The sequence below is a fragment of the Echinops telfairi genome, unplaced genomic scaffold (genome assembly GCF_000313985.2).
Source record: "Echinops telfairi isolate 266 unplaced genomic scaffold, ASM31398v2 ScPeMD7_9;HRSCAF=40, whole genome shotgun sequence".
NCBI lineage: Eukaryota > Metazoa > Chordata > Mammalia > Afrosoricida > Tenrecidae > Echinops > Echinops telfairi.
In genome coordinates, this window is record NW_022103906.1 from 52,212,561 (window position 1) to 52,284,649 (window position 72,089).

The following is a 72,089-nucleotide window of genomic DNA, read 5'->3' on the forward strand; positions in this document are numbered from 1 at the left end:
CCTCCCTCTCTGCCTTCACCTTCCTGTTGACACTACGTGGAGAGCTGCGTGAGCCCTGGAGGGAGATGCGTCCAACTCCATAGACTCTGCCGTTGAGATTCCTGGATTCTGCGTGTGGCTTCGTGAGTCTGAAGAGGGACTTATGGACCAGTATCAGACTTATGGACTCCAGTTGGACTGGGCTGAGATGTTTTCTGGATATATAATGACTTCTTGATATAAAGTTCTTTCTTATACATATATGAGTATCCCTGAATTTGTTTCTCTAGTCAACTCGGCCTAACACACAAATGACTGTTGATTTTATTTTGCCAGTGACCTACTTGCTTCAAGTTTAACGTTCTCAAGACTAGGGAAACATGAGCTGCATTCAGTCCTATTTTTTTAAAAGTCATTGAAAAGCTGGCATTATCACATACAGAGAAACATTTTTGATGAGTTCCAGGGTTGAGGAAGGGAGAGAGGGCAAACTACAGAGTAGATACAGCTGAGTGTGGGTGAGGGAAAGACAATAGGAGACCACGTCAGCGGAAATTACTGGAAGGTGCACAAGAGCAAAGGTAAATAATGTGGCGTCCACAATCCTCCAGTAAGAGTAGTACAGTACCTTTGAGTGGTCCCTTTGGCAGCCACGCAAGCTGAACAGAAGCGGGAAGGCAAACGGAAATGCTTGTGTAGGCATGCACAGGTTTGGCAGAGACTGTGTCTACATATGTATTTGTATGTGCTGCACGGAGACCCAAGGAAATAGCAGAGTGTACCAGGGGCGGTGCTTTGAAACTTCTATATATAACCAAACGCCTTTCGGGAATGTATCACTACACTTGAAGTTTTAGGACCACTAGCAAAACAAAGTCTGAGAAGACAGCATCCTACATCCTACTTTGGTCGGTCGTGATTATTGGTCTCCCCCATCCAGTGCAAAGAAGAGTGAAGAAAATCAAAAGTCAAGGAAGAATCGTTCTGAGGATTAACGGAGCGCGTGAATTGTAATGGCACCTGGCTACCATTACCAACCAGTCTGCTCAGGATCACAAGAGAAGATCCTAGGGAGTGTGAGAGAGGAGGTGGGTGGGGAAGGAGAACAAAATTCAAAGTGGTAGAAATAGACCAGACTCACAAGTGGAACCTTTGAGACAGTGGCCCTCAGACATCCTTCAAGCCTGGAGCTGAAAGCACTTCCGGTGGAAGAAGAGACAGGCCAATTAAGTGAGTCATAACGCCAAGGAGGAATGTACTCCTCAGGGAGGTCAGTCGCCCGGGACCCAGAGGGCAGCACTTGCCCCGAAACAAAACCCAGAAGGCTTGAAGGGGCAGGACCCCCGAGAACGTGGGGAGCCCGGAAGAAGTGGGAAGGGTACCCTAACACAAAGGGCATTGCCATTAATGTCACAAAACAGAACAGATAGAAAGCGAAGAATGGAAAACTAATTTGCCCCGTCAACTTTTACCCAAACCACAAGGAAAATTCCCAAAACCCAGACCAAAGGCTGGGGTTAGCGCTGAAGGACCTGCTCCGGGGAGGCTGCGGTTCCGGACACTCTCCATTCGGTGGTTACCACGAACGACAGGGAGGCCTTCGCAGCTAGGAGACTTGAACGAAGTTTCCTTTTACCTTTCAAGAGCTCTGTATGCAGCTATCACTCACCTGAAAAGAGATACTGGAGATGTAATAAAAGAGGAGAGGAAAAGAGATGAAACAGCTGGCACGTGCTAGCCCCCTTTAAGAGGTGCTAAACTCCTTGGTAGTCAGCAGAATTATGACGTGGGCCATAATCCCTGCGGGCGTAATCGTTCCCCCTGAGAAAGAAGCCACTGCAGAAACCAGCCAGTGAGCTGGTCTCAACAAAGGGTGTCTGTTTAGCACCGTGAAGAGACAAAACCAAACCAAATTACCCCTAACTTTACAACGTTTGTGTGAAGCTGACATAACAAACTCAAAATTCTGGTGTTTCTAAAAGATACTCCGGGTCTCGTTTCAATGGCTACCTGACCTTGCAGAAGCCTCTTTTGCGGTCTTCTGTGTCTCTGCAACCTTGATGGATAACCCTTTCTGCCCCAGGTGACTGCACTGTTGTGAATTAATCAGTGCAGGCTTTGATAATGCGAACTGCTGAATATTGCTATTGTTACAGGTGCAGGTGGAGGCCGTGTTGCACAGCGCGGCTATAATTAGAAAGGCCTAGAAACTGCAAAGGGTGCCAACGCCCCCGGGAGTTAAATGAAGGAGACAATGCCCCGTGTCATTTTCTTCCTGAGACTAAGTGGGCTTGTTATGACAGAATATTTAATTCCCTTTTAACTTCTTTGAAGGGTTGCAGCTTGTCTTGGACTTGCCCACCACAGACAGGGTTTTTACTGGCTGTGTGTGCTTTATAAGGCAGTATTCTGACTGAAGTGCTGACATTCATTAGAACACCACGTACAGCCTGGAGCTTACAATGCTTGTTAATTCAGCTCAGACAAGATAGCGAGGAAGCCCTTCCCCAGAAATACCTGCCATTTGGGAAAATGCGGAACATTTCTCTGTCTACAAAATAAAGGAGAGATTCAGACCTTCCTTTACAAATGAAAAGGAACTTTAAAATTGTTTATTTACCAAATGAAAAAAATGATAAAATAGTGTTATGTGGACCCATTTTTACCAAAAACAACTCCTCAAAACCCCAAAAAGCAGATAAAAACAGAGCTGTGCTCATTGGAGGCAAAAGGGCCAAGACCTTCCTGTTCCCTGAAATGATCTTGAAACACCTTGTCTTCAGCCTGATCTGAAAACCAAGAGACCCGATAACCTCTAAATCAGATGTAGTTTTTTATTATCGCAAGTCCTCAAAACCAAATTCACTGGCACTGAGTTGAATCAGACTCATGGGAATCCGATAGAACAGAGCAGAACCGCCCCTATGGGCGTCCAAGACTGTAAATCTCTATGATAGTAGAAAGCCTCATCTTCTCCTGAGGAGCAGCTAGTGGTTTCGAACTGCCAACCTTGCAGTCAGCAGCCCAACACATAGAATTGTTAGAAACCTGTACTACTCATAACACGAACAGATATGTGCACGCCTATGTTCATTGCATGGAGCCCTGTGGTGTAGTGCTTACAAGTTGGACTTTGATCTGCATGATAAGTTCCAAACCACCAGCAGCTCTTCAAGAAAAAGGCTGGGCTTCCTACGCCTGTCAATAGTTCGCGTCCAGGAAACGCACAGGGTGTCACCAAGAGTCAGCATTGACACCATGGCCGTGAGTTTGGTTTTGGGTGTTCACTGCAGTATTGTTCACAATAGCAAGAAGGCAGAAACAACCTAAAAGCCCATCAGTAGAAGAATGGATAAGAAACTCTGGTACACACACAATGGAATGCTTCGCATCACTGGAAACCAACAATGAAACCAAGAACCTCATGACATGGATGGGACTGGAGAGGATGCTGCGGAGTGAAATTCAGACTCACTCACTGTCATCGAGTCAATTCTGAGGAGCCCCGGGGGTGGGGGGTTGCTAACCACAAGGTGACCAGCTCCACTGAACGAGAACAATGAGGCTTTCTATTCCCAGCTCCTCATGAAGAGTCAGTCTCCAAAAGCCATAGGGGCAGCGCCCTGTTCCACCCTACTGTGCTACAAGGTCACCGAATGAAATTGGACAGTCACAAAAAGACAAATATTATATGAGAGTATGTTATAAAGGGGAGAACAAGCAAAATAAAGACTCTCATACCAAAGACTTCAGAGCTTGGAGAGTGTTGGAGGGGGTGGAGGCTGCAAGAGGTGAGACTGTTCATGGGTGTTGGTTTGGGTGAAATGGAGGATGGTGGTTCACAGTGGGAGGGGGCTTGATGATAGTTTGGGCTGTTGAATGCTAAATTGATCATCTGAAATGTAAACCTCCACCTAATTTATGCTTAATTTTTTTTTTGGTAAAAAACAAAAACCCAGCTGAGTTTTTATAGGTGATATTGTTGACCCAGACTCATAGTTCATTTTATAGGCTTCCTTGCCTGGTAAACTTTCTCTGACCCAATCCTCCTTCCTATAACCGCGCGTCATGTGAAAGTGACACATTTGTCTCATGGTGTCTCCTCTTCTCAGGACAATTAGCAGCATCATAGCAGACACTCCTCTTGATGGAGCACTGGGTGTGTGCCACGCAGGGCGTTATCTCATTTAACTGCAACACTGAATAGCCCTGGTGGTGTAGCAGTGACTTGTTGGGCTGCTAATCCCAAGGTCAACAGTTTGAAACCACCAGCCACTCCTTTACAGGGAGAAAGCCTGCCAAGAGTTACTACAGTCTTGGAAACTCACCGAGCACTTTTACCTGCCCTATACGATGAGTTGGCATCAACTCATTTTCCTTTGTAAATGCAACACAGGGAATCCAGGACAGATAAACCCCTCAAGACCAATCATGAGTCCAATGATGAGATTTTCGATACTAGGACGGTAAGGGAAGGTGGGGGGTGTAAGGGGGAACTGATCACAATGATCAACATATAACCTCCCCTTCCAGGGGGACAGACAACAGGAAAGTGGGTGAAGGGAGACAGAAGTCGGTGTAAGACATGAAAAAAATAATAATGTATAAATTATCAAGGGTTCATGAGGAAGGGAGGAAAAAAAGGAGGAGTTAATACCAAGGACTCAAGTAGAAAGAAAGTGTTTTGAAAATGAGAATAGCAACATATGTACAAATGTGCTTGACACGATGGATATATGTATGGATTGTGATAAGAGCTGTAACAGCCCCCAATAAAATGATTAAAAATAAAAAGAGCAGAAACAACAGAGAAAAATTTAAATAATATGATGTATATTTTAGAGATGGGAACACAGCATGTAATTTGCCACTTTAAAATGACAAAGATAAAATTTTAATTTAAAATAATTTCATTTAAAGCCTTTTAGGGCAGCGACTCCTTTGGGTCGCGACCCCTATGGGGGTCGAACGACCCTTTCATAGGGATCCCCTAAGATCATCAGAAAACACATTTCTGATGGTCAGGAACCGAGACACCGCTCCTCTATCCGTCTCCAGGCGGGTCTGCCCACATGCAGATGCACCCACAGACAAGTACCCAGTGTGAAGACTGTTACCCAGGCTACACCATGCTTCAAGACAAAATTTCATTTATTTGGCATTAGAATATATAATTACATTATATATATATTAATTATATATAATTACATACTGTTTTTGTGATTACTCACTATGCTTCAATGATGTTCAATTTGTAACAATGAAAATACATCCTGCATATCAGATATTTACATGACGATTCATAACAGTAGCAAAATTACAGTGATGAAGTAGCAATGAAATAATTTTATGGTTGGGGGTCACCACAACATGAGGAACTGTATTAAAGGGTCTCAGCATTAGGAAGGTTGAGAACCACTGTTCAAGGGCAAAAACTGAAACTCGCCCACTTGGACTCAATTCCAACTCATGGCGACCCTAAAAAACAGGGTAGAACTGCCCCCATGGGCTTCTAGAAGAGATTGTAACGCTTCACTGGAGCAGAAGCCCCGTTTTCTCTCACAAACCAAGGCATAATGACCACAACGCAACCAGGCTTCCTGTCTTAGAGCCGCAAACGCCACATCATCTTGTCTCCAGGGAGTGTGGAGTGTCTGTCTTTATCTTGTCTTTCTCCCCAACTACACTTGTCAGGTTTTGAGGGCAGGAGTGTTGTTCCGTGGTTTGCCCTCTAGCCATGGTTTTTGCACTGTCCGGCCACAAGAATTACTGAGTGTGCTCACTAATTATTTTCTAAATGATTAAACCAGCTGCATGTGTTTCCAAAAGGATAAAACCATTTGGCTGTGGTCATTCAAAAGAGTAAGATAGGAGGTACGTTGGAGTTACGGGTTTTTAAATATAAAATAATAGAAGTGTTTAAAAATCTTTTCTAATGGAAAACATTAACCTTTGAACATTTGTGATGAAGTTTAACTTACATTCTTATGGGAGAAAGCCAAATAATACAACCTTTGGAAAGAAATTCAATAACTATCCTATTTCTGGAAGCTAGTCTTAAGACTAATTTAATGAATCAATGACACATTTATATAGAAATACATTTATTATAGTATTATTGTGACATAGTAAGAATTAGATTAAATTTTTAAATAGAGGAATGATAAAAAGCAAAATAAAACAAAAATGCTGCAAATAACTATATATGATAGCATTTTTGTGTCAGTCTGGGTACTTTAGAGAAACAAATCCACAGAAATTCATGTATAAGAGAGAGTTTTATAGAAAGGTTAAGTGCACATCAAGAAAACATCCCAACCCAGTGCTGCCCAAGCCCACAAATCCAACATTAATCCATTAACCCATATGTCAAACACCAATCCACAAAGTCCTCCTCAATCTCATAAAACACACACTATGATGCTGACTGCAGGAGGAAAGCTGAATCACTGAACGTGTAAGCATCTCAGCGCTGGCAGGGGTCTCCACACAGCTGCTCCAGCACCCAGGGCTACATCGGGGTAGGTCCATGAGGCTTCTCCTCGGGGATGTCCTGCAGAGAGTGAGCCTTGGCAACCGAAGCAGGGAACTGGCTAAGGCAGCTGCACCCTGGTCCGACCATCACAAAGCAAGAGACCTGAGAACTCGAAAGGCAAGGCTCACCAAGCCATTTATCTCTCCACCCTTCAATTAAGCCCACAAGTGTTTATCGGCCAGGTTTGCACAATAAACTACCTACCTCAGTTTTATAAAAAAAAAATTCAAATTAAGCCTACAGCTCTCAAGTCCATTCTGACTAATAGCAACCGCTAGAGGACACAGTGAATTTGGTTACTGTGGTTTCCAAGGCTGTCCATCTATCAGGAAGCCAGCTGCCACATCTGTCATCCAATGGCTGGTGGATTTGAGCCCCAAGCTTTTTGGTGAGCACCTGAGCTCTTTAACCCCTGAACCACCAGGGCTCCTTACGGTGTTTTACAGACCCTTTAAAATTATGTATGAAAAGATATTTCAGTAATTTTAGAATGTGGCTAAATTATTATAGTAAAAAAAAGCAACCTATGACTTTCTATGTTGTGATTTTAATGATTATGAACAAAATCTGAAATAAGACAAAGATATATCACAAAAGGTTAATAGCTTTTGGCTCCATTTGATGAATAGTGTTCTTTGGGTTTTTTTCTTACTCATCTCTGCATTTTGAAGCTTTGTATGAGATCAGTTTATAATCAACTGAAAAAGAAACTATGCAATCATGTGTCTTGCTTTTATACCAGGGAAGAGCAACCATCTGATATCATAAGGGCATTCTGGTTAGATTAAAATAAAAATTTTAATTTTTAAAATAAGATTTCCAAAAGTTACCATTGCCTTTGAGTCATTCTGGTCCATCGTAACCAGTGGTAAATCTCACAGAGGTTCTATCGCGTTTCCAGTGCTCAGCGCTTCGCACAGCTTCGTCTTTCAGCTCGCCTCCCAGCAGTTAGAACGCAGCAAAAGTCAGAAAACAAACTATTTAATTCCTAGAGTCAAACTGCATGTCTCTGGGTGTTTCAGTTTATATTACAGAGACACAATCTGTTCTCCAAGAAAAGACATTCGTTGAAATAAGAATTCAAATTATGTCCACATTTCTCCTGCTGTGTTGATTAACTCAGAAAAAAATTTAACCCCAAAGAAAAGCGGTGAAAGGATATCTGGCCTTTAAAAAAAATCCGGGTAAACCTATTTTTGCATGATTTTATATTAAGAGTCTTTGTTTAGAGTGACATTTTGATCACAGCTTCCATATTGTCCATAAATTAATTGTGAGTGTGTGTGCCTGTTTTATAGGAGTCAACTCCCCAGCCAAGTTCACAAACAAAGAAAGGAAAGTCAGAGAAAGGGTTGCACACAAAGAACCATTCTTGGATGACTATGACTGGGAATGGGAAGGTCGAGTAGAGTAAATCACTAGAGAGAAGACAAGTGTTGAGCCAAGCAACCTGAGTGAAGGGAAAGGAAATATTCAATCAATGGGGCACAGCTCAACACGACCAATGACAAAAGCAGTCATTGGAAGGTCCATAAAAGATGATGCGGGTGAATACTGTTACATACACAGTCCTATAATCGTAGTGCTTGTTAGGTGCCATCATGTCGGTTCTGACTCAGTGGCCCTATGTACAACAGAAACACCTCACAGTTCTGGACCATCCTCACAATTATTCTTATGGTTGAGCCCAATTTTGCAGCCACTCTGTCAACTGATCTTGTCCAAAGTGAAGAAGACCAAAATCCTTACAACTGGACTGATTGGTAACATCATGGTAAGTGGACAAATGATTGAAGCTGCCAAGGATTCTGTCTTGCTTGCAGCGGTCAAGAGATCCAAAGACATATTGCATTAGGTCAATCTACTGCACAAGATCTCTTTAGAGTATTGAAAAGCAAGGATGTTACTTTAAAGACTAAGGTGTGCCTGAACCAAGCCACAGTATTTTCAATTGCCTCATATGCATGTGAAAGTTGGACATTGAATAAGGAAGACCAAAGAAGAATTGAGGTTCTGGGGATGAATATTGAAAGTATCATGGACTGTCAAAAGGAAAACCAAATTGGTCTTGGACAAAGTATGGCCAGAGTGCTCCTAAGAGGCAGGGATGGCAAGACTTCATGTTACATACTTTGGACATGATATAAGGAGAGATCAGTCCCTGCGCAAATGTTCAGTCACCACATGTGGCTGGGTGGCACCATATTAGACAGCTTATGGCCCCATAGTGATTTCATTTCAATTTTTTGTGATGAACTAAAATTTCAAACCTATATATATTGTGCTTCATGATATAGTATCTTTAAAGTCACTTGTTTTGTTTACTTACTACTAGAGGGTATTTTTTATTTCATCTAGCTCATCAGAGGGATATTGTTATTCAATAGGCACAATATATACCTGAGAAAATTTTTCATAAAGTTTTAAACATAAAACATAAAAGGAAATAATTTCTTTTGCCCCATCTCCAATCCCAGTTCCTAAAGATAACCTCTGTTATACAGTACAGTTTTCCACATAAATACAAAATATACCATTGTTGTTTTAGAACATAAAGCGGGGAGTATAATCTGCCTTTCATCGTCCTGAAAAAGCACTCACAAAATCTTCACACTATACACAGACAACATCATCTAATATTGCTGGAAGATTCCTTACCAGCGATGAGGAAATAAGAGATAAAGAATAAATGACAGCCTAAATATGGCATTATTTGAAGGACCTTATTTTACAAGGTTCAGTGTTTTGATTCTTGTCAAAGTAACCAGTGGCTATGAATTCTGCAATACCAAATGGAGTGGACTGTTCCCATAGGGCAATTACAGCCATTACATTCTTCCTTCCTCCATTTACTTCTTCAGTCCGTCAAAAAGATTTGACATCCTGCCTTGTGCCAGGCCCTGTCCTGGGAGCTGGTGATACACTGTGAGTAATCCAGTGGAGACTAAAAATAATAAAGAGACCTTTGTCATAGGTACATAAGGTGCAGTATGAGGAGTAAGTCCAGGGTGCTTGCTAAACACATAGGAAGACCCCTAGCCAGGCTCTTTGGAGCAAGTGGTCACTGACTTTAAACCTAAAGAATGAGCACAAGTGTGAGGAGGCAAAGCAGTCCATCCTCCTGAGAGCATGTGTAGAAGCATGAAAGAACGTATCGGCTCAGGAGCTGTATTTTCAATGTGGTTGGAGAATAGGGAGAGTGTGCTGGAGCAGTAGAATGGGAAAAAGGAAATACTATAAGGGAGAACGTTTTGAGGCTGGAAAGGTAGGCAGGAGCAAAATCATGCTAAGGAATTTTGTCCTGAGAGGAATGGGTTGTCGTTGAGGAGGTTTAAACCCAGCGCGTGATGGAATCACTATGAATTACATATTCCAGAATGAGTGCTCAGGCTGCAGCGCGGGGCTTGGTTGAGGACAAAAGGGCGACTGGGGGCAAGACTGGAGGCAGGGGATGGGGGGGGGGCTTATAGGGAACTGTAGGGAAGTCGGTGAGGAGACGGCGGTGGCGATGAGAGGAGCAGCTAGACATAAGACTAGGCAAGACTCGGTGGAGGATCACCTTGGGAGGCGTTTTAATAAACAGAACGTTATCATATAGGCTCCCTAGAAGCAAAGATGATGAGCACTAATCACACCTACTTTGGACATGTTATCAGGAGGCACCAGTCCCTGGAGAAGAGCATCATGCCTCAGCAAAGAAGAGGCAGACTCTTGACAAGATGGGTTGATACAGTGACTTCAACAAGGGGCTCAGGTATAATGATGTGTGTGAGGATGGCCCAGGATGAGGTTGGTACTGTTAGGAGCTGTCAAGTAGGTTCGGACTCAGAAGGACACACGGCCCAGTCCTGCGTCAACCTCACAATTGAAATTTGACTGCGTTAGGGCCCCAGGATTATCTTCTCATTTAATTTTTGAAAATTAAATGTCCCTCTTAGAACTTGATGGGAGATATAGAGGTCATACGGCAAGAAGTAGGACTCTTGATCAAATACATTTTCCTATTCCACTGCCGTTGAGTGGATTCCAACTCATGAAGACCCTATCGAATAAAGTCCAGCTGTTCCATAGGGTTTCTTTCGCAAAGAAGCTGGTGGTTTGAACTACCAGACCTTTGGGTAGCAGCCCAATGCTTAATGCATTATGCCCTCGGGGTGCCTTAGGATAAGTTTGGGAGGTGTTATATTAAACAAAATCCAACAGATCTCTTCCTTTGCACAGTTCTCACTTACTTCATATGCCAATGTGCATGCTGAAGTCCGAGGAGGGACTTTTATGGAGTGTGATGGAATCGCTAAGAATTACTTATTTCAGAATGTGTACTCTGGCTGCAGCACGGGGTTTGGATGAGGACAAAGGGGACCCTGGGGGCAAAACTGGAGGAAAAAGCCAATCTGAGGAACTGTAAATTCAATAGGATTGGAGAATAAGAAAAGAGTGTGCTGATGGAGTAGACTGGGGAAAAGAAAATGTTATAAAGGAGAAACCCCAGTGACAACTCATTGCTCTCAGGACAAAACTCCTCCTTAGCATGATTTTGCTTCTGCATAAATTTCCAGCGGCATAACTTTCACATTCCCTCCCCCCAAACGAAATCAGATCATCCTGCTATATATTTCTCGAGCACACGCATATGGCTTGCTTTCCTTTACATCAGCATTCTAAATTACATATATTTTTGTGGTTATATGGTTAGTACTTGTCTTTAAACTGCACTGTCCCTGCACGTGACCTGAAGATGACTCTTGAATGGATCGTATTTGGACTATCTTGCCTTTACTTGAGTTTTCTCTCTCACCTGGAAAGTTCTCCCTCAACCCTCTCCCTGTCTCAGTCCAGTCCAGGAGAAGCTGTAGGACATGTAGGAGAGTGCCCAAACAGCAAGTGTTTTGAGAATGATGAGGGCAATGAATGTACAAATGTGCTTTGCACAATTGATGTATGTATGGATTGTGATAAGAGCTGTATGAGCCCCTAATAAAATTATTTTTAAAAACCTTGGATTTAAATCCTTGTCCCACTATTTCCTAGATTTTTAACTTTGAACAAGTTCCGACATCCCAGATTCACAATTTGGAGAAGTAGGGATAACAATACCTCTCAGGGTTGATATGAGAAGTAAAATGAGGATTGCATAAACATCCTAGACATTTGATGGAGTGTTTGACAATGATTAAGATCCTGGGTTGTCCATAAGAGTTGCAGGCCTGTAGTTAAGATCTGACTTCAAGTCTAAACAACTAACTGTTATTATCTGTACTGTTGATTAGCCAATCTGTTTCTTGATGAATTTTGTCATGTGTTTCTGTTGACTGCATGAATATTCGTCTTTTTATGCATTTGTGCTGTGCTATCTCCCCACGCTAAGGAGTATATTGTATGCTTTTTTGTGTCTTTTTCTCCAATGTGGATCGTTGCCCTCTGGACACAAGAATGGGAGGCATATTAATATTGCCAATATTTATTTAGTAGTTTTATTTTATTTGCCTCACTGAAAAGAGCACACGATATAATAAGGACAAATGAGAAAAATTAAAAACTGTACCTGAAACAATTGCCATCATCATAAAGATGTGCGTTCAGAATTGCTGTTTTTCAAATATTTTAAACAACTACTCAAGTGAAAGTCTAATAAGAGAGTTAAACCGTATTTGGGATAAAGTCGTTTGGCCTAATCTTCATAACCACAGACTTCAAGGAATACCACCATCCATGCCAGGTGTACCAGACGACCCCATTATCCGTGTGCGCCCTGTAGGGGCCACCATAATATAAACCGTTCAGGTTTGCAGAGTGACACCTAGTGGAAGAAAAGAGAAAGCAAAAACTATCAGACAAAAATAATCCTTCAGAAGCCCCACGTATTTTGCTGGCAAACAAAACCATTTAAGTTATAAATTCTTCCATTTTTCAGATAGGGGAATGCTTATAGTTTCCAAAAGCCAAAAATCGTGGGTTTTAAGGTTGTAGCAAGTCTCAGGATACAACTCAGGCCTCTTGTGGTGTATTGAAAAACGAGCATTGCTGCCCAAAAACCCTTTAAACTGAAAGAAAAACAAGCAAACAAACAATGCAACTGCATGACCTTCAACCGTATATTTTCTGAGTGAGAACAGTGCTGGTGCTCGGAGAGGGAGGACGAGCTCACCAGCACGGATGGAGCATGGCGCACTAGTGCCTTCCCTAGAGAGGTGCGCTTCCAGCTTCCCCCAGGAGCTGCCAACACCTGGTTTTTGTAATTCAAACACCTTTCATCCGCTTCATAAACCAGTAGAATATACATTCATTTAATTTCAAGGGTTAATAACACTATTAAAGTCATCCTAGCTGTCAACCAATAATCCTGTGTCTCAGTTCTATTTTATTTTACATATTTTACTACAATCTAGATAGATTGGTTATGTTATCACATATTTTTAAATACCCACGTTTTCCATTGAAGTATGTTAATTTTGTCTTTGGCTTTCAACGAATAATAGTTACATATAAAAATGCTTTTTTAAAATGTAGTGTTATTGTAAAATTAGTTATCATGCGTTTCTTTATGGATATAGCCAATGGAATTATGACAGACATTAGGGTCTCAGGAGGATATTCATAAGCGATTGTTCTGACAAGCTATGGAAAGCATCTAAGTTACTGAGCCAGAGGGGCATATCATTTCTGCCCAAATGCTAAGGGGTTGGCTTGGATCACAAGCAACTTAGGGATCCATTCCCATCATCCAGACCCTCCCACTGCCATTGAGCCGGTTCGGACACACAGTAACCGAGTAAGTCAGAGTAGAACTGCTCTGTGGTGTCTGAGTCTTAAGTAATTTTATGGTGGTGTGTGTGTGGGGGGTGTCACCACCACACGAGGAACTGTGTGGCAGGAGGAAGGTTGAGAACCACTGCTCTAAATGAACTTGAACGTCCAATCTTTCAGTTAACACCTGAGAAAATTGAGTATTTGCTCCACTCAGGGACTGCAATTGGTTCTTAGAATACTCACAATAGTTTGTGAATCTATAATTGCTCTCTGTTTCTTTGTGTCCATTTCTGGTCTGCATATTTTACCCATAATTCAGTTTGCAGACCCCTTTGTATAAGTAACAATTTTATTATCGCTTGACAAGTTTTCATTTCTAGGCCATATCTTTCAATAATGAATGAAGTTTTAATAATACTTCATCAAGGAAGAATTAAAATAAGGATGATTATGCTAGTGTTAAAAAATAAGACCAACATTACCTCATAGGTAAGAATTAATGCCCCGAGTGAGATCTTTTTTTTTTTTTTTTCTGGTCTATATGTTTTTCTTTTTTTTAAAACATTTTATTAGGGGCTCATACAACTGTTATCCCAATCCATACACACATCAATTGTGTAAAGCGTATTTGTACATCATTTCTCAAAACATTTTCTCTCCATTTAAACCCCCGACATTAGGTCCTCATTTTTCCCCTCCCTCCCCGCTCCCCCCTCCCACATGAGCCCTTGATAGTTTATAAATGGGTATCTTGTCATATCTTGCCCTGTCCGACTTCTCCCTTCATCCACTTTTCGGTTGTCTGTCCCCCAGGGAGGAGGTCACACACAGTTCCATGTAATCGGTTCCCTCTTTCCTACCCATTCTCCCTTTACCCTCCCTGTTTTGCCACTCACACCACTGGTCCTATAGGGCTCATCCATCCTGGATTCCCTGTATTTTCAGTTCCTATCTGTACCAGTGTACCTCCTCTGCTCTAGCCAGTCTTGCAAGATAGAATTCGAGTCATGGTAGTGGGAGCGGGGAGGAAACCTTTAGGAACTAGAGGAAGGTTGTATTTCTCATCATTGTTACATCGCACCCTGACTGGCTCATCTCCTCCCCGAGACCCCTCTGCAAGGGGATCTCCAGTGGCCTACTAATGGGCTTTGGATCTCCACTCCACACTGCCCCCATCATTCACTATGGTAAGATTTTTTGTTCTGATGATGCCTTACACCTGATCCCTTCGACACCTCGTGGTTGCATAGGCTGGTGTGCTTCTTCCATGTGGGCTTTGTTGCTTCTGAGCTTGATGGCCGCTTGATTACCTTCAAGCCTTTAAGACCCCAGACGCCCGAGTGAGATCTTATCAACACCATTATAACTTGGTTTATGAAAGTTCAAACCTGTTGAACCACCAGCCGGACTCCTCCTCCTCTGCACAGTTGCCTTCATAGTTGTCATTATCTTTGTCCCACGTGCTGAATTTCATTCTTTGGTGACTGGCCCACCACTGAACTTCAGGATGAAAGTCTGCTGCAAGGGAGTCTCCAGCTGTTCCAGAATATTCCCCAATATTTAATTCATAAGAATTCTGAAGGAAAACAGGCAAATTCTACAATCAATAATCAACATTTTAAAAATATGTTCATTTAATAAGCAATAGAATAGATTTTATTGTATTTTTTAATATCTACTACTGTCAGGGTTGCATTGTACATACATATTTAAACCTTAATTCATGTTGTTATTTATTTGACAATTTGTAATACCTTTTCATCTGCTATTTTGAAATTTTTATATTGTGCATAGCGGCTATTTTCTTCAAAATCAGCAAGGTCAACTTTTAAAGTGTAGTCTCCTGGGGGAAAAACAAACAAAAATAAAGACCAATGAGTTGTGTTTTGTTTCATATACAGCATAACATTGACTACTGAGGTTTAAAAATAAGTTACAGGTCTAATTTTGTTGGGTCACTTTGGTCTGCCGAGATCGGTTTTCTAAGATTACACAATGACTCCACTGCTTTTACAGACAAGCAGCTTATTGTGTATTTTACTCAATAAAAAGCGGGGGACAGAATATTGAAGAGAGAAATTTTCCCTAATTCGAGCATAAGTGAAACCAGCCAGAACCAAGTCTACCCTGACTCATAGTGACCCGTGTGTAGCAGAGGAGATGATTCCACGGGATTTTCTTGGCGCCAATCTTTAGGGAAGAAGCCCTCTGGCTAAGTGCTGGACTGCTAAGCAAAACGTGGGTGTTTCAAATGCACTCAGAGACTTGAGTAACAAAATCGGGCTAATCTGTCCCCGTGCAGATTTCAGCCTAGAAAATTCTAGGGGCCGTCCTACTCTATTCCATGGGGTGATTATGAATTGAAAATTGACTCAATGACACCCATTCACAACCACCTGTAGGAGAGCAGACTGCCAAGGCTTTCCTTGGCAGCTTCACGTAGTGGCTCCGCTCACACCTTCGTGCCACACAGGGGAACGGCTAGTGCAGGTTGAGACAACCAGCTGTTCTGAGGTGGAAAGATGAGGCTTTCTGCTCCCTTAGAGATGTGCAGCCTCAGAAATCCACAGGGCCAGTTCTACTGTGGCCTTCAGGGCCCCGGTGAGTCCCCAAGAGAGTCACTATGAAAACGTGAATGGATGCTGGTTTATTGACAATGTTCACATGGGAGTATAAGCATATGGTAAAAATTTGAAAGACGCGAAGTTTGGATTTAAAATATTTAGAAAGATGGCTTCTGGAAGACTTTTTAGTCTCCATTAAAAAATAAAAACACTAGATAAAAATTAACGTGCCAAAGAAACAGAAGCTAATGTGATAAATGTAATATATCTGTCATGGAACATTTAACTTTAGGATAATAAGTACCTTGGAAGAAGAGAAATTTAATACAAATGCAGAGGACTCTGATCAGAAAGATAAACAAAGACAATATTAGGCTTCTAGGATTACCTGTCCTCTCTAGGTATTATTCTGATGTCTTCAAACAGCCCCATAATTATAGATCATTAATGTAGCCAATGGTATCGTTTTTAAAATATTACTGAGAGAAAGAAAATACACATATAGAGGAAAGCTTTTTAGACTAAAGTAGATGGGTTGTTCATTTATGCAAGTTAAAAACTTAGGTAATTGAACACTTTAGAAAGCAATGAAGGTTAGACACAGGCAAAACTTTCTTTTTTTTTTTTTAAACATTTTATTAGGGGCTCATACAACTGTTATCCCAATCCATACACACATCAATTGTGTAAAGCGCATTTGTACATCGTTTCTCAAAACATTTTCTCTCCATTCAAACCCCCGACATTAGGTCCTCATTTTTCCCCTCCTCCCCGCTCGCCCCCTCCCGCATGAGCCCTTGATAGTTTATAAATGGGTATTTTGTCATATCTTGCCCTGTCCGACGTCTCCCTTCATCCACTTTTCGGTTGTCTGTCCCCCAGGGAGGAGGTCACACACAGTTCCATGTAGTCGGTTCCTTCTTCCCTACCCATTCTCCCTTTACCCTCCCTGTTTTGCCACTCATACCACTGGTCCTATAGGGCTCATCCGTCCTGGATTCCCTGTATTTTCAGTTCCTATCTGTACCAGTGTACCTCCTCTGGTCTAGCCAGTCTTTACAGGCAAAACTTTCAATAATGCATGTTTGCTAAGGCAAACTGTCTGCAGGGCTAAGACCTGTCATCCAAAGCAAAGAAAGTGTGCAAATAGCAAGTCTCTGTAATCTTCAAAGGCCAATTAGCAGCCCTGGATTATCCTCTGGACTACTGTGACTATGGAAACACAGATAGCTCTGTTCTTTATTATTTGTAATGGGCACTTTCCTCCTTCCTTAAATCTAAGCTGGACGATGAGAGTCCATGTGGGACAGAGCTGAGCTGCCCCATTGAGATGTCCAACATGAGGCGCACGGAACCACCAGGCAACATGTAGACATGTGGAAAGGAATAAATGGTGATTGTTCTTAATGATTATGTTGTGAAGTGGCTTGTTACACAGCAGTGATGTGGCGATCAATCACTGGCATAGTACATATGATCTAAATATTCAATGTACAAAATAGAATGATTATGACATTCATTTTTCCTTTCTGGGGAAAAAAAAAGCATATATATGAGAAAACAAATGCTCTCTCTCTCCTTCCTGGGTCTTAGATCAAATTTCTTTTCCTCTAGCCTTAATCAAAGGAACCAAATTTATAAAGGGATTTATTGCCCCAAACAAATTACTGACACTTGCAAAGTATAATAGTAACTGAATGAATTTCATTACCTGTGATTTAGTAAAAAATATAGTAGCATTGCTTTTACTGTATTTTAAATAAGTTTGGCATCATGTAAACCTTACCTTGTGTGGTCAATAAATGAAGATTTTTGTTTCCAAGCCAATATTCCCCATTTTTTTTGACAAAATCTCCAAAGCCATTTTTATAGTCATTCCAATCTCTTAAAAATAAAAGACAAGGCTGATTTTAGCAAAATTCCAAAGGTGATCTTACAGTACACAAAGTACCTGCCACCCCCGAGTGCAATATTTCCTTAATTAGTTAATGAGTTCTCATTTAGAGAGAGTGAAATTCTGGTAGGTCAATATAGATTAGTATGTCACTTAAAAGTTAGATGATTACAAATATCACATGCACTACTGCAAAATCCTTGTTCCACTGCTTAGCACACCTGTTAAAGTTTTCGCTGCCACCTGATCGTCTCTGAATTACTGTCCATCCTCCTCCATCAGACATATCACAATAAGCAGAGAATTCTTCTGCACTCTCTTGGGGTTTAATTTTGTAAAATCCACTGCGTTTGTAGCCATCATTGAACACCTCTGAACAATCTGTTTGCAAAACAAGATAATGTGCAATTTATGGTGTGTCTCTTGAGAGCGGTAAACACACAGTGGAGATAATCAGTTTCTTAAAACTGCATCTTAGACATGTTCCAGTAAATATTAAGAACGTCTTATTTCCTTTCCTATTGGTCATCTGACTCCTTGTTATGGGTTGGATTGCGTCCCCTCAAAATATGTGTTGCAAATCCTAACTTCTATACCTCAATCCCATTTGGAAGTGGGCTGCTTTTATTACATTAGCGAGACTGGGTTGGTTTAGATTGTGTCTTGAGGCCATCTCATAAGAGATATAAAAGAAATTAAATATGGAAGCAGAGTGAAGATGGGGTTAGGTTGATGCTAAGACGCATGGAGATCATCAAGGAACCAGGAAGCAGAAGCTGAAGAAAGGAGGGACTTCCTCCAGAGCTGTCACAAGAGAGATGGCCTTTCTCCAGAGCCAGTGTTCTGAACTTGGACTTCTAGCCTCCTAAACTGTGAGAAAATACGTCTGCCTGTTATATCCACCCACTATGACCGCAGCACTAGAACCCCAAGACAACTCCTAGTATGATCATGGGGAAATTACCTTATTTGGCATCCCGTAAATCTTCCTTTGTGTGGTCAATGAGTAAGTTTTTTGCTTCTATTTTTGTGGACAACAATTTTAAACATCATATATGTTCAGTTAATCACAGTACACTTGAGTAGAATGTATTGCTTTATCCAACAGAAGGCAATTTATCTCTTTTACAAAAGCGGATGTAAGTAGAAATAAAGCACCAACCTAATACTTTAAAATGGTTTATCTTGGTTTAGAGCATTCTGTGTCATTTTGAGCATCTGGAAATGAACCCCAAATAGTAATTTTCTTATTAGAGTCTCATAGCTCCCTACTCTGACCAGACATGTCACTGAAATGTCTAACGGTGTCCACTTTCTTAGATGTCCAGGGAACAAGCTTCTACTAGTCCCTGTATTTTTCTCAGTTGTGGTATTTCCTTGATCATCCAAGAAACCTAGCTGCCAATTTGTCACCAAGTGGTAATATCATCAGTTAAAACTATTCCTTGAAACACTTGAGTTCTGAGAAAATTAATATTCATTAGGTATCATGGAAGTTATGCAGATTTGGGGAACAGGCACAGTGGACAGTATTCTTGTCTGCATGCTCAGGAAGCGCTGGTTTAGCTCTAAGGAGAGCACAGAAATGCAGGGCAGGGGTGGTTTCAAGACCACCCAGGCACAGACTGGTGAGTGAATGCTATATTTGACCATGGTCCCTGTTCACATTTTGCCCTTATCATTTTGAGACTGTGTTAGTCTGGGTAGACTAGAGAAACAAGTCCATGGACACACATATGTGTATAAGAAGGAGATTTGTATACAAGAGCAATTGAACATTGAGAAAACATCCCAGCCCACTCCAGATCAAGTCCATAAGTCCGATATTAGCCCTTATGTCCAATACCAATCTATAAAGTCCTCTTCAGAATCACGAAACACATGCAATGATGCCGAATGCAGGACAATCACAGGTAGAAAGTCTTTGGATCCAGTGGCATTGGAAACATCTCAGCGCTGGCAGGGGTCTCTCCATGGCTACTACAACTTCAGAGGTCTGGTTGCATCAGGGTAAGTCCATGTTGCTTCTTCAACTTAGGGCACTAGCGTAGTTCCATGTGTCTTGTCAGCTGCAATGTCTCCCAGGGAGTGACAGAGAGAGAAGTGTCTCCCGCCTCCAACGAGGGCGTACAGGGAGTTGCCAGAATTCTCAGGAGAAGGCCATGCCCACACAGAGGCCTCATTGGCTATGATCTGATTGACAAGTTAGACTCCACCCCTACACTCTGAATCCTCTAATTGACAAACGATTACATATCTACCACAGGGACTTTCCTTCTCAAGATTTTCTCTTCCTGATTGGATGATCCTATTATTTTAAAATATTTTCATCAGGGGTATATGAGGGTTGGGTAGTGGGGAGGGAGGGGGAAAAAATGAGGACCCGATGCTAGGGGCTTAAGTGGAGAGCAAATGTTTTGAGAATGATGAGGGCAATGAATGTACAAATGAGCTTTACACAATTGATGTATGTATCGATTGTGATAAGAGTTGTATGAGCCCCTAATAAAACGACTTAAAAAAACAACAAATAATCACACACAAAAAAAGTACGAGCCCCCAATAAAAAGATTTAAAAAAAATAAAAACATTTTCAATCCTGCTCCATATCTTGGTGGCGCGGTGGTTTCTCAATGGACTGTTAACCACAAGGTCAGCCGTTTGAAACTTCCAGCCTCTCTGGTGGCAGAAAAAAACGAGGCTTTCCACTCCAGTACAGAATCACAGTCTCAAAACCCTCAGGAGTAGTTCCAACCTGTCTTGAGGGATAAGTTGGAATCGACTCAGTGGCAGCAAGTTTTGTTTTTCCATTTCCATTGTTTTGCTGAGAAATTTGTCTCTATTTAGCTGTCCATCTTAGTGGGGTGTGTTACAAATAGAATATATTACACAACAAGTAAGTGAGATAGGCAATGGAATTCAAGAGAAAAAATAAATAGGGAACCTTAGCAACTGTGTACAGACATCACGAGGTTTAAATCAGTTATCCTGCTTTTGTGATTTGTTCATCTTTGTAATATTAGATTTAGGTTTTATTGGTTTTATGAGTATACTTAATGTTTTGAGATTCAGGAACCCAAGTGTTCCTTATAGGTGCTCGCTTTTTGAGAGGATCCTATTTTGGTAATCAAAATATTTTGCGACTGGCACAGAACATTTTTGGTATTGGTTCTTTTAAATTGGAAACTTCCTTCTAGGTCTTAACTTGTAGGACATTTTCTTCTGGAGGAGAAGGAAAAAATAAACAAATTTAAGAATTGGCATTCAAGAATTGTTAGAAAAGGTTGGCTGAAATCTCCATATTCATAATAATATAAACATTATGTTTATATTTTTTGAACATTCAAAAATCACAGGGGTGTCTCTGAAAACATGGAGACAGGTGACTGTAATGTCAATAGGTGACACTCTTGGAGCACTTCTTTATGCTAACTGCCACCGTACTCGTGTGACGTGTATTAACTCACAACCTTCACAGCAAGGAAGACCTAGTTTATCACCAACCATTTTATAGATGAGGAATACGCAGCCCATAGAAAGACAAAGCTTTCTGGGGAAGAGTTACAGTCTTGGAAACCCTCAGGGGCAGTTCTGCCCTGCTCCATGGAGTCGCCGGGAGTCAGAATTAGCTCACTAGCAGTGTAAGTATATTGAGATAAGTTAAGTAACTTGCCCAAAGGTCCCAGCTAGTGAGATGGGCAGTGGACTTTAAAACCAGGGTTTAGAGTCCCTGTCTTAGTGATACAAACCGGTTCAAGAGAATGTCTCATGAAGACGGGGGTGGGGGGTGGGGGTGGGGGGCCGCGGTCCTGCAGAAGGGGTTATTGCTTATCCAGTGGTATATCCAGCTGGCTGAATAGATGTTGTGCTGCACAGATTGTTGTGATGTCTCTAATTAATGTCAACTTGGTACTGTAATCTTTTAACTTAGGCATGTATTTCAATAGCACTCAAATGCCAAAAAAAAACACCCCAAAGCATACATTTTAATCATATGCTGTATAAAAATCATGTGATTTGTGCATTGCTTGCACAAATTACTAGCTTGTGTGTAATTAGGTGTTTTGACTGTGAGATGAATTAGAATTCAGAAACAAATTTAGAAATTACAATAGTGCCTTGTAATGAAGAACAAAGAAATTTATATTTCTACAGATCTTACATAGGAATTTCTTTAGAGACATAAAAATATAAATTTTGGGGTAAGCTATTCATTACATATTTTAATGTTTTATATAAATTATGTTATTTATGTGGATTATATAGATTATATGGTCTATGGAATTTACATAAGTTACTATTTATTTTATTTATTGAGTGTTAGCTTTGGTAGACTCTCTACCAAAATAAAATAAAATACAATTCAAATACAATATAAAGTATTTATAGTTTATAGTTTATCCTTCCTCTCCTCTCTTTCCTGCTTGCACCATTGATGAAGAATATTGACTTCTGGATCTTCCTTAAGCTGTTGAAACAGACGTGCAGAGGGTCGACCATCCATCTGGAGCCAGACTGCTTCAGAAGACCCCTTTTCCAAAGCCCTGTCTATAAAACACCCCTTAACCGGTTGCTCCAGGAAGCCGATTTTGATGGACATGGTACGGTCTATCTTTTTAGGTACTCACTGCCATTGAGCCGATTCTGACTGATAGCGACCCTATAGGACAGTTAGAACCACCCCCCTGGGCTTCCCTGAAACTCTTTACGGGAATAGAAAGCCCTTTCTCCCAAAGAATGGCTGGTGGTTATGAAGAACGTGAAAGAAATAGAGGCACATAGAAAGACACGGCTTTTTACTCTTATAAAGAATTGCAGTCTTGGAAACCCGCGGGGGCAGTTCTATCCTGCACTGTAGAGTCTCCAAGAATCAGAATTGACATTACGGCAGTGAGTAAATTGAGATCATAACCAACAGGTAACCACTATGCCACCCAAAGTCCTAGGACTCAAAAAGTATTCTTTCTGTGATTAAACAAACAAACACAACTTTGTGGGAAAATTCCATTATCTTTAAAATTCATTTTTCCGTGCAGGTTTGAAGCCCCTGTATGCACACATACGCACTTATACACAATGCAATTATTGTCTAGGACTTGCCCATCCAATCGGTTTACACAGTCAGGGTTGCTCTGCCTAGTGCTCAAATTTCCTACTGACTACTTTCTTGCCTTACTTCTTGGTGACCTCTTGTTTCCTAAGGTCTGTAACTCAGCACTCTTAGCACAGAGAGCCCAGGCTTCCCATACTGCTTACTCAATCCCAGGCGCAAACACCCGATGGTCTGCCTCTTGCCAGTGATGTGGTCTTTGAATCTATGTTGATAACCTGTTCCAATTGTGCTTTAAGAAATACCCTGGATCGTGGGTGTGGTTTGGAATTTGGACAATGGAGCCTCTCTTGCACCTATTACCTCCTCATGCCTGAGTCCAAACTCCTGTAGTCTACCTGGCTCTGGAGTCACATGCCCATATGCTCATCCCTTGAATGAACAACCTGTTGCCTTCCTGTCAAATAGCATATATGTCTGACCCCCTGAGTCTTTTTTACATATTTGCTCTCATTCTCTTCCATCTGCTCTCCTCTCTGAATTACATTTAAAACTACAATAAAAGCCTTATTGAGCATTTGCCATGTGCTAGTCACCATGTTACATGCTGAAGCTACAACAATAAACTCAACTGTTTAGTAGAAAAGATCATCAATTAAGTATGCATTGGCAATATGATAAGAATGTACTGGATAAATGTAACAAGAAAAGATGGTAAGATGTAGCAGGTGATAAGAAAGATAAAAGGGAATGCTCCTAAGTGTTAGCTAATCCAGGCTTTGAGGTCAGGAAACATCTCTTGGAAGAAGGAAAGGCTATACTGATATCTGAAGGAGTCAACCCAGTGCCAGTTAGCGGCGTAGCATAAAGAAGACTCTTCCAGACAGAAAAAGGAGCAAAATTTCTAAACACTCCAGAGAACAGGATGCTTTAAAGAAATTGGAACAAGTTGCGTTTAGTTGGAACGTAACTGTGATGGTTAATTTTATGTGTCAACTTGGCGTGGCTGTGGTTCCCAGTGTTTGTACAAAGCATTAGAAGAGTTGTTGTTCTGTGTGTAATCTAAGGCAATGCAATGGAATCACCGTACAATGTAATCTAATATAATTTCATCAATATGATTGTTGTAAAGGGAATTTCTTAAGGTGCAGTCTGCTTTCAGACGACAAGTAGATATTTTGTGGGAACTTGCTCACATCTGCACTCTTCTTGTTGCCTGAGCTCTGGCTATTGGGACACAGGGCTGAGGAAGACTCCACCTGCCATGTGACCTACACAATTGGATTTGCCAGCCTCCCCGAATCCATGAACCAGCGGAAGTCTCCAGCCTATTGGTATGACCTACGGACTTGAAACTTTCCACAAATGCATGAGCCAATTCCTTGAGGTGTCTATTTAAATGACCAAATAGACCAAAAAGAATTTTTAAATTTTATAATACAAGTGGGCCTTCAAAAAGTTTATGGAAAGGTGGAACTGAAATACAATGAAAAATTTTCCTGAGGTTTTTGACGCTCCACGGTAGTTACACATTGGGCTGCTAACTGCAAGGCCAGCAGTTTGTAAACCTCAGCTGCTCCATGGGAGAAAAATGGGGCTTTCTGCTCCCATGAAGACTGGGGCTTTCTACTCCCTTCTCCTCTCAGGCACTCACAGGGCCAGTGTGACTCTGTCCGACAGGGTCACGGTGAGTCGGCAGAGAGTTTGGTTTGGGTTTTACATCATGGTAAGGCTAAGGTAAAAGAACAATGTTGAAGGCTTTCTGTCTGATCATCAATATGGAGCTGGGCTCCATAGGGTTTCCAACGGCTGACTCTTCAGAACTTGATCAGCAGGTGGTTCTTCCAAGAAGCGCCTAGGTGTATTTGAGCTCACAGCCTTTATGTTAGCAGCCAGCACATGAAATGTTTGTACCATCCAAGGACTCCCGTGCTCAAACAGCTAAAAAAAGAGTGCTCTGGACGTTATCCTTTCTGTTGCTGACAATAAGTGTTTACTTGCTTAAAAATATATATCTTTTGTGTCTGATGGAAGTCATATGGTAGTCATCTATAGTAAATAAAAGGATAATACATATAGGAACACATAGGGATATTATGTTTATAATTTCAAGATTATTTTATTTCCAGGGGGAAATACAAGCATAATCCAACGAAAAATTATCACATGATACAATGCAAACATAAAAACTACTCTTTACTCGATTATTCTGACTTTTCCCCTTTCCTGACCTTTTGATCCTATGGCCTTACTCTAAAGCAGAAGGAACCCTTCATAAATGTAACAAGAAGAGATAGATAAACAGACAACGTTCAACTCTAAAATTATACAATTGTTTCTTGCTATTTGCATACTTGTATTTGAACCATCTCTCACCTTGATGCTTTATTAAGCTAAAGACATCCTTTGGTATTTAACATTTATATTAAATATCACCTAGAGTGGTGCTGTCAGGTAAATATTGGACTTCCAAGTGCAAGATCTGCGGTTCAAATCCACCAGCTGCTCCACGGGAGAAAGTTGAAGCTATCTGCTTCCATTAGAAGTGGCAGCCTTGGCAGCATGTGTACGGTGTGCTTGACACGATGGATACAAGTATGGATTGTGAGAGGAGCTGTCGGAGCCCCCAATAAAATGATTTTTAAAAGCAGAAAAGAAAATGATGATGGCAACATATGTACAAGTTTGATTGATGTGATTGATTTATGGATTGTTATAGTAGCTGTAAGAGTCCACAATAAAATGATTTTTTTAAAAAGCTACAGCCTCAGAAACCCTGGATAGGGTTTCTATGAGTCACGCTTGACTTGATGGTAGTGGGGTTCTTATCAAAATCGTAGAAAGGCAAGTATGTAGAAGAGATTATAATTAATATAGTGCTTCATTTTGCTTATTGATGGAATAAGAACAGCTCTTTGGCCAATCCCAGAGTGAATCAGTGCTAGCCCCACATCACTATACAAGTGTGGATGATAAAAATTATGAAAATATTTAGTCAGAATAAATTCCCACCTGCGTATTGTCTCTTGCCTCCGAGGTCAATGACACTGTTCTCCTCCCCTCTATCCAGGAATTGGACTTCCTTCTCATGCAAAAGGCGAGCAATCTTGACCTGTTGCAGTTTCACTCGGGTCTCGAGCACGTGCACCTGGGCCCTGAGGCGCACCTGCTCCTGGAGACAGTCCTCGAGAGCCTGCAGGCGGGATGTTCACGGACGGTCGGTCAGTCCTCCCAGTAAACTGGACTCACCAAGTGTTCCAGTTTTTACCCCAACCGCTTATTCTGGAACTCTTTTCAACCAAAAAGGGACTTTAAATCCTACATTATTTAGTCCTGGGAGAATAAGAGAGGATGGCTCATCCTAAAGCTCCTGAACTAAGGAAATAAGGCAACATAATCCAATCAGAATGAACATACGCAGGGCTTTATAGACATTGTTTCATTCAATGTTCATGAAAATTCTACGAGGAAGGAATGGGTTCAATCCTGTTGAAAGAACTTGTTCAAGGTCACCCAGGGGGCACCCAGCGTCCAGTTGGAGGTTTATGCTCTGACTTCTACATGATACTGCCTGAGTATTCTCAGAAAGGCAAAGGGCTTTACATATGTTAATGACACTCTAATATGACCATTCCTAAGATAAATGAGATTTGGAATCATCTTTTGGGCATTAGTAGATGTTAAAAATATCATTTAACTCTGTAAGCATCTATAAGAGATGCCGGTTTGCACAAGGGATACTACTTCAGATCCTTCCAACCCCAAGACAACTGCCTGGGGGTGCAATAGTTCAGCACTCAGCTGCTACCCTGATGTTGGGGGTCGCAAACCCACCCAGGGTTTCTTCGAGGGAGAGAAGACAGTTGGCTCCTGTAAAGATTGTGTTTGTTAGGTGCCATCAAGTTGGTTCCGCCTCACAGCACCACGGTGTACAACAGAATGAAACACTGCCCGCTCCTGCTCTGTCCTCACAATGGTTCCTACGCTGAGCAACCCTCTCAGACAGCACAACGGCTCCCTGGGGTTTCCGGCTTGTGAGTCTTACACAAGCAGGTCGCCTCGTCTCTTTCACATGGCATGGCTGGTAGGTTTGCAACTCTGACCTTTGGGTGAGCCGTCCAGAGCTTAACTCATTCCACCATCAGGGCTCCTTAACAGTCACGAGGCTCAAAACCAAAACACCCAGCCCACTGCTGTTGAGTCAGTCCTTACTCTTAGCAACCCCTAGACAGGGTTCCTGGAATTATGAACCTTGACAGGAGCAGACAGCGCCATCTCTCTCCCAAAGAACCAGGAGTAGTGAAAAGGAGGCTAAAGGAACATGGTTGCTATTTCACCAGTTTTTCACTTTGAAAATCCTATTTGCTGTTCACATCATGACCCCTCTCAGAAGTACAAATGTTTACTTTTGAAACCCTCAATTATCTTATATACATATATTAGTGCTTTGAAGTCATTTGCTTAAATCTAGGTATATTTCTTGATTTGTATTTTCAAAGTTTCCTATACCTGCCTTTACTACTTTGTACTCATTCCATAAATATGAGGATGTACTGTGTTCCCCCAGACCCCTGGAGGTATAGCAGTTAACGGACTAAGTTGCTAACTGGAGAATCTATGGTTTAAACCCTGAACCCACCAGCTGATCTTGAGGGAAAGATGAGCCGTCTGCCTCTGTAAAGATTTACAACCTTCGATATCCTAGCGGACAGTTCTACTCTGTCCTATGGGGTTGCTATGAGTCCCAAACCACTGGAGGGCAATAGAGTTGGCTTTCTTTTTGTTTGTTACTGCCTTCCCAATAAAGAAAACATGCATTACATTCATATGAAGGACTATAAAGGTCACGCTTCAAAACTGAAAGGCATAGAGTAAGAGAATAGAGAAGTGTGCCCGAGGCTCCCTCTCACCCTCTCCTTCCAATTTCATTGTCCAAGTCACTGATTCTTTAAGTTTTTCCTTTAGGAATATTTCTTGTTGGAAATTTGAGTCCACTCAGACAAACCTTGGAAGAAAGCCCTGGTGGTCTATTCCCGGAAAATGGCCATTGAAAATCATATGGAGCACAGTTCTAACACACCCGGGGTCACCATGAATTGGAATTGATTTGATGGTAATTGGTCATCCTTCTTTATCATTTTACCCTGTTACCCTCTATTCTCTGCTCCTTAATTTAGCTTCTCTGAGTTACTTGCTGATCCCTTGAATAAGGTGACCAGACGTACCGCTTTTGGCGGGATAGTCCTGTTTTTTGGCGTTTTAAAAAAGTCCCGATTGTTTGAAAGAATGCACAAGTTAGGGAACGGTCTATTTGGTCCATATAGACCAAATTTTTAATCAAGAACCCCCACCTCCAGGTCAATGATGTCCCACTTTAAATCTGGTCATTTTACCCTTGAATCATCACCAATCTAAAAAATAAGTGACAAGGATATTTTCTGATCTTGCTCTCAATAGTGGAGAATTGGCTGTGAAATTATGAAACAGTGACCTTTTAAAATAATGAAGGGCTTACAGGTCAAGCATGTTCCATCTTTACAAGAGACTACATACAATATTTTAATAAAGTTATTTAAAACTTAAGAGTTTTCTTTCTCCCAGAACTTATTTATTTTTCTCTTTTAACTCCTGACTGGGAGTTAAATACATAAATCTATATAGTTTACCCGAGTAGTGTTCAATATTGGAAAGCCTGAAGTCAACTACTACTGAGAGTTTAAAACTTCTCCTATAAAACCAACTCATTATTCCTAGTGAATTCAAAAGAATTTATTTGTTGTGAAAGTTGATTTCAACTTAAAATTTTTTTGAAGTACGTACTATGTGTCAGATGTCTACACAAACCTATTTCTTTTTTCCCTTAATTTTTTCCAGTAACGAGTTGCTATAGACTTTTCTGCAACATTAAGAAAGGTCAGATCAAAGCCAGCATTATAAATATCATTTTGCAGTTAGCTCACCCTGCTTTCCTGGCCCATGGCCAAAGCGGTGGTGACGAGGATGAAAGGGATCAGCTTCGCCATCTTCCCCGTTGTAAGAACTGCAAGACCCAAAAGCACTTCATTAAATTGGTCAGCCTAGTTTTGTTCATGAAATCAGAGTTGGATCAGACGCGAGTAGCTAAAGCCCTGATGCAATTCCAGATGATCTCGAATCTAAAATCCTCCCTGATTTCACAACCCTTCCCGGACACAAACTGATGAAATCCACTATTGCCTTCAATAGAGTGGAACCTGACCAAGATATAGAGGAATTATTCCAAAAATAATGGAGGGACTCTAACTCAGTGTGATCTTAGATATTGCTTAATTGACATGATTTTGCCTTGGAAAATGCCTGAACTTTGTAAGCAGACAGACCTGGCTCTGTATTTTGTCTGAGCTACTCACTGGATGTGTGAACGTAGGCAAATTATTAAAATGCTCCTGAACTATAAAATGAAAATAATTCTAACTTTATTAGGACTATGAAAATTAGGGGCAAAAGATATTTAGACATCATAGCATATGATATCTACAAATTTTATATCAAAATTATCAGTCCTAAAAGGTAGGAATTTGAGAGAAACAGAAAGCTTCCTATTTCCATCAAGAGTTAGAGTGTCACCAGATTTAAAGCCAGTGCCAGACGAATACAGCTTGTTGGCAAGGAGTGGGGAGCCAGTGGAGGGCCCGGAAGGCTCGGCCCCCATGCCAGCTATGGGGACAACTGTCCCTCCCCCCAGAAGAATTTACTTGAGAGGGGGCACTGAAGCTGCTGCTAGGGGAGAGGGGCATGTCTGATCAGAGCAAATGGGAGCACTTAGGGGGAGGAAGAGAGTGGAGCACATCCTGACCCACCAGGCCTGGAGGACGACATCCCCACTCTGAACAGCCAATGGACAGAGTGGACAATATGGCTGATCCCACCACGAGACACGCCATCCCTTGATGGCCCCAGGCTCTAAGGGGGACAACACTGGAGACTCATTGTCGGGACTGGCCCAGACTGACCCTGAGACACTGAGGCAAAGCACTAAAAGCATGCGGCAGAGCAACCGTGGGAGCAGAGCAGAGAGCCCCCGAGGGAGTACAAAGGACAGACTCTGGGGCAGAGCATGGCACCCCATCGGTCCTGACTGAAGGGCATGCCTAGAGATCAAAAATCAGACCTTGATCTACTTACAGGTTTTTCTTTCTGTTTAAAATTTTTTTCTTTTAATTAATTTATTCTTCTATGGGTAATTGGTTTCCTTTTTTGTTGCCATCACTGTGTTCTCACTGATAGCCTATCTTGCTATGGCTTGGTTTTTGATGCATATTATTATCTCTGCAGATCTATCTAGATAAGATAGACTGGATGAATAGTCTGGAGGAGAAAACAAGGGGACCAACGGTTCCAGGGGGACACGGGAGAGGGGGAGGCGGGGGTAAGGAGGTGGTGCTGACCAACTGATCACTGAAGACAAAGTGGGTGCATAAGCAAATGTGGTGAAGAAAGGTGATGGTGCCCGGCTATCAAAAGATATAGAGTCTGGGGTCTTAAAGGCTTAAAGATAAACAAGCGGCCATCTAGCTGAGAAACAACAAAACCCACATAGAAGAAGCATACCAGCCTGTGCGATCACGAGGTGTTAAAGGGATCAGGTATCAGGCATCAAAGAACAAAAAAATCATGTCTTTGTGAATGAAGGGGAGTGCAGAGTGGGGACCCAAAGTACATCTGTAAGCAACTGGACACCCCCTTACAGAAGGGTCACAGGGAGGAGATGAACCAGTCAGGGTGCAGTGTAGCAACGATGAAACATACAACTTTCCTCTAGTTCTTAAATGTTTCCTTCCCCACCCCACTGTCATGATCCAAATTCTACCTTACAAACCCGGCTGGACTGGAGGATGTACACTGGTACAGATAGGAACTGGAAACATAGGGAATCCGGGCCAGGTGAACCCCTCAGGACCAGTGGTGAGAATGGCGATACTGGAAGGGTAGAGGGAAGGTGAGGGAGAAAAGGTGAACCAATTACAAGAATCTACATAAAACCTCCTCCCTGGGGGATGGACAGCGTAGAAGTGGGTGAAGGGAGATGTCGAACCATGTAAGATATGACAAAATAATAATAATTTATAAATTATCAAGGGTTCATTGGGGAGGAAGGAGCGGGGAGGGATGCCAGAGGCTCAAGTGGAAAGCAAATGTTTTGAGAATGATGAGGGAAACAAATGTACAAATGTGCTTGACACAATGGATGTATGTGTGGATTGTGAGAAGAGCTGTATGAGCTCCCAATAAAATGATTTAATTAAAAAAAAAGAAAGAGCTTTATATATAAGAGCAATTGACTATTGAGGAAAAACATCCTAGCCCATTCCAGATCAAGTCTATAAGTCCAATGTTAGCCCATATGTCCAAAACCAATCTATAAATTCCTCTTCAGACTCTTGAAACACATGCAATGATGCCAAATGCAGGAAGATCACAGGCCAGTCGTTGGGAAATCTTGTGGATCCAGTGACATTGTAAGCATCTCAGCACTGGCAGGGGTCTCCATATGGCTTTCCATCTCAGGGCACTAGCATATTTCCATGTGTCTTGTTAGATGCAATGTCTCCCAGGGAGTGAGCCTAAAGAGGGAGAGTGTCTCCCACCTCCAAGGAGGAATACAGGAGTTCCCAGAATCCTCAGGAGAAGGCCATGCCCACAGAGAGGCCTCATTGGCTATGACCTGATTGAAAAGTAAACTCCACCCCTTCACTCGTAATCCTCTCAAATTAACAACTACCACGTTGGCATATAATATACAATTTAATTGTTTAATCATATTTAGAATACTTGTGCAATCATCACCACAATCAGTTTCAGAACATTTTCTTCTTTCTTGTGCTTATACTTGTTAGCTCCTTATTTTCCTCCAACCTCCCCTGCCATGCTCCTTGGTAACTATTCATCCAGTCAGTTACTGTCTCTATAGATCTATTGTGGATCTATTGATCCATATCTATTCTGGATTTCATACCCAGAAAATCATACAAAACAAAATCAAGAAACAAAAGCAACAACAATGACAAAACAGAAAAAAGCCTCAATTTTTTAAAAGGTCAAAAAGAAAGAAAGAAACAACTGTAAAATGGGTCAAAAGCGAGATTAAATGATAAGGTATTACATTTTGACCTAACTCTGTGTGCCATAATCAACTTTACAAAGCTGTCTGGTAGCAAGGCTAGTCACATCCCTGGGCTATTGTCAGAGGGGACTCCCAGGAGGCTCAATCCATGTGGACACCCTGAAAATGGGTTTTGGGCTTCCCCTGTCATCTAGAGCCTTCTGCTAACCAGATGTTCAGAATTTAAGCTCTGATACCCTTCCTTCCTCCAGATTTGGACTTTATTATTTCCAATCCTTGGATCACACAGGCTGGCAAGTTTCTTCCATCTAGACTTAATTGATGCCTCACTTAGATGGCTTCTGCATCTTTTTTTTTTTTCACATTAAAAAAATCATTTTATTCCGGGCTCTTATAGCTCTTATAATATTCTATACATCAACTGTTTCAAGCTTATTTGTACATATGTTGCCATCATCATTTTCTAAACATTTAGTTTCTATTTGAGCCCTTGGTATCAGCTCCCTTTTTTCCCTCCTCCCTTCCCCCCACCCTTGTGACCCCTTGATAACTTATTGATTTCATGTCTTACACTAACCACTGTCTCCTTTCACCCATGCACACGTCTATTGTTCATCCCCCTGGGTGGTGGGGGTGGGAGTTATGCATAGATCATTATGATTGGTTCCCCTTCCTCCCATCCTCCCCCTACCTTCTCCGATGCTCCTTGTACTCTCAATTCTGTTCTTTTTTTTCTCTCTAATACTTTTTTGGGGGCTCTTACATCTCTTATCACAATCCATACATTCATCCAGTGTGTCAAGCGCATTTGCATATATGCCGCCATCATCATTTTCAAAGCATTCTCTCCCCACTTGAGGCCCTGACATCAGCTCCCCATTTCTTCCTCCTCCCTCCCCCACCTGCCCTCCCTCATGAACCCTTGATAAGTTATAGATGATTATTTCTGTATCTTACACCGTCCTCTGTCACCCCTCACCCACTTTTCTGTTATTCGTCCCCCTAGGATGGGGTTCCAGATTGATCCTTGTAATCAATTCCCCATTTCTCCCCTCACCCTCCCCTAATCCTCCTGGTATCTCTACTCTCCTTGTTGGCCCTGAGGGGTTTATTTATCCTGGATTCTCTGTGTTGTGGGCTCTTATCTGTAAGACCCTGGACACTATTCTATCTGTAGCAGAGCACCATATCTGATTTCTTCACCACATTTTGCTATAGCACCCAGATTTTCTTCATGAGAATGATTAATTCACTTTTGAAGTCATGAGTCTCAACAAAAAATTATGATAATCCTCAAAATAGCTTCTGTGTTCTGTCACAGTGGTAAGTTTTCATGTTATAGAAGTTAAGCAACTAGAAATACAGAAAATAACTGTATAATCTACAAACAAAATTTATACCATTGGCCTCTGCCCAAAGAGATTTGGAATTAATCAAATTATTTCTTTGTTAGCTAATTTTTATTCTATATGTCCCAAGGTAATTTTTATATACCACCTCTTCAACTTTTAGATAGTTAAGGAAGTGGTTCCCAAGCTTTGCTGCCCATTAATATTGCCTGTGGACTTTTCAAAAACAAATTGATGCTTAGGAATTCAGCCAAAGGTCTGAAGGCAGAAATCAAGCATTGGCAGATTTAAAAGACTACCACTTGGTTCCAATGTACAGCAAAGTTTGGAAACTAATGATTAAGAGTCTTAATAGATCATTTTTTTAAAAAGCCTATGACAACAGAGTAGGTAGTTCTCAGTCCTCCTGGTAACAGCAACAACAACAAAAAAGAACACTTACAGAGTGGAAGTATCCCTTGAACTCTGGTAAATACGGAAGAAGGCCACCTCAAGACATTGTGTGAAGTACAGTGTTAATTACTAAAATATATGAAATGCATGAGTTATAGAGAGTAATGAGCAGTCTGCTAGATACACTAGGGGTGAACCCCCAAACCAGAATTTCCCCCTCCAAGCTATGTATTTAATTTTCTTTTTTTTTTTCTCACAAAATGACCTTATCACTTTCAAAGTACTCTCCATTACACTTAATACATTTGTCAAATCTGCAATTCCATCCTTAGAAACATTTTTCAAACTCATCTGTTTGGATGGCTCTCAGCACCTCCCTCCTTTTTTTCCTTCACCTCTTCTATGTCATCAAATCACTGTCCTTTAATGTCCCTCTGCATTCATGGGAACAAGAAGAAGTCGCATGGATTTACTCAGGTGAGTAAGGCACATGGGGCAAGAGACGCATGCTGTATTTTTGCCCAGAACTGGCACACTGAGATGGCTGAGTACATAACTTTATGTCACACATTTTATTTCAGATTAAAAGTTCTTTATAACAGGTCCAGAACTATGCTAGGTTTCTTATCCCTATAACGCCTGAATTTTTAATTTCAGGAAAAATTTTTTTAATTCTTTGCTTTCATAGTTATCGATATATATTAATATATACATTTAATTAAATGTTACAAAAATGTCGCACTCGGCGTCATAGGGTTAAAAGGCTTGTTTTATTTGATTCTCAAATAACTCTGTAAGGTAGCATCATTACCCCGTCTGGGAGCCCGTTTGATGCAGTGGTTAATGGGCTCAGCTGCTGACTAAAGCACCAACAGTTCAAACCCACCAGCCGCTCTGTGGAAGAAAGAAGTGGCGGTCTGTTTCCATAAAAATGTACAGCCCTGGAAACCCAATAGGCATTCTTTGCTGTCATACAGGGTCCCTATGAGTTGAAAGTGACTTAATGGCAGTGGATTTCAGTTTGATATTATCCCCATATATTGGCACTGGTAGTGGAGAGGTAAAATTCTCGCCTTCCATGCGGAAGGCTCAAGTTCCATTCCCAAACTCTGTACCTCATGTGCAGCCTCTACCGATCAGGCAGTGGAAACTTGCATGTTGCTGTGATGCTGAACAGGTTTCAGCAGAGCTTTTAGCCTAAGATGGACAAGGAAGAAAGACCTGGTAATCTACCACAGGAATCAGCCAATGAAAACCCTGTGGGTCACGATGGTCTGATCTGAACCGGCCCAGGGGACGGCACAGGCCTGGGCGGTGTTTGGGTTCATTGCGCGTGAGGGAATCATGAGTCAGAGCCAGTTCTATGGCAGCTAACAGCAATAATATTACTCTCATGACACAGATGAGAAGATCAGCTTGGTTGTTACTTCCGGACGATAACCTAACAGGTAAATTGAAGCCCAGCAACTGAACAGAGATCATTTCATCTTGAAGGCCCATTCCTTGATGACTACTCTACATGCCCTTCCTCACTCTGGTTTCCTGTTCCACGGAAACTGGGTGCATGAGGGCAGAGGCCATGCTTTGTGGTCTTCTCCAACGACCTTCGCTCTCACTCCTAAACTTAGGTATGCTTTATATCTTCCCAAGCCATGCCTTCTCCCCAAAGCCATGAGCTTACAGAAGAGGCAGTCCACGAGGGCGTAGCAGCAGTAAGCATTTATAGGACAACAGCAATCTGCTTCACACTATGGTAGGTGCTGTTCCTTCAACATAGTTGCCTCAGCAGGGTAATATGTTGGAGAAGAAATGAAACAAAACATTAAAATGACAACTAAAGGCAATATCAATTTAGCACGTTGTTGTTAGATGCAGAGTTCAACTCAGATCAATCCCATGTGGCAAGGGAGAACTGCTTCATAGGGTTTCCTTGTGTTGTAGTAAAAAGCCCTCTCTTCTGTCCTTAGAGTGAGATTAAGAGGATTTATTCAGGAAAAAAACATGGAGGAGAGAAGCGTTCAAATGCAAGAAGTCACCCGTCCACAGAAGTGAGAATGAAACATGCCTAACTAAGACAGATACTCTAACAAAGACAGATGTCGTCCAAGGAGCAAAGAAATTATCAGACAGGCATTTGATTTGGATAGTCTTTGGTTGAAGTCTATCCAAGGAGGCTGGGTTCGGAGTAAGGAACGGGCTTCTCTTGGATAATCAAGTATGGACACTTAGAGTGGTTGATTCTAGGAACTAATTACAGAGGTTTCGATCATAGTCACATAGTCTTCAAGTGAGATTACAAAGCATCGATGGTGGGTGTTTAAACAGCTTTAACCAGATGTCTCAGGAATTTGTGCCAACCATCTTGATGCCAGGGCCCCATTTCCCTGAAACAGCTTGTTAAACAAAACCCGCAAAGTTGTCTGGGAAACTTTAGATAAGGACAGCTCCAAATGCCCTTTCAAACAATTCTCTTTGTTACATCTTTGTCATGCAGAAACATTTGGGGGCTCACTTCATACAAAAGACAGCTGTGTCAAGAGGCCCAGAAAAATTACTTCTTAGTTTCTATGGCTTCTAGCAACTAGCAGCGTCAGATAACGGGAGCTGATGAGAGATTTTTCAGGCACTCTGCAACTACATGAACGTGGAGTCCCAGGCACGTAGGCAGGCAAGTCAGAAATCAGGTTAGTTCAGTAGAAACTGAGTGTAATCCAATCATTGCGTGGGGGTCAAAAAAGCCTTTATGAATTTCTCCTTCACACTTGGCTGTAATCTTTAAAGCAGAGATTGCCAAGGAGTTGTTTTGACCCAGGGACCCATGGAGTGGAAATGAGTCACCAATCTTTAAGCCACCAGGGCTCCTTAAATTAAGCATGCATGAGACAATATGTAGGTACTTATAAAACTAAGCTTCCCCCCAAGACCGCTCTGCAAGAGAGAATGAATTAGTTCCTCTGCTGTGATCCCATAATAGTATATTCATAGACTTATACAGCATTTATTACTTGTAATAACTATAATCAATAAACCATATTGGGGGGGAAAAAGACAGTCATAGGTTCTCAATGTATCCATTATCATACGTACTTCAATAATTTAAAAGTTTATTTCATTAGAAAATGGTACTGGTTTTTTCTAAGAAAAACTGAAATGGTAAATACTACTCTCCAGTTCATTCTGACTCATGGCGGCCTGTTACAGAAGAGAACTTCTCCATGGGATTTTCTTGGCTGTACTCTCAATAGAAGCAGATTACCTGGGCTTTCTTCTGTCATATTGCTAGATGGATTAGAACTGCCAACCTTTAGTAGACAAGCACAGACCCATTTGTGCCATCCAGGCTTCCCTACGATGATGACTAGAACACCCTCGTTGTTGTTGTTAGGTCCGGTTTTGTTGGTTCTAACTCAAACACCGCCCAGGCCTGCGCTGGCCTCACAATTCTTCTTACTTTGGAGCCCACTGCCGCAGCCACTGTGCCAATCCACCGTGTTGAGGTTCTTCCTCTCCTTTGTTGCCCTCTAATTTATCGAGCATGATGTCCTTCTCCCGAGACTGGTCTTTCCTGACAACATGTCCAAAATACTTATCAAGAAGGAGAGCCCTCCAAAGAAAACTGGGGTTCTCTTGTTGTTTACAAAATATAGCATTTTCTTATTTGAATTGTAAATATCTTCGAGGTCAACATCTTTTTTATTACACTGACCAACTTAGGAATTGCCTATCTTTTATATGAAAAGGGGAACCCAGTCTTAGATCTTTAATGCAATTTATAATTCTCTCTCTTTCTCTACTACATTGCTCAATACTATGTAAAATTGTGGAAATAACATAACTTCCAATTTGAAGAAGAAAAAGAAACTTCTATTCTCTAGAGATATCCATAGGTCATCGTTCTCATATCAAAATTAACTAATATGTCTCAACTGCTCTCTGACTTTAATTTATACCTTATTCACGGTGACTGAACTGTTTGTACATTAAATAATATAAAGTATCAAAATCACCAGGATTTTTATTAAGAGACAATCACTATCAATCTGAGTTGCAGTGGGAGAAGTATATTTGTAAAAAGTTTTCTGAAAAAAATATTAACAGAAGCAAATGAACTAGAAAGAGAAAAGTTTCAGAATATACTTTACAATTCTTCTTAGGTGAAGTTTTCTTTTAAATTTAGTGTATTTCAGTTTCTAATCTCTACTGCCAGAAAAGCACTGTCTCAAAGCATGAGAACACGTCATAATAATGGAGTCCTTGGGTGGTACAAGTCGTGAAAGCACTTGGCCGCTCGCTGAAAGGTTAGAGGTCTGAGTCCAGCCAAAGACTTCTCAAGAGACAAGCCTGCGATCTACTTCTGAAACAATTGAACCATTGAAACCCTGTGGAGTACGGTTCTCCTCTGACCCACATGGGGTCACCATGAGTTAGAATCAACGCTCCTGCGAGTGGTAACATCATAATAATAGAGGAAAATTGCTGAGTGGGCCTTTTGGAACAATTGCTCTCCTCCCACAAAGATTCAGCTAGCACACATGGCCTTGAATCATTGTACACCCACTTCTCACTTACTGGTATAGTTAGGTTCCAAAGTCCGGGTTGTTTTGCAAAAATAGGATTTATTTGAAAACCAGGGATGACAACATCAGCATATAAAAGGGAGATTAGTTACATCATGACCTAACTGCCAAATTAAATTGTTACATAACTGTGACAAAACTGAATTGTTTTTCTTACGGATATATTTGATTGATTACTGATTAGGCTTTTTTATTGATAAAGCAAACTGCTAAGAACCAGTAGTAAAAATAATATCCCATTTTTCCTTCAGTGCAGTGATCAGACCTTCACTATGTTATTCCACTTCTAGTTATTAGGCAATTTTTTAAAGAATTAAAATAAAAATGAGTCAAGGTGCCACTGTGGTTAAGTGCTTTGCTGCTAACCAGAAATTGGCAGTTCAAATCCACCAGCAGTTCCATGGAAGAACAATGTGGCAGTCTGCTTCTGTAAAGATTACAGCCTTGAAATGCCTGTGGGCAATTCTACCCTGTCCTTTAGGGGATCACTATGAGTTGGAATTGACTCATTGGCTATGAGGGGTTTTGTTTTGTTTTTTTAATTAGAGATAATATTCAGGATTCCAGACTTTTATTTCATGCTCTCTGATGGAATCAATTTATCAAATTAGCCTATGTAGTTGTGGGACTACTTTAGTTGAGAAACAAATAAAGTGGCTTAAAGACCTTAAAATAAATTTATTTTCATCTTGTGCCTGGCATAAGTGAAAGTGTATTTTGTATGTTCTCCAGAAGATGCTGGACAAGTATAAAACATGTATGCATTGCTTAGCATTAGATTTCATAGTAAGTAGAGAGTCAATGAAGCACTTTAAAAGGTCTGTCTCTTAGTGTCCAAAGATTTCTATCTCGTTGTTATTAAAATAACCAAATCATGATCTTTTGCACAGAAGGGAGTGAGGCCTTTTTCTGACAGAGATTTAAGCATTAAGACACTTTAAGATTCTATTACACATTTTAAAAAGTCATTGTTGTGTGGCCGGGTAGCTCTGTTGGTTAGAGCGTGGTGCTAATAAAAAGTCATTATATTACTTTGGCCATCTTAAGGATAATTTCTGAAGATGTCTTAGGGCCTCTAAGTGTCCACATTTATAATTCTAACCAATATCTACAATTACAAAGATATGTTGAGGCCTTAGGAACTTGCTCTGAAAAGCAGTTCCACATCACTGATTATAGCAAACTAGTATTTATTCTGCACATCTGGCTTGAGATAAAGTTGCATCCAGTTGATTATGTGCTACCTCCTGGAATGGTGGAACATTGGCTAAATCTTTTTGCTGTAGCATATGCTTTCATTGCCTTTTGCTACTTCCTGCATCTTTCAATATTGCGCCCTTCAATAATGAAACTCCAGAGCTGTCTTCTTCTCCGCCCCCACCCCCACCCCAAGTTTTTCAACTTTAGAAACACTGAGTGTGTTCTTCCCTTTTAGTTTTCTAACTGCGGGTCTTTGAACATCTTATAAAACTTTGTTGTCTCTGACTGCCCATTAATAATCTGTTCAGCTCTTTTAATTCATCATTTCTTACATTTATTTTAACTACTCTACATCCAAGAGCAAATTCCAGCGTTTATTCTAACACACATTGAGGCATTTTCTTTTTCTTTTTTTCTGTCTTCTTAATGACCTTTTGTATTCTCATATAGTATGTCCTTGATATCAACAACAAATTGATTGGTCTTCAGTCATTAGTGTTCAATACATGAAATATGTAATTGAGATGGTACCAACACTCAGATGAGATAAACTTAAGGTCATACTTTGGCACTTGTGGCCTTATTTTCATTTTCTTCAACGTGAATTTCTGTGTAAGCAGTTGATGATCTGTTCTGCAAATGGCCCTGGCCTTGTTCTGATGTATCAGATCGAGCTTATCCATGGGTCTTGTTCCACAAATGTAGTCAATTCGATTCCTATATATTCCATATGGTGAGGTTCACTTATATAGTTTCCATGGCTGTTATTGAAAAAAAGGCATTTCCAATTAATATTTTGGTTTTGCAAATTTTATCACTTCAACTGAAGTTTTTTTCAAGTTTTTAAAGTCAGAAAATTGATCAAACATCAAACTGAGATGCATTGATAATTACTGGTTATTGGAATACAAAAATTAGAAACACAGAAGTATTAATAGTTGGAGAACACAGCCTTGGTGATAGTAATGGTGCCAGAGATCACAGGATTGAATTTTGCAAACTCACTGCCATCGAGTCAATGTTGACTCATAATATTCACTGGATAAAGATCTTTAATTGTTCTGTTTCATTTGAACGCTTCCACATAGAACATTCCACATTCCTGTTATGAATGGATGCCTGCATCCGTTTCTTCTCAGATTGAGTCATGTCACATCAGCAAGTGAAGGTTCAAAAAGTTGCACTTCATCCATATCACTAAGATCTGTACTTTCAGGAGGCAGCGCTGGCTCACTCACACTATGAGTGTCTTCTAATTGGAGGGCCGAATATTCTAGCACTATAGTAGACAAGTTCCACTTACATTCATAAGGTTTTCCCTGGTCAAGTTTTTTATAGAAGTAAGTTGCCTAGTCTGGAAGTTCCGTGGAAACTTGTCCATTATAGGGGACACAGTATTTGAAATGCTTTGACATAGCCTCCAGTAACACAGCAACATACAAGCCACCACAGTATGAAAACCAACAGATGCATGGAAGCAGTCAAAAAATCAGTTTCATTGGGCAAACCTGCTGCAAAAGACCTCTTTCAAATGTTAAAAACCAATGACGTCACTTTGGGAAATAACATGTACCTGACACCTCATACGCATGGATCTTGGCTGAAAACCAAGAATACCAGAAAGATGGTAACACATGTTTTATTGACCATCCAAAGGAATTTGATTGTGTGGATCATAACAAAGTACATATAATGTTGAAAGAACAGGAATTTCAGGACACATCATTGTGCTCATGTGGAACCTGTGCGTGGACCAAGGGGCAGTCATTCAAACAGAGTGAGGAAATACTGCGTGGTTTAAAATCAGAAAAGGTATGTATCAAGATTGTGTCCAATCACCATACTTAGTCAATCTGTATGTTGTACAAATAACACAAGAAGTTGGGCTGTGTGAAAAAGAGCTTGGCATGAGAATTGGAGGAAGGCTTATTAACAACTTATGAATGCTGATGGTACAACTTTGCTTGTTGAAACGGAAGACTTAAGGAACTTGATGAAAATCAAAGACTGCCACCCAAATTATGCTAAGTCAATGTACAGAACACCAACATGTTCACAACTGAGTCAGAAGACAGCATCGTGGTAGATGCTGTCAATGACTTCATTTTGCTTGGATCCACAATCAACTCTCAAGGAAATAGCAGTCAGGAAATCAAACCTATTGCATTGGACAAAAAGGCTGCCCAAGACCTCTTTAACCTTTTGAAAAGTAAATCAATCACTTTGAAGACGAAGGTGTGCCTGACCCAAGCCATGGTATTTATTCACTCGGAAGTTGGACAGATCTTGTGCATCTGAGTGATGGTGCTGGGGAAGAATATGGAAAGCCCCTGGACTGCCGGAAGAACAAACCCATCTGTGTTGGAAGAAGTGTAAGCAGGATGCCTCATAGAAACAAGGATGGTGAGACTTTGTCTCATGTTCTCGGACATGTTATCTGGAGAACATTATGGTTAGTAAAGTAGAGGGACGGCGGGAAAGAGGGAGAGAGGCCCTGAACAAGGCGACTGACAAGTGGCTGCTACAGAACTCAAATATAACGATTGTAGAATGGTGCAGGCATAGCAGACTCGGCAGTACCTAACAACAATATATGCAAACAAAATCTGGGCAGTGAATAACAAAGTTAAAGAAGAACTAATGTCCTTGAATTAAGGTGTTGGCAAAGAATATTGAATACACCATAAAAATACACCCAGAATGGCAAGCTTTCTTTCACATTATTTTGTAGATGCCATCCGAGGGATCAAGTGGCTCTGGTGGTGCTGTGGGTGAGGTGCTGGGCTGCTAATTGCAAGACTGGCAGTCACTCTGCAACAGAAAGATGAGACTGTCTGCTCATGTAATCGTTTAGAGTGTTTGCAACCCCATTTGGGGTCACTATGGGTTGGAATGGACTCAATGGCGGGGGGTCCTTGGTGTGGAGATGAGAGGTTCATTTCCACTAACCAGACCCTGGAGAAGGCCGTGATGCTTGGTAAAGCAGAGCATCAGGTCAAAGGGAAGACCCTCAACAGTTGGATGATGGACTGGCACAGTTGCTATAGCAATGAACTCAAACTCGGAACAGTTGTGAGGGTGGTGCAGAACTGGGCATGGTTTCGTTCTGTTTTGCGTGGGGTCACTCTGTAAACGTCGTCAGATGCCATGCAATTACATGGATTCTACAGCACCAACAACATTCTTGGATGTATTATTTATAGTTGATATAAGTCATTTGTAAGACTAAAGCCCAACAATTTCCCCATTACCTTTATTTAAATTAGTTACAGGCATAATTCAGCTATATTTTAATTCCAGGGTTTAATTCCAGACCATTTCAATAAAGCAAATCACATTTGTTTTTGTTTCCTAGTGCATATGCGCATTGTTTATATACTATAGACTATTCGATGTGCCACAGCATTATGAAAAAATTTTGAAGTATTGTGATAATTATCAAATATGAGTACAACTGCTGGAAAATACACTTGCTCAATGAATAGTTGCCACAGACCTTCAATTTGTAAAAAAAAAAAAAAAAGAAAAGCAATATCTGTAAAGTGCAATAAGGCAGAGCACAATAAAATGAGGTATATATGGCTGTAATTACAATGGATTTAGTCTGAAAGTAGAAACACTGAACTTGAAACTGAAAAGTCCTACATCTGACATGTAACTTTGTAAAACAAAAATTGTCAGTAGCATGTACATTTCCAAAATGACACACTTTAAAGAACCATTATTTATACAAGCCAAAAGAAAGAAAAAAGTTATTGAGGGAGGCATATTTAGTAAGTTGGCATTAATGAATGGACTATAACTTTCATGTAAGACAGTTCATTATAACTTTACTTAAAAACACAGCCTTGGAGCCACCTGTTGGACTATCTGGGGTATTTTTAAAAAGATGGAATGTAATTGTTCCCCTGCTTTTATTTCACCAATTTTTACTCAATAGAAGTCTTAAAGAGATGTGTAAATTTAAGCTTCAAATAGATAAAATAAAGAAAAAATGTTTCTGAAGATTTTACTTCTGAAACAAAAGGAGGCAAATGATAAGAAGATCAATTTATTTCCATCTTACATACGGGCAAATTCTATCACTTACATCAAACTGCAGTCTAATTTATTAAAAATGTAATGGAAATAGTAAAACTATAACATTCCAAACCCTTTTCCCAAGTAACAGAAACAGCCTACTCTCTAATTAACCTGTCTTTGCTTAAAGATTCTTTTTCTTGAGTTATGGTTAATATCATACCTGGAAAGCAGGTCAGAACTGTCACAATCCTGTCAAATGTGGCAGAAATGTAAAATAACTTGCCTAATGTCCAAAACGAAGCAGCTGGCACCACTCAAGTTCTCTCCGTACACTCTGTCTCTCAGGATTCTTTAACTGTATTTGGAGTTTGTAATTGTTTCCCTGTTATTTGACTAGAAATAGGAATTCTGGATTCTGGCTTGAATCCAGAAATAAGCACATAAGGAAATTGGCTTTGCTAGAAGGAAAACTGAACAGGGACATTTAAGCTGAAATCCCAATGCTCTCATATTTTCCTTCTTTTTCCCTGTTTATATGAGCCATTATGTAAGATCCAACCATGTACTTGCTAAACATATCACTTACCACTGCCATTGAGTGGACTCCGCACACACAGCGTGGATATTTTTGTGTTCATCCAGAAAACTTTTTACTCTGATTAATGCTCAGTTAAACTTTCAGTACAGTCAAAGTTCAGCTGAAGCATTGCATTATAGGTTCAAAGAGTAATAAAAATTTTACCTAAAAAGTTGTGTCAATTAAACATGGAAAGAAAACCTTTTTTTTTTTTTAGTTTAAAAATTGTGGCAGGTGAATAATTAGTCGATTTGATATTTAAGAAAAGCAGAATGTACTCCCGGAGGTACAGGCTTATGAATTTTTTCAGTGAGCATCAGTTTTACTCTGAACAAGTTGTTCCTTTTTGTTGAAAACACTACAGGATTTCTAATGCTTAATAGGAGATAAGCCAGCACTATTAATCACGTTGCTTAATAGTTTCAAATTTGAAATTCGAGCTCACCATTTCTGTTTCCATTCTGATGTAACTCAGCTGTTATTTGCTATTTTTTTCCTGTGGTTCCTACTTATTAACTCAGATCCCAGGAAAATACCAAAGCTGTGTTTTCCTTCTGTTCTTTGCTGTTTGCGAAACCAAATCTTTGCCTGCCCATGCTTGGCCTCTCCGTGAGGCATTTTTCCTGCCATTCACTCAGAAATGTCTACACTTAGGAAGGAAAATGTAACCTTGAGGGCTTACGTGGAAAGAAAAAACTAGAAAAAAAAAGAAAAAACTAGTAATGCTGGTGATATTTTGCCCACATTAGAGAAGTGAAAGTTACATATTCATCATTTTGAAGCTTCTGAACTGCTGTCATTTAGACTAGAGAAAAAGGGGAAAATGGTTTGAAATAATAATTACTATATTACGCATGATAAAGTATTATTTTTAGTATACTATTTTAGTATACTCTTTTTATAGGATAAAATGCTATTTAAAAATAAGCCAGTTTTTCCCTCCTTAAAGCTCTTTTGCCAGCTCACCATTCAAGTAATTAGCAAACCCTGTGTTGACTTTCTTAGAGGAGGAAATGGAACACTAACAGCAGCTGAAATGTATGGCACATTTAACATACACCAGGTAGTATGCATTTATTAGCTCTCTCCACCACAGCCTCAAGTATAGACACTGTGATTCTCTTCATTTCTCAAATAGGGAAACTGCATGCCAGAGGTTAAAATAGCTCTGCCAAGATCAAGTAAACAGGGGAGGCAGAATTCAAAGGCAGAATCTCGGGTCAGAATCTGTTTGTCTCCATTAACTGTGTTGTCATTCAGGAAAGGGCATGGCTGGCATCAAACCTCAGGAGAAACCTGGGTAAAGGTCATCTGACAGTTGGTTTCGAGAACGTAACTGTTTACAGAAGTAGAAAACACAGTCTTTGTCCCTCAGAGCTGCTGGTGGCTTCGAACTTCTGACCATGCAGACCACAGCCCAACTCTTAACCTCTACACCACCAGGGCTTCATTGGTAAAGTAAAGGGCAGAGAAAGAGGAAGGCCCTTGACAAGATGGATTGACACAGTCGCTGCCACAATGCGCTCAAGCTTAGGAACGATTGTGAGGATGATGCAGGACCAGGTAGGTTGTAAACAGGGTCTCTATGAATCCGAACCTACCCCACGGTGCCGAACAACCACAGAGACTTGATGCTAGAAATACGATGCCGTTAGTCCAGAGATGTACTGTCAGAACACAGTCGCAGAGCTGTCTTCAGAAAAGGTCAAATTTGCCCCTGTGTGGTCATCTTGAGACAGGTTAAGGACAGTGAGTAAGCTGGGAACAGAAGGTCCCCTTTGTTTCAAATGCAGCCCATCTACACAGACAAACTGCTTCTCTGATTGACAGGTTAGGAATAGTGAGGAAGCTAGAAATGAAAAAGACCCATTGTTGAAGCTGAATTCCATCTGCACAGATAAATTAGCTGGAAAATAACCTCCACTATCCCATGACTGCACTGCCCTGCATGAGAAACTTCTAAATCCCCTAGGAAATGTTTCTTACAGAAGTAAATAGCTGATAAGCACCCTTAGAGAAGTCATCCGGAACCTGCTCAGAACCTGACTTTGAGCATGTGAAACAGGGCCGCCAACGACCCAGAACAATGGAACTCAAGTCAAGGAAGCAACATTTTCCAGAATGATGTCCTCTTGTACTTCCCAGACCAACTTCTAAAGTGGAGGGTCCAAGGCCACATGCGTGACAACACCCCGCCCAGGCCGTTATGAATAATGCATAAGATCTTATGAACATGTATAATCCCTCCAAATATTGTATGAACATGTAGCATTTCTTTGATCTCAACTTTCCTATAAAAATTTCCTCCTCACCTCTTCTAAGGAAGTAGACTCTTTTTTCAAGAAGAAAGTTTTACTCTGCTTGCTAGCAAGAAGTATGTCTGCCCATGTGTACTTTTTATAATGTAAGTGCTATCTTTATGTATTCCTGCTAAAGACAGAGAAGGGCCTTTTGAGTCTGCATGGGGCCCCAAAAGAGGTGTCCTGCATTTATTAACAATGCCAAAAGAATCATGTCAGGGGGCAAACTGAGATTACTGACTGGAAGGAGTAAGAGCAGAAAGATAGGCGAGGAGCATGTTGGATTCAGGACATTAAGAAGAAGCAGAGGGATGGAACACATACTGAAATAACTTCTGAAAGGACCCCCACTGAGCAGAATAGTGAGCTTATTGAGGTTCATTCACATCTCAGATCACCTTGTATAGAAATCAGACTTTATGTACTATGGTAGTTACATAATCTGTTGTCAATTTGAGACTATTAAGAGTGAAGGGGTGGAGTTTAGCCTGTCAATCAGGTCGCAACTTGATGACCTCATTTGGAGGTACTAAGCGATAAATAGCTTGCTGGAGGCGGGACACATACTCCCTGTGAGGCATTCCTGCTGACAAGACACATGGAGCTATGCTAGAGCCCTGGAGCTGGAGGAGCCACGTAGAGGCCCACACCAACGCTGAGATGCTTTTGCTACCACTGGATCCACAAGACTTTCCACCCACTGGACTATGATCTTCCTGCATTCGGCGTCCTTGCATGTGTTTCGTGAGTCTGAAGAGAATTTATAGCTGGTATTGGGCATATGGGCTAATATCAGATTTATGGACTTGATCTGGACTGGGCTGGGATGTTTTCTCAATATATAATTGCTCTTTTATATAAAGCTCTTTCTTATACACATATGAGTGTCTATGAACTTGTTTCTCTAGTCAACCCGAACTAACAGATGTACTTATATTATGAGTGATCAGTTGATGGAGACTGACTGATACTTTGGAAAGCTGACATTAATTTAGAAAAGCAGAATTGTTTAGTAATAAAATTACACAAAACATATCTTCCTTGTGGGCAAAATCATGCTGGAGACCAAATATAGTAATGGGCGTGCTGGTGAGTGAAGAATATGAATAAAAGGAGTTGAGTAATCTTTTAGGCTTCCCTTCCCCACTACCCCCAAAATAAAGTAGTTCGAAACATCATTCTTTTCTGATCTGAGAATATTCCCATTGAGCAAAAGCCGTTTCACCGCATCAGGTTGTTCTGGTGCCCTGCACAGGACAAGTTGTTTCTTTCACCTTTTGGAGATCTTACCAGGAAAAGTTGTTTAACCATTAGCATTATTGTCATCCAAACCTTCAAGACTCTGTATTGTGTCTGTTGAATTGAACACCTGCCTCTAACCTGCTACCTGACTCAATCCTATGAACAAAGTTCAGCTCCAGGTCTCCCACCTCTCTAACTCACTCCTGGCTACAGCAATGGGCATGTTTGTGTTCATCCCCATCATGAGTTTAAATTAAGATTTTATATCCTTTATTGTTATTAGAACAGTATAAATTTCTACATTATCCAAACTTGACCTCGAATTCAGGGAGATGTACCTCTAATGGAAGTTATAAAACTCTGGGCTCTGATTATAATAATAGCATGTAAAGCATATACAGCACCTCTTAGCAAAATATTTATAATGGAGAAAATTGTAGGTATCAAAGAATGAGGTCATCAATAATAGTCTTCGTTCCAGACAGCTAACAGAGCTTCCTGAGGGGAGTGTGGCAGTTAGATTTTAAATCAACTGGCTCCTATGTGTAGGGGTGGAATCCAACCTATCCATCAGGTCACAGCCTGATGATGCCTCCTTGGGACTGTGACCTTTCTATGAGAAAGACAGTGAGAACTGCTCTCTCTTGTCTCTTTGCCTTCCTCCTTGCTTGGACTCTTTGTCTGCCTCCAGGGGTGGCCCCATGTGGGCTGCCTGATTCTGAGAGCTGGTGGTACCCTGCCATGTTTCTACCAACCTTGACTGCACCCCACTGACTGTGATCTCCCTGCTTCCCATTTCACCTTTGTGCCATTGACCTGCAGCTATGTAAGCTTGAAGAGGGTTCTGGCTAACATCAGACCCATGGATGTAAGCTGAACTGAACCTGGATGCTTTCTTGATATAAAGTTATGTCTTGATATAAAATTATTTCTAATACATAGCTGAGTGTCACTGGTGTTGTTTCTCTAGACAACACAGCCATTATAACACAGGGAAGCAATCAAACATCTTACCAAAATGTTGGTATAGATATGATATTGTGTGTATCTTTGTATGTGTGTATTTGTGTGTGCCTTCTCTGACACACAGCAATGAGTTCTAACTCTTGTTTGACAGAAACTACAAATGTGGTGTCTCATCAGAACCAGGGTAGAGCTCATTTGTCGTAGGAACACGGGTCTCCAGACTTCTACTCAAGACTTCAGACATAAGGCACAAGCTGCGCCATCTCTGGGACGCCTTCACTTCTGATCTATTGGCTATAATGTGAGGTTTCTTATTGCTCCCGGTGTTCAGTAATTCCCCATAGTGGACTGAATAACTAAGCCTTGTGTATTAATGTTATGGTTGTTGGTGTCCGTCTTCAATTCAGCGATGCCATATGACCAAGTAGAACTGCTCCACAGGGTTTTCTCAGCTTTAATTTTTACAGGAGCAGATTACCAGGTCTTTCTCCTATAGAGGAGCCCTAATGACTAAGTGGTTATGTGTTGGGCTGCTAACTGCAAGGTCAGCAGTTCAAAACCACCAGCAGCTCCAAAGGAAAAAGACAGAGCTTCCTATCCCCATAAAGGATTAGCGTCTCAGAAACTCACAGGGGCAGTTCTACCCTGTCTTTTAGGATTGATGTCAGTGGTCAGCATCAACTCAATGGCAATGCACTTGGTTTTGTGGTTTTCTCCTGCAGCGTGGCTGAGTGAATTCCAACCACCAACCTCTTGGTGAGCACTAATCCATTGCACCACTAGGGTTTCTATGCAGTTTTATTATAGCGAAAAAGATAGAAATAAAGAGACAGATTATTGCCATGTATACAGGGCTCCTCAAGACAAAGCTTTCATTTACTACCCTTCCTTGTACAACCCTGTGCATCCATGTTGACCAGTAACCAGGCAGCTAACTGAGCTTCCGTGTCCAGTGTTTTTATATTGGGATTTAATTACACAGAGATGATTGACTGAACCATTGCCCGTGTGGCTGAACTGAACCTCCTGCCACTCTTCCCTGAGGTCAAAGTGATTCCGGGCAGGGGAGATTCCATGCTCTTCATAGTAATCTCTCAGGAACTGAGGACAAAGCCCAAATTTGAGGTAAAGTTAATGATAAACCCCACAGATATCATTTCAGGAAGATTTTTGAATGAACACAAAACTTATTTTCACTCTGTATACTGAGAAATTATTGAGAAATAATGTTCTCAATAATTCTCAGAAATTACTACAGAAAATTATAAAAAATTTCACTATGTAAAGTGAAACATTTTTACTAGTGGACCACCCTAATAAATCTTTTTGTCCCTGTAGCTAATAAAAAGTTTACATTAATAGATGCTCAATAAATAAATCCTGAATTAATTCATCCAGACTCTGCCAACATGAATGGTATCACCAAATGACTGAACACGTTATACTGAAGATTTGGAGATCTCCATTGCTCTCCAGGTTGTGTCATTGGCTATGAGCTTTTGACAAGCCAGTTCACCTCTCTGAAGCTCAATTAGTTCATGTGGAAGGAAGCCTTTAAACCAAATGGCCCCTAACATCCACCCCTACTCAAACTCAACTTTGACCTTTTTTTCTTTCTTTTTTTCCCCTCCCCCGACCTTTTTTTCTTAATTGTTATTGCCTACAAAAGACTTTTCTATAACATTACATTAAATAGGATTTATCTTCTCAAAGTTATGACAGTCCATGGATAACCAAGCATCATAAATACGAGAGTTGTCAGTGTTGGAACAGAAACTTAAAGAGTCCCATGGGTTGCAGGAGGAAAGTCAAGGGAAATCGAGGAACGTGCTGGGAGGCAAAGGGCATTTATAGAGGTCTAGATAAAGACATGTACATATGCAAATATATTTATCTATGAGGATGGGGAAATAGATCTATGTGCCTATCTTTATAGGTTTAGTATTAAAGTAGCAGAAGGACATTGGGCCTCCACTCAAGTACTCCCTCAATGCAAGAATACTTTGTTCTATTAAATTGGCATTTTATGATGCTCACCTTCCCAACACAACCGCTGAAGACAAAGCGGGTGAATAAGCAAAAGTGGTGAAAAAAGCTGATGGTGCCGGGTTATCAAAGGATATAGCGTCTGGGGTCTTAAAAGCTTGAAGGTAAACAAGCGGCCATCTAGCTCAAAAGCAACAAAGCCCACATGGAAGAACACATCAGCCTGTGTGATCAAGAGGTGCCGAAACGATCAGTTATCTGGTGTCAAAGAACGAAAAATCATATCATTGTGTGCTCACCTCCATGATACAATCGCTGAAGACAAATGGGTGCATAAGTAAATGTGTTGAAGAAAGCTGATGGTGCCCGGCTATCAAAAGGTATAGCGTCTGGGGTCTGAAAGGCTTGAAGATAAACAAGCAGCCATCTAGCTCAGAAGCACCAAAGCCCACATGGAAGAAGCACACCAGCCTGTGCGATCACGAGGTGTTGAAGGGATCAGGTATAAGGCATCATCAGAACAAAAAATCTTACCATAGTGAATGATCGGGGGAGTGCGGAGTGGAGACCCAAAATCCATTTCTATGCCACTGGAGATCCCCTTACAGAGGGGTCTCGAGGAGGAGACGAGCCAGACAGGGTGCGATGTAGCAACGATGAAAAATACAACTTTCCTCTAATTCTTAAATGCCCCTCCTCCCCCTCCCCTCCCCGCCCTCACTATCATGATCCGAATTCTACCTTGCAAGCCTGGCTAGACCAGAGGATGTATACTGGTACAGATAGAAACTGGAAACACAAGGAATCCAGGACGTATGATCCCTTCAGGACCAGTGATGTGAGTGGCGTTACTGGGAGGGTAGAGGGAGAGTGGGTTGGAAAGAGGGAACCGATTACAAGGAACTATATGTGACCTCCTCCCTGGGGGACAGACAACAGAAAAGTGGGTGAAGGGAGACTTCGGACAGGGAAAGATATGACAAAATAACAATTTATAAATTATCAAGGGCTCATGAGGGAGCGGGGAGCGGGAGGGAGAGGAAAAAATGAGGACCTGATGCCGGGGGCTTAAGTGGAGAGCAAATGTTTTGAGAATGACGAAGGCAATGAATGTACAAATGTGCTTTACACAATTGATGTATGTATGGATTGTGATAAGAGCTGTATGAGCCCCTAATAAAATGATTTTAAAAAAAAAGAAAACAAAAGACCCAACAACAATAACAAAATAAGATATTGAAAAACTTTGGTTGAAAAGGTCAAAGAAAATAATAAAAATTGGAACAAATTTAAAATAGTTCAAAGGAAAGAACAAAGGATAAATTGTTAAGTTTTAACCTCACTACATCTATGTGCATCTCATTTCCAGTGCACTGTGTATGATAGCAAGTCTGTTTACATCTGTGGTCAATGGTCAGATGGGGATTCACTGAAAGCTTACTCTAAGTGGGGACCTTGCAAATGGATTTGGGGCTTTTATTGTCAACCATAACTTTCTGCAAACTGGGAGCTCAGAATTTACTTTCTCATACTCCTCTGGTCTTGGATTTTATTGTTTACAACCCTTTGATCATACATATTTACCCATTTTTGATTGGATTGTCTTTCTGTTGTTGAGTTACTGAAGTTTTATATATGTATTAGAAATTAGACGTTGATCAGATATGTCTTTGCCAAAGAATTTTTCCCAATTTGTAGGTTCTCTTTCAGTCTTTTTGGTATTTTGATGAACATCTGGATTAATTTTTAGGAGGTCCCACTTATCTAATTTATTATCTGTTGTTCGTGCATTTTTAGTTTTGTTTGATAGATTATTGATAATAAATAATTGGTTGTCTAAAAAAAAAAAAAAGAGTCCCATGGGTTGAGGGATGGCCTTGTCTGTTCTGTGAACTCTAAATAGGCAAATAGGGAAACTGTTGTAATTATCAAGCTGGAAAATCTGCATTGTTGTCTAGTTGCCTTTCTCTGCTTCTGTTTAACTCCTAGAGTTCTGGGACTCCAGTATTCCCTTGAAATGTTGCTACCACTACCAGGTCAACCTTGGATTAGGGCTGTGGTTTTGAGGAAACGCCACTTTCTCCATTGCTACTCTAACCCAGACTTGAACATCAACCACTTCTTTAAAGCCTTATACAAACTTTACGTAAACTATGATGTCTGAAAACTTAGGGATAACTGAAGAAAATCACAAGGCAGCGAAGGAAAGTATAAACTGGGATATTAGTTATTAGTTATGACTACACTTTCCCCATAGGCCTTATCTCTCTAGTCATGGGCCCTGTTTACTGCTATGCTGAAGGACCCCTTCATCATGTCCTAGCCTTAATTTCTCGCCTGACTCATAAAAAGGAAACATACATTTTTCTACCTCTCCAGTCAGTATAATAATAAAACCAGACATAGTTATACCCCAATAAAACAATCATTATTGTTAGAAGCATAATGTTTGAAGCATTATTCAGAGGAATTATGCTCTTTTGATTTTTTTTCAAATTTATAATGAGTTTATTTGAGCAAGGCCAATCTATTGATGAATCAGGAAGCTTCCCAATCGAAAACTGAAAGGCACTCCCTGGACAAGATAATCATTCAAATGTTTCTTTATATAGAAGAGTGAGGAAGATAAAGAATTAAGATTTAATCATTTGTCAAAATAGAGTAAAAGATGTTCAGATAACATTTAGTCATAAGTATAGTCTCTTACTGCAATCCTGAGAACAACCTGAGGAAATGCTTCTTTCTTTGAAAGAGCATTTTACCAGGGCCCTTACAGCTCTATAACAATCCACACATCAGTTGTATCAAGCATATTTGTACATGTGTGGCCATTACTATTTTCTAAACATTTGAACCCTTGGTATCAGCTCCTCTTTATTTCCTCGCCTATCCCCTCACACCCTTGTGATCTCTTGATAAATTATAAATTATTGTTATTTTCATATTTTATACCTACTGCTGTCTCCCTTCCCCCATGGCTTCTGTTATTCTTCCCCCTGGGTGTGGTTGTGGTGGTGGTGGTGGTGGTGGTGGTGGTGGTGTTGATCACTGCAATTGGTTCTCCCTTCCGCCCCTCCTCTCTCCACCTTCCTTCTACTCTCCTGGTATGGCTACTCCCATTTCTCTTCCTGGAGTGGGGGGTAACCTGACCTGGATTCCGTGTGTTGTGAGCTCTTATCTATACCAGTGGAATTTTGCTCTTTATTTCCCCAAAGTTTTATTTCAGAATATAATAAAACTTTGCTTTTATAGAATAAAAGCTCATTAATATGCCTCCGACTATGAAAATTAAATTTTCTTTAAAAAGCTAGATATAGTCCTTCCTCTAGCTAAATAGAAAATTGTACCAAACCTTCTAATTAAATATGGTGGCTTGACCTATACTTTTATTTGTTCTCCCTCCCAAGTTACCAAACAGCAGGAAATACATATTTTTAAAATCATAAAGTCACAATGTCAAACCAAATAGATGTGACACATAAGGAGATAAGTGATTACAACTTTTTGGAAGAGACTTTGGAGGAATCCAGCCACGGTATAATATGATACTTGGTCAGTTTACCTCCCTCTTGACCCAACCTGAATTTACCTTAGGCTTAAATATTTCTCGCTTGTTCCATGAGAGTTTCTTCGATGGCTCTTTATATATTGTTGGTGGTCTCTTCTTTCTTACTCTTCAGTTTTATCTTTATATTATTTTTTTTCCTTTCTGTTTTGCTTTTTGTTTTTAATGGTTTCTTTTAGGTTTCCAAGTTTATGAAGCACAAAAGTTAGGAACAGATACATAGAGACAATAACTGATGTAGTGGTTTATGGGGAGTGCGGGTGACGGGGTGGAAAGGTTAAAGGGAATTTGAGAGCAAATAATGAATGTGGGTAGGGAGAGGGAGCACTAGAACTGATTGTGGTGATGTATATACAACTCTTTTTAAAACCAACTTAACTATGGACGTGCATGACATGTGAAATTTACATCAAGAGAACTACTGGGGAAAGAAAGAAAGAAACCAAACTTGACGGATGGGTACTATGGGTGAAGTAGGAAGAGTTTTTGTTTAGGGGGCATTGAGTTTATGTTAATGGTGTTGGAATCATTTGAAAAAAGATATCAATAATGGCTGTACAACACGGAGAGCATAATCAATGGCACTGAATTATTGAAGTTGTTGAATTGGAGAATGTTTTGTTGTTGAATTGGAGGATGTTTTGTTGTGTATATTTTTGCCACAATTAAAAAATAATAATTACACCAATTACAATGAGTACACAGAAGGAGAAAATATTCTATAATTCAGGTGGTAATGATTGTACAACTGTTCTTGATATGACTGGAATATTGAATTGTATGATATGTGGAAGAAGTGGCAGTAAAACTTTAAAAAAAGAAATGATGATGATGATGACTCAGAACAGGGTGCTAATGACAGAGGGAAGAAGAATGGTTAGATTCCCGAGGTGGCACATGAGTTGTGAGAGAAAGAGAGGCGTCAAAGATGACCTCACAGCGAGGGGCCTGTGAAAGAAAAAGGAGGAGCAAGCCAGTAAGCTGATCCAGGGGACAAAAAGAGGGGTGGTTGACGTGAAGGAGATCAAGGTTTCTCCTTTAGACATAGTCACTTGAAATAATAATTCCTCATTCGAAGTGAAAATATCAAGAAGACAGATGGAACTAGGCACTCATATTTCAGGGGAAATATGGACAAGGCATTTTTTAAGTCAATGTCATAGAGGATGGTAGTTAACGTCCTAAAACATGATGAGAGCGCCAAGGAAGGAAGGAAAGATTCAGAAGAGACATGGTACAAGGCCTCCAACGTTAGGAAGCGGAGGAGATGCGAATCAAAGGACCAAGAAAAGTGGAAAGGAATGGTGAAGAAAAAACACAGAGGGACCAGTGTTCTGGAAACCCAGTGAAAAAGGTGCTTACCAGACTGTCTTTCCTATTAAAGGTTCTTTTCCCACCCAAAAATAATAACAAAGCAGGGTACCAGGTGTGTCAAAGAAGCAAAGAAATCTATTAAAAGAAAGAATACTTTGCAAGGGTAGATATGGAAGCAACGAAGTTTGTTAAAGGAAATAATGTCTTGCAAGGGGGAGACGTGAAGGACCTTCAAGGCAAAGGCGTCCACATCTCTGTGAAAAACCAAACAAGAAATTGTTTAAAGGAGTTTGGGTGGCATAAAAGGAGGTGGGGAATTCTGAGAAGGGGTAAGCATTGTGTAGCCATCTTCTCTTCCTAGATGCTCTCTGTGGTCTCCAGTCCCGGGTATCTGACTACACATGTTCATCCTGGGGTTGGACAAAATGAACTGGAACACTAGCTATGTTATAGAAAAACACAGCTTGAAATGTTTCAGGCTTAAGTCATAATAAGATGGGGGCGGGGTAAGGGTTAACTTGCTGACTTGGGGTATTTTCTGTCAGGGTCTGTTTAGCCCAGAATGTAGAGATAAGGAAATTTAGTCTCTGCCCTCCTCTGTCTCACAAGGAGGAGGAAAGTACGCAGTACTTCTAGGATATAAGTAATGTAGCATGAGACATAAGTACTCATTCTTGAATTAAGAAACATGGAGACTGTGATCGTTTCAGAGCTACAGGGTAAAGGCGGAAAGCCCTATGATAAAAGAGAATGGGAGGAGAAAAATTGGAAAGCCAAACAGAGAAGCAGAGTAGTGGGGGTAGTATTGTATAAGGAGAAAATGGAATGGAAAGACTTTGTTTTGTTTAGAAAGATGCTTACAGAAGAAAATACTTTCAGAACTGCATTTAATATTATCAGAGAAATAACAAAGAACAAGAAGCTTTTTTGAAAAAAAAGGAACAAAGAAGAAAAACATCCAAATTTCAAATCCAATAACGCATTAGAAACAAGAGCAAAGCCTCAAATCAATGGGTTAGAATCTCCCACAGAGTTGAACATAAAGATAAGCAAAAGAAAAGCAAAAATGGAAGGATATTAAAAATTAAATTTAGGAAGTCAAATATACATCTAATAAAACTTTCACAGAGAATGTAGAAGTAATGGAGTGAATTTTCTTTCTTTTTGTTTAAAATAATTTTATTGGCGGCTCTTACAACTCTTATCACAATCCATGCACATATCCATTGTGTCAAGCACATTTGTACATTTGTTGCCATCATCATTATCAAAACATTTTCTTTCCCTGGGCCTGAGCTCTTGGACTGGGTGAAATTCATGCAGTCGAGATAATAGACTCACCAACCCAGCGGGGCCTTTCTTCTGTGTTCTCGCCTCTGCCGTGCGAGTGAGTTCTCAGCTGAGATTTCTCACTTGGCCCTTTCCTCATTGTCACATTATGCATTCAAAAGTGCCACTGTCTAAGGTGATGTTGTCCCAGACCTCCCCTGAGGCCATTTTACTTTTGTTGACTTTGTATAAACAATTGTACAAAAAAACGTGGACTAGATGTTTAAGTCGAGAGCCCGAGTCAACAGGCTCTCAACCCTGGAAAACCCTGCTTAGATCCAGGTCTCCACTTACCTTCTCCCTCACGGGAGAACACACAGCAGCCCCCTGGAACATGTGTTTTCCTTGTCCCTTACTGTTTGTGGCTAATAAAGGCAATGGAAGGAAAAAAAACAAACAAAAACATTTTCTTTCTACTTAAGCCCTTGGTACCAACTCCTCATTTTTTCCCTCCCTTCCCCACCCTCCTTCACTCCCCATGAACCCTTAATAAATTATAAATTTTTTTCCATGTCTTACACTTATATTGATGTGAATGAGAGAGAGGGCGGAGTGTAGAGCCAAAGCTCATCTGTAGCCAATTGGACATCTCAAGGAAGAGATGAGCCAGTCAGGGTGCAGTATAGCAACGAACTTTCCTCTAGTTCTTTAATGCTTCCTCCCAGCCGCACCCCTCCCCGCCCAAATATCATCATCCCAATTCTACTTTATATATCCGGCTAGACCAGAGGATGTACATTGGTACAGATAAGAGCTGGAAACACAGGGAATCCAGGACAGATAAACCCCTCGGGACCAATCATGAGAGTAGCCATACCAGGAGGGTAAGGGGAAGGTGGGGGGAGAAAGGAGGAACCAATAACAATGATCGACATATAACCCCCACTCCATCCCCAGGGGGACAAAGAACAGAAAAGTGGGTGAAGGGAGGCAGCGGTGGGTGTAAGACATGAAAAAAAAAGAAAGAAACACCTTTAAATAGTTCCAGGTCTGTTTGTTGACCTTTATGAGTGTTTCCTGGTGGAGTCTGATGAGGTGCCACCCCTGCCCCTGAAGCCTGTATTTGGGATTCCTTGGGGACTTCATTGCTTTGCTCCCCGTGATGCTCTGTGTCACACACCCTTAGTGTTTTGCCCCGGCATGGTGAGGTCAGATCAGGCACAATTCCCACACTGTGTCTCCAATGTTGTACCCCATAGCACTCTGGGTCAGTGAAGGATATTGTGTCTTGTGGTGGGGCCAGCTCAATGGTCCTCTCTGCATTGGCTGTCTGAGCCGGAACATCGTCCTCAGGGCTTGGTGGGCCAAGATGTGTTCTAGTCTTTCTCGTTCCTTCTTAGTCTGCTCCTGTGTGCTCTGGTCTGATGTCCCTCTCCCCAAGCTATAGCTTTAGAGCTGTCCACTGTAGTGCATTTTTCTGGGGTGGGGGTGGGGGTGGAGGTCCACGTAGCTGGGACTGAGACCTGCCCCACAGACCAGAGAAGGAATTTTCAAAGAAATAATAGAGAAACAAAATCCCAGAGCTGAAGGTGATGAGATTATTCTATTTAGTGTCCAGCACAATGAACAAAATAGAAAACAAAACACTCATTTTTTGGACACCTCATGATAAATTTGAATAACAGTTATAATGAAAAGTTGCAAAAAACGTCCTGGAGGAAGCCAGGGACTGAGGTTCAGAATGCCACTACCTATTGAACTGTGTGATATGTGAATTATATGCCAATAGAATTGTTTTTGGCGAAAAGGATAGGAATACTTTTTTTTTATTTAAAAGCTGACAATATCGTAACTATTAAAAGAAGAAGAAAAATGTCACTACCTATCTCTTCAGGAAGAATAAGAATTCTAAAAGAAATTGTTTTACAGAAGAGGACTCTCCGTAGCCAAACTACTAATTGTGCGTGCAAGGACAGAAAAAGATATTTTCAAAGAGGCTGGAACTAAAAAAACGACACTGTCTTCCCATTGTCTTTCTTAGAAAGATTCTGACTATATGACTTCCGAGAGTAAGGAAGAGGAGAGAAAAGGAGCCCATGAAACAGTGGGGCTTTGTGCTGGCTTGGCTAGGCTAGACTAACCTATGTTTCCCATAAGTACCTTTCCTTTATGTTTCCAGTTAGGACTGGATACCAGGGGGGCAGAAACAAAGAAAGCTGCAGCAGTTTTGTAGCCCATTTGTGTCCATGTTTGCTGACTCACCTCATTGACATGAAGCAGTGCCAGTCAAGGCTCCAACTGTTCACCTTCCCTTGGCTCTTCTTCCAGCTTCTCTGCCTCGTAGACCAGGGATGAGCGCCCAGCTTCATGACTCAGGGCACTTCTTCAGGGCACTCGCATTGCCAAGGTGAGAGAAAACAAAAATGGACTATGTGACCTAGGTTCCAGTCCATTTCAGGGCTCCGACTCATGCTTCCCATACATCCATTTTCCTTTCTTCCTCGTTTTCCCTAGACTCTTGATCCGTCAAGCTTTGGTATCAGATGTGAAGACAGCAGTCCTACCAGTTCCTACCATTGATAAGGCCAAACTTTGCATATATCTTAGAGATTCTACCTGAATCAACTCTGGTTATTATATAGAAGACCCAAAACAGGATATTTGGATGGCAGAAAAATATTTTTTTCAGATGTATTACTGTTTCCTAAAGATCTCTCTCCCAGAATCCTCTGTAATTTTGCTCAAATCTAAGTCGTGTTATATGGAACATGTAAATAGTGATAGTGATAGCCATATGACAGAGTTTCAGGTATAAACCAACTAAAAACAAACAACTCATAGCCATCAAATTAATTCTGACTCATAGAAACCTTTTATAGGTTAATCGAACTATAAATCTTTATGGGAGCAGGCGGCCTCATCTTTCTCCCTCAGAATGGCTGGTGGGTTTGAACCACCAAATTTGCGGTTGGCAGCCTGATGCCTGACTGACTCACTTTGCCACTGCTAAGCCAATGGAAGAAAGTAATTGCAATTTAGGAAAAAGAGATATTTTTGGAATAAAAAGCAATATAGTTCATTGCTAGGCTCAGTGAGAAACAATATATTCATAGTCATAATACTATAAACACTTTTTAAAAATCAATAATATATGAATTAATTGTGCTGAGAGTATACACAGAAAAGAGAAAGGAATATTGGTAAGTTGAGTACTCATTCACCATAATAGAATAATAATTGTATAACAGACAGTTAGTATAGAATCAACATAATTAGAAATATAGAAGTCTATACCAGGCACCATCTGAAGCAAAAAAAAAAAAACAGTTGCTAGGTCAGCGAGGGTGGGGCTGTCCCTCCGGTCACCAGGAGGATGGAGAGTGTACGGGAGGATCCACCTATCTCATCAGGCTGCTGTCTCAATCAAATACTGCTTGACAAAGTTCAAGGGGGCTATGCTGTGTCAGGCCAGCTGGCAATTCACTACCTTTCTTTTTTTCCCTTCTTTTAAAAATAATTTTATTGGGGGCTCATACAACTCTTATCATAATCCATACATTCATCCATTGTGTCAAACACATTTGTACTTTGGCTGCCATCATCATCCTCAAAACATTTGCTTTCTACTTGAGCCCTTAGTATCAGCTTCTCATTTTCCCCCTTCCTCCCTCCCCCCTCCCTCATGAACCCTTGATAATTTATAAATTATTATTATTTTGTCATGTCTTACACTGTACGACATCTCCCTTCACCCACTTTTCTGTTGTCCAACCTCCAGGGAGGGTGTTATATGTAGATCCTTATGCACGGTTCCCCCTTTTTACCCCACCTTCCCCTTACCCTCCTGGTATCGCTACTCTCATTATTGGTCCTGAGCGGTTTATCTGTCCTGAATTCCATCTGTTTCCAGCTCTTATCTGTACCTCTGGTCTAGCCGGATATGTAAGGTAAAATTAGGATCATGATATTTGGGGTGGGTGGTGGGGAGGAAGCATTAAAGAACTAGAAGAAAGTTGTATGTTTCATCGTTGCTGTACTGCACCCTGACTGGCTCATCTCTTCCTTGTGACTCTTCTGTAAGGGGATGTCCAGTTGCCTAAAGATGGACTTTGGGGCTCCACTCTGCACACCCCCTCATTCACAATGGTATGATTATTTGTTCTTTGATGTCTGATACTTGATCCCTTCAACACCTCATGATTACACAGGCTGGTGTGCTTTTTCCATGTAAATATATTTATACATGTTGTTGCTTCTCAGCTAGATGGCTACTTGTTTTCTACCTTCAAGCCTTTAAGACCCCAGACACTATATCTTTTGATAGCCAGGCACCATCAGTTTTCTTCACCACATTTGCTTATGCACCTGCTTTGTCTTCAGTGATCATGTTGGGAAGGTGAGCATCATGGAATGCCAGTTTAATAGAAAAAGTGTTCTTGCATTGAGGGAGTACTTGAGTAGAGGCCCAATGTCCATCTGCTACCTTAATACTAAACCTATAAATATATGCACATAGATCTATTTCCCCATCATCATGTATAAATATATTTACATATGTACATGCCTGTATTTAGACCTCTCTAAGTGCCCTTTGCCTTCTAGTTCTTTCCTCTATTTCCTTTTACTTTCCTCTTGTCCCACTATCATGCTCAGCCTTCATTTGGGTTTCAGTAATTTCTCTCAGTTACACTGCCCTTGATCCAGCCCTACCAGGCCTCCGATACCCTCCTTGCCAACAATTTTGGATTATTTGTTTTTCCCTTGTCCCAGGGTTTGTTAACACCCACTTTCTTTTCCCAGTCTCCCCTTCTCCCATGCCCCCACCCCCCGGCACTGTCAGTCCCACTGTTTACTCATCCAGATTGTTTATCCTGCCTATCTTATCAAGATAGACCTGCAGAGATAATAATATGCACACACAAAAATAGAGCAAAACAAAGCAACAAAAGAAAAGAAAACAACAACAAAAAAACCAATGACAAAAAAAGAAAAACCTGTAAATAGTTCTAGGTCTGTTTGTTGACCTTTAGGAGTGTTTTCTGGTTGAATCTGATGGGGTGCCACGCCCTGGCCCCCAAATCTATTTTTGGTATTCCCTTGGGACTTCCTTGCTCTGTCTGCTCCCTTTGCTGTTCTGCTGAATGCCTTTAGTGTTTTGCCTCGGTGTGTTAGGGTCAGATCGGGTGCAATTCCCACACTGTGTCTCCAGTGTTGTCCCCCATAGGGGTATGGGTCAGTGAGGGATGTCCTGTCTCATAGTAGGGCTGGCCCTATGGTCCTCTGTGTACATTGCCTGCTCTGAACAGGGATATCGTCCTCAAGGCTTGGTGGGCCAGGATGTGCTCCACTCTCTCTTCCTTCCCTTTCATTTGCTTCTGTGCGTTCTGATTAGATATGTCCCTCTCCCTGAGCTGTAGCTTCAGTGCTGTCCTCTGAAGTAAATTCATCTGGGGGGAGGAGGGACTGTCCATGGAGTTCGGATTGGGGCTGGCCCCTCAGACCTCTCTATTGGTTCCCTGCTTTATGCCGGTATGTTGTATTCATGTCTTTTCGTCATCTTTTTCTGGCTACTTTTCTCAGCTTCTCCTAGTTGATATTTAATCTACTTCTCTATTCTTTCTTCTGAGGCTCAGAGTTATAGGATTATCTATAATGGTTTGTTTTTAATAGTTTTATTGGCATATACTTCACATATCATAGAATTTAATTGTTCGATTTTAAAAAGATTTGTGCAATCATCACCACAATTTCAGAACTTTCTCTTCTCATACTCATAGTTAGCTCCTCATTCCCCCTACCTCATCCTCCCCTACAATACCCTTAGGCTAGTGGTTCTCAACCTTCCTAAAGCCATGACCTTTTAATACAGTTGCTCATGTTGTGGTGACCCCCCCAACCATAAAATTATTTTCAATGCTACTTCATAACTGTCATTTTGCTACTGTTATGAATTTGGCGACCCCTGTGAAAGGGTCATGCCACCCCCCCAAAGAGGTTGAGAACCACTGCCTTAGGCAATTATCAATCCAGTACTATCTCTGTAGATTGATCTTTCCTGGATTTCATATACAGAAAATTATACAAGACAAAAATCAGGGAGCACAAAAAACAACAATGACTAGACAAAACATAGGATAACTTCAATCAAAAAGAAAGCAAAAAATATTAAAAACTGAAATATCTTTAAAATAGGTCAAAAAGGAGACCAAATAATAAAATATTACATTTTAACCTAACTAGATCTGCCATAATCAAGTTAACAATGCTGTCTGTGTGGACTATGGTCAGAGAGGATTCATCGGAGGCTTAACCCATGTGGGGACCCTGCAATGCATTTTTGGTCTTCTGCAAACCAGGTGCTCAGTATCAGTATTTAAGCTCTGATGCCATCCCTCAGTTGGATTTGAATTTTATTATTTACAATCCTTGGTTGATGCCTCACTTAGATGGCTGCTTGCTTGAAGACAACCCGTTAAGCCTCTAGGAACTATCCTTTCTGATAGCCAGACACCATCTGGTTTCTTTGCCACACTTTGCAATAGCACCATATTTTCAGTGATCTTGTCATGAGGGTGAGCTCAGGGCCATGTCATAAGCACAACTAATTGGGTTTTTATTGGATCTACGATTAAGTGGGAGATCTCTTGCGATTTTACTGTAGAGAATACACATAGCATGTCTGCCTATATCAGAAGTCCCAGTATCCAGTTTAATTTTTTAAATGAAAGATATATTAAAATATTTCAAAAATCAACAAATATAGTTGAGTTAGTTAATTGTGCCAGCCTGGCCGATAATCACATGTGGGTCTGGTTGAAAGGCGGAGGGATAAATGGGTGGTGAAGCCTCGCCTTTCTAGTTCTCGGGTCTCTTGTTTTGTGATGGTTGTATCGGGTGCAGCTGCCTTAGCAGTTCCCTGCTTCAGTTTGCAAGATGGATTTCCTACAAGGAGAAGCCGCATGGATCTATCCTGATGCAGCCCTGGGTGCTGGAGCAGCCGTGTGGAGACCCCTGCCAGTGCTGAGATGCTTACACGTTCATGGACTCAGCTTTCCTCCTGCAGTTGGCATCATTGCCTCTGTTTTGTGAGGTGGAGGACTTTGTGGACTGGTGTTGGGTTAATGGGTTAATGTTGGACTTGTGGGCTTGGGCAGCATTGGGTTGGGATGTTTTCGTGATGCACATTTTCTTTACATAAAACTCTCTCTTATACGTGAGTTGCTGTGGATTTGTTTCTCCAAAGTACCTAGACTATTACAATACTCTTTATGTTAGAAAAACAACAACAAATAAATGAGTGGTCTTCAAAAGAGTCATGAAAAAATATAATATTTTATTTCATGTTTTGCATGAGCTTTTCAAAGCCCTGTCCTTTTTTACATCAGAAGTAGCATACTGTGCACCCTGTGCTGTGTCCCTGCTGTTTTCCCTTAACAACATATCTTAGAGATCTTCCCATAGCAGTACATTCAGAGCTTCCTCATTCTGTTTAAATGCTCACATCAACACTGTAAGGATTAAGTGTCAACAGCACCTTATTAAATATTTAATGGTTTCTAACTCTCTTAAAACTAATGTTAAAAGAATGTCAGACAAATGGGGGCCATTTTGAGGTAAGAACTCTTCACCCCAAAAGACAGCTTTCCTTTTGCATCATTAAACCACGATATAATCTCCAAACAGCAATTTTTAATGGAAATTTGCTGACTTTGAGAGCACCTCAATTTTTCGTGTGCTTCTATTGTACCCAGAGTGGGAAATGCACTGTAAACTTAATAAAGTTTATGCTTCAGTGCCTCTCACTTGTACAGGACTTTTGGAAAGCCCAGGACATTCTTTATCACAGCTATTTCATGGTCATATGATTTGTAAATTTTTCAAAAATACTATTTCTCTTACTCTCCTACATTCAAACCATTATCTGTCTGAGAGCTCTGGTGGCGTTGTGGCTGCTGACCACACGGTTAAGAGTTTGAAATGACCAGTCCCTCTGTGAGGAAGACCAGGCTTTCTACACTCTTATAAAGTGATATCTTTTCTCATTCTAAACAAATATTCACTCAGGATGAAGTGCTCAGTCTTTACTGTTCCTTTCAGAGGGTGTTCACCTGTCTGCTTGGAATTTTTCTCTCTCTGACCAAATCCAAATTGGTTTCCTATCAAGCAAGATGAAAAAGAAGTTTTCTTATTTAATTTTTTCCTTGAAAAACATAAAAAGAACCCTGGGAAAGGATCTATTTGTTTTTCTTTCAACCTGCATACAAGGGACTTAGGAATTATATATAATTTCTGCTTCTACACAATAACATCTTTCTTATTAAAAAAGCATTACCCACATCAGATCACATGCCATTAAAAAAACTCTCAAGCAAAATAAACATTAATTTCTAATAGAAAACAGATTTTTTAGAATTAACACACGAAGAAGTCATTCAGTGACACTGTGTGAAAATATGAGGAGAAAAAGAAAACAAGAGCTCATGTTACATAAAAGCATATTCTACATCTTTTCTTTAGGAACCAAAACAAAAAAAAGGATATTAACCCAAAGATGTCTGCTTTTACTCTACTTCTCAGCATGGCTCCTCTGTTTTCTTTGATAAATGTTCTTTGAATTGCATGCATCTAAAGACCAAAATCCAATGCGTGCTTCCTTTCTCTCGTTTTAAGGTTCTGAAAACATGATCTCCTCCCGAAACACCTATTCAACTAATTGGAAAATACATGTTGACCCATGATGTTATACAAGGGCAAAGCATTGATAGGAAACACCAGGGACAGTCTCTAAATTGTGCACCACCCTCTCTGAATTTCAGCACCAATGGGTATTGACAGTAAGAGCCTCAGCATAAATGCCTTTGCTTCTCTTGTGCGGCTGCCTCCGTCAGGCGCCTTTCACATTTGTGGAGCATCTAGTTGTCTGGCGCTGGGGACTTGCCTTTGGCGGAGGACCTGCACTCCTGTGTCCCTCCTCCCTCCACCTCTGGATGGCTACTGTGCTTGAGGAAAAGCATTGGACTGATTGACACTGAGGCTGCATTGATGGGCTCAAACATAAGAATAATTGTGAGGATGGCACAGGACCAGGAAGCATTTCATTCTGTTGTTCCTAGGGTTGCTGGAGGTTTAAGGCTACATAGAGGAACCTCGGAAGAAAGGGCTTGTTACCTCCTTTCAAAAACAATCAGCCGTTGAAAATGCTGTGAAACAGAGTACACCAGTACAAACAGTACACACATGGGTCATCATCAGTCACAATCAACCTATTACTTGAAAATCAATAATAAACATCTTAATAAAATTAAAAATGAGTTATAATAATTTCTTCGTACTTTTGAGTAGATTCCAACTCATGGTCAAAACCAAAACCACGGCCATTAAGTGGATTCCCACCGTATTGGAGAGAGTAACTCTGCTGCATAGGATTTCCAAAGCTAGGATTCGTTAGAGAAGCAGACTGTCTGTCACTTCTTTCTTGCTGGTGGGCTGAAGTTGTCTACTCTGGCTAGCAGCTGAGCTATTTAACCATTGCACCACAAGGGCACCTTTTCCAATATACTTAATAGGGTGTCAATCGAATATTTTTCTTTAACATTCTATCACCACCTGCAGGTTAAATTAGGTACTGCAGAAATTTGATTTTTCAAAGAGCAAATTAATAGACACCAAATTCAGTGAATGCTACAAGGCATTGGGAATTTTTAAAAAAGTAAAAAAAAGCAGGATTTCTGTTCCAATCAAGCTGTATCTGTGGATAAAGCACAGATCAGTTAAGAGATAAACAATGTAATACAAAATATATTTTAAGTGCCACCTCCTTAGTGTCCTATTAAATGTCAAATATTTAAAGACAAATGGTATCTTACAAAGCACGATGACTCTTTTCATTCTGAGCTTCTTACTTTATTTCTTCTGCTACTATCTCGGGCAGGCTTTGATCACTTCATGCCCTTTACCACCTGTTCTCTCTCTCTCTCTCTCTCTCTCCAGTCTAATGAACAGTGCCATCAGATCAGAAGTCTTAAAATAACTACATCATATCCTTCCCCACTTTCAAAACCTCCCAATGATTTCACACTAACTAGACAACAAAGCCTACACTCTTCAGACCAGTGTTTAAAGCTTTGTATTGTTTGTCCTTGCCCATTAGTAGGGTTTCTACCATCTCTGCATTCGTCACCCTGTATGACTCCCCTGCTTCAGCCGGGCGGCATTGTCCGCCGCCTTATTCTGGATGTGTCCTCTGTCTGTGGCACGCTCCTTTCCTTTGACGGCCTTCTTCCATCTATCGATGTTATGCATTGAATTGTGACTCCTCCAACTATATGTTGGAATCTGAAGCCTGCCTACACCTGTTTTCTTTCTTATGCTCACGAGGCCATTCAGCCTGTGTGCCCTACACCTAATCTGATCACTTCTGGGTTCTTAAAAATCACATCCTAGAGCAGACACGTGCTGTGTGAACATCTCCAAGAACCAAAGATGGCCTGGGAATCTCAAGGCAAAACCAAGATGACAGAAACGCCGATTTGGACTTCTAACACCTACTACTGTAAGAAAATTAATTTCTGCTCTTGAAAGCCACCAGCATGTGGTATTCCTGCTACAATAGCACTAGGAACCAAGACTGCGCTAATGCAGGCGTGGTGCTGTTCTCACCCCAGGTTTAAACTGAAATTCAGTTCAACTCACCTCTGAGTGGCCACTCTGTTTCCCATCTACATTTCTGCCTACATGGAAATGCCCGGCTCGACCACTATCTTCGAGGCAATATATACCCCTACTTTTCTCTAAATCCCTAAACACTGTCCATTTATTTAGCATAGTCAGATACTACGACTGATCCTAAGAGAATTCTTTTCTACATATGGTTTCTAAAGTAGATGCTCAGCTGTTTGAAGTCAGTGATAATGTCATCGTTTTCAGGTTTGTTCGTTTCTTTTTTTCTCCTCCTTCCCTGCTGAGATCGGTGGTGTCCACCTTTTCATTTGAAGGCACTTTTTTTTTTAACGTAAGACTTTCTGACTCTTCTTATTGATCATTATCAACCAGACATAATAGTACGGACAATTTTAGGTCTACAAATTCAGAAAACACAATGATTAATAGCAATAATGATTTTGGTGAAGCTTTAATTACGTTTGTTTTGATGACAAAACCAAAGACCAAACTCACTTCCAATTGAGTGGATGTCAACTCATAGGGAGTCCGTTGGACAGGGCAGCATTGCTCCTGTGGGTTTCTGAGACTTTCTGCACTCTTTTCCAGGGTAGAAAGCTGCTTCTTCCCAAGGAGCAGCTGATCTTTTCCAACTGCTGACCTTGTGGTTGGCAGCCCAGCTCATAATCAGGACGCCACCAGGACCTAAAAATATGTGACTCATTATTTAGGAGATGTATAGACAATGTTTGTTGCCACCTGCCACCTCCAACTTGGGGCAACTATGTCCTTGCACAATAGAACGGAAACATTGTCTGGTCCTGTGTCATCTCTATATGGATAGAGTTTTCACTGGCTGGATTTTTTACCTAGTCCATCTAAGTCTGGAAGCTTCTCGGAAACCTATTCAGCTTCATAAAATCAAAAAACTTCCTTTTGGATGTGAGGGTGATGACCTTGCTGCTACCTATGTCACTCAATTGACCACCGGGTTAATTCGGCTGATCTGGGTGGCTAGGTGGGTGTCACCTTCCTCCCTCACTGACCCATGGGCATCCTTCCTGCAGCAAGAGGAGGATTGTCCTTAGGTCAAGGGTATACAAGCAGATATGCTTCCTTTTTGGAACCTCCAAACAAGCTCTCAAAAAAAAAAAATCAACAGCTATAGAGTTTCTTCCCATTCATACTCAGTGCCGTGGATGGAGTCATTGCGGAGTCATTGCAACCTGCTGTGGGTTCTAAGACTGTAACTGTTTATGGGAGTAGAAGGCCCAGTCTTTCTCAAACAGAGTTACTGGTGGTTTTAAACTGCTGACCATGCTGATCACAGCCCAACATGTACCTACTACACCACCAGGGCTCCATATTCCCAATCATAGTGACCCTGTTGTTTCTTAGAGTATAAAAGATTTCTAAGGCTAAATTCAGGGAGCAGACAGCCTCATCTTTCCCCTATAGAGTTATACATGGGTTTGAACCACTGACCGTGTGATTAGCAGCCCATTCCCTAGTCCACAGCACCACCAAGGCTTTTTTTTTTTTTAGCATCATAGCAACACAAAGTCCCCACTGACCGATAGATGGTGTCTGCCCCTGTGGTAGCTATAGTTTTATGTCAACTTGAGGATATATGAGTGCAGTTGTGGTATCCAGCCTGTTGATCTGGCCACAGCCTTGACAGTGCCTCCTTGGGGGGTGGTCTTCTCATAAAGAGGGATCAGGGAACCTCCCCCAACCTTCTCTCTGCCTTCATCTTCCTGTTTGCTGGCCATCCTGAGAGTTGCCTTGTGTGTTTCCACTGACCTGGTGACTGCATCGATTACCTGTGATCTGCATTCTGCATCATTGCATGTAGCTGTATGAACCTGAAGGACTTATGAACTTGAGTTGGACTGGTCTGGGATCCTTTCTTGATATATAATTACTCCTTGATATAAAGCTCTTTCATATATGAGTGTCACTGGATTTGTTTCTTTAGTCAACCTAACACAGCCCATAGGTACCTTGGATAAGAACAGAATTCGGTTCCCTGCATGCATAGTGAGAATTCTACTGAAACAACAATAACTGTTAGACAATGTTTCTCAAAAACTCTAAACTTATTGCATAGATTTGATGCTGCCTCATAGTGACCTACAGAAGCGAACAGCCTCATCTTTCTCTCATGGAGCAGCTGATGGTTCAAACTGGTCAGCTTGTGATTAGCATCCTAACTGTGCCATTAGGTGACCATTTATTTCTATTCCACTAGAGATCACATCAGGAGAAAGATGAGGCTTTTTACTCCCATAAAGAGTTAGTCTTCATAAACCTAAGGACCTACCTTGTCCTATATGAATGCATTTGAATTATAGTGTTGATGAAAAATATTGAATGTATCATGGACTGCCAAAACAACAAACAAATCTGTCTTGGAAGAAGTATAGCCAGAATATTCTAAAAGAGAACTTGGGAAGATGGATTACCGTAGCGTCTGCATGGGAGGGTTCAGATGTTAAGAACAATTGAGAGAATGGCACAGGAGCTGGCAGTGTTTCATGCTGTCGGACACAGGGCTATTGAGCTAGAATCAACTTGACAGCACCTAACAACATGTCAGTCGGTCATACTGTGGTGGCTTGTAAATTGTTGTGATGCTGGAAGCTATGTCAACGCTATTTCAAATGCCAAGAGGGTCACCCAAAGTGAACAGGTTTCAACAGAGCTTCCAGATTAAGAACAATGAAGAACGAATGGGCTGACCACTTCAGAGGAAGTGCCGCTGAAAACAACATAGGGCCGCTAGATGACTCACATATAATTAGGAATTGGCTCGAAGGCAGTGGGCTTTACCACATGCCAGTGCTTCTCCCCACACATTATTTATTTTAAAAGTTTGTCCAAGATTAAGCACTCAGCTAGACCTGGCAGTAAAACTGGCTCTACAACTCGGAGAGGTTAGAATTTTGTGAATATTTTTTTAGCCTTTCATTTGTAAAATGGGATGGCAACCTCTTTGGGCTAGTTGTGTGAAGGAAGAAAATGGCAGATGAAGTGCTTCACACTGTGCCTGGAACTTAATATTTTTAAATAGAATCCCTCGATAGTAGGCAATATTTTCAATCCTACCCTTAATATTACAGATAAAGTACTCGAGGCCCCCAAAGCATCTCACGATCTTATTGTGTGGTAGAATTAGGATGGGGCCTAGTACTACCATGAAGATGGTTGCTTGTAGTTGGTTGCTCTGTGCTCTGAGCACCACAGCCTTTATTTACATCACACTCCAACTCCTCACTCTGAATGGAATCCTGAACTTTCAAGGGACTAGTAGTCCTCTTTCCTGATAAGTCCCATGTGTCCAATCATGAGGAAAACCTCTCATTATTAAAACTTGTCCTATGTGAAAAATAAAATGCCTTTACATACAAATAAAACTGATGGGCCCTTCAACTTTTTCAGGTTGAGAACCTGAATTGTACCTGACTAGGTTAAACAAAAAGTTCATTTGCTAAGTTTCATACGGGCTGCTGAAAAAAGTGTAGTATAGGGCACTCCGAACCTGATTTCAGAGCCCGGACGTTAACCGAAAGGTCGGGAGCTGAAACGCTGTACAAGAGAAGGGTGGCAGCTTCCATAAAGATGAACGACTTTCCATAAAGATGAACTGCCCATAGTGTTTCTGAGTTGGAACAGAATCCACGGCACACGATGATTTCAGAGACAAATCCTTACAATTGATTAAAATCACCTGGTTTTTGAGGAAAAAATAAGCCCTTAATCCAAAATGATGTTAAATGTTAACAGCTATACTTCCCCCACTGCCTGCTATACGACTTCTGAAAAACGGTTTCACTCCCGTGGATTTATTTTCTTATGCGTAAATGTTATGAGGCTGAAGGAGATCGTAGTTCCTTAGATTTTCATCCATTGGTGAGGGGAAATAGGTGATCCGGGTCTTTTCTCCCCCTTCCGACGACGTCGGGGTTAACATCCCAACCAAGGACAGGAACACGCCTCAGGGCTTCCAGAAAGCGACTAGGCTTTTCCGGTGGCCGTGGATCCACTTCCACACAGGCCTCAAACCCGCGCTTGGGAGCACACGGCATGCTGGGATCTGTAGGATCGGCCCTCACGGTCGACCTGTTCTTCCAGCACGGGATCGAGGGGCATTATGGGACATGTAGTCTCTGGTTGCTTGTCTGAGTAATCCAAACGAGCCAAGATAAAGTGCCAAGAGGCTGAGGTAACGCCAGACTTCGGCCGGTCACGTGACTCGTCTAGAGCGTCGTTCGCGCTGCGGATCCCGCCCCAGCGAGTTCTGGCCCCCGCCGTTGCCGGGGAGACGGCGCACGTCTCGCCGCGCGTCGCCCCCTCTGCAGTCCCCCCGCCCCTCTTCTCCCACCACAATGAGATCCTAAGATGGCGGTGGCTGCGGCGGTTGGCGCTGTGTAGTTAGGGTATAAAAGGCGGCCATTGGGCCCTAGGCAGCCGGGGGACGTGTGGAGCTTCCCTGCTGCGGCCTCAAAAGGGTGGGCCGTGGTGGCTGGTCGTGGGGGGCTGGCCGCTCTTCCGCCCTAGGCTGGAGTGGCTGCTCCGTTTACAGGTAATGCCTGCGCGTCCCTGGCCCTTGGCAACCGACGGCGGCGCGCCGTAGGGCGGGCGAGTCGCCGCGCCGCCACCTGACCCTGCTGGGCTCGGGCTCACGCCTCCTCTGTGGGCTCCAGGGGTCGTCCTGCGGCTCCGTTCCCAGCCTGAGGGCAGGCAGCCGGCCCGCCCTCCCCTTGGGGCCGACTCGCCGTCTCCCGGGTGAGC

At 41.2% G+C, this 72,089-nt stretch overlaps 2 protein-coding genes across 7 annotated transcripts in view; one reads left to right on the forward strand and one right to left on the reverse strand.

The window, feature by feature from the left end:
* Positions 1 to 11,959: 11,959 nt before the first annotated feature.
* FGL1 (fibrinogen like 1) lies at positions 11,960 to 43,711 on the reverse strand. The gene is made up of 8 exons (XM_004696483.3): positions 43,638 to 43,711; positions 28,733 to 28,812; positions 25,785 to 25,965; positions 17,944 to 18,103; positions 17,615 to 17,712; positions 15,019 to 15,107; positions 14,653 to 14,840; positions 11,960 to 12,314 (listed from the first exon to the last, which is right to left on the reverse strand). Exons 2-8 carry the CDS (start codon positions 28,793 to 28,795, stop codon positions 12,155 to 12,157), a joined length of 939 nt encoding a protein of 312 aa, XP_004696540.1. The 5' UTR covers positions 28,796 to 28,812; positions 43,638 to 43,711; the 3' UTR covers positions 11,960 to 12,154.
* A 27,998-nt stretch (positions 43,712 to 71,709) lies between these two features.
* PCM1 (pericentriolar material 1) overlaps positions 71,710 to 72,089 on the forward strand; it is a 90,951-nt gene continuing 90,571 nt past the window's right edge. For 5 of the 6 annotated variants that reach the window (XM_045286824.1, XM_045286827.1, XM_045286828.1 and 2 more), the window contains exon 1: positions 71,722 to 71,880. The gene's annotated coding sequence lies outside the window, so the exon portion shown is untranslated. Of the gene's footprint in view, positions 71,881 to 72,089 lie in introns of all 6 variants that reach the window. The other variant, XM_045286829.1, reaches the window with a different exon arrangement.

What these genes read in the sequence shown, in the direction of transcription:
- FGL1 (XM_004696483.3), bottom strand. Translation starts at nt 28,795, where the DNA reads ATGGCGAAGCTGATCCCTTTCATCCTCGTCACCACCGCTTTGGCCATG. An exon ending in TCATTTATTGACCACACAAG is followed by an intron (nt 15,108 to 17,614) that starts GTAAGGTTTACA and finishes TTTTTCCCCCAG; the next exon opens with GAGACTACACTTTAAAAGTT. An exon ending in TCAAAATAGCAGATGAAAAG is followed by an intron (nt 14,841 to 15,018) that starts GTATTACAAATT and finishes GTTTTCCTTCAG; the next exon opens with AATTCTTATGAATTAAATAT.